At 37.2% G+C, this 72,089-nt stretch overlaps 6 protein-coding genes across 11 annotated transcripts in view; 2 read left to right on the top strand and 4 right to left on the bottom strand.

Annotated features, from left to right (window-relative positions):
- Positions 1 to 16,744: 16,744 nt before the first annotated feature.
- LOC147524760 (uncharacterized) lies at positions 16,745 to 17,326 on the bottom strand. The gene has a single exon (XM_086576318.1). It carries the CDS (start codon positions 17,324 to 17,326, stop codon positions 16,745 to 16,747), a length of 582 nt encoding a protein of 193 aa, XP_086432444.1.
- A 1,866-nt stretch (positions 17,327 to 19,192) lies between these two features.
- LOC147524759 (uncharacterized) lies at positions 19,193 to 19,648 on the bottom strand. Its single transcript, XM_086576303.1, has one exon. The coding sequence runs from the start codon at positions 19,646 to 19,648 to the stop codon at positions 19,193 to 19,195; it is 456 nt and encodes a 151-aa protein (XP_086432429.1).
- Positions 19,649 to 25,086: 5,438 nt separating this feature from the next.
- APRR2 (CheY-like two-component responsive regulator family protein) lies at positions 25,087 to 32,688 on the bottom strand. 4 transcript variants are annotated; one of them, XM_086604219.1, is made up of 12 exons: positions 32,525 to 32,688; positions 31,519 to 31,730; positions 30,833 to 30,912; positions 30,675 to 30,741; positions 30,423 to 30,469; positions 30,255 to 30,332; positions 29,610 to 30,155; positions 29,164 to 29,304; positions 27,707 to 27,973; positions 27,497 to 27,565; positions 27,315 to 27,392; positions 25,087 to 25,659 (listed from the first exon to the last, which is right to left on the bottom strand). In XM_086604219.1, the coding sequence occupies exons 2-12, from the start codon at positions 31,646 to 31,648 to the stop codon at positions 25,498 to 25,500; spliced, it is 1,665 nt and encodes a 554-aa protein (XP_086460345.1). In that variant the 5' UTR covers positions 31,649 to 31,730; positions 32,525 to 32,688; the 3' UTR covers positions 25,087 to 25,497. The 4 variants fall into 4 exon arrangements, with proteins under 4 accessions (XP_086460345.1, XP_086460353.1, XP_086460356.1 ...); XM_086604227.1 differs by having other exon boundaries at positions 32,419 to 32,539; XM_086604230.1 differs by lacking the exon at positions 32,525 to 32,688 and adding an exon at positions 32,357 to 32,506.
- Positions 32,689 to 39,347: 6,659 nt separating this feature from the next.
- TRS120 (transport protein TRS120) lies at positions 39,348 to 64,727 on the bottom strand. Of its 3 annotated transcripts, XM_086604215.1 has the most exons (11): positions 64,326 to 64,564; positions 64,111 to 64,185; positions 60,966 to 61,172; positions 60,662 to 60,844; positions 59,284 to 59,393; positions 59,077 to 59,136; positions 58,210 to 58,501; positions 46,485 to 46,777; positions 43,398 to 44,275; positions 41,774 to 42,730; positions 39,348 to 39,902 (listed from the first exon to the last, which is right to left on the bottom strand). In XM_086604215.1, exons 3-11 carry the CDS (start codon positions 61,086 to 61,088, stop codon positions 39,682 to 39,684), a joined length of 3,117 nt encoding a protein of 1,038 aa, XP_086460341.1. In that variant the 5' UTR covers positions 61,089 to 61,172; positions 64,111 to 64,185; positions 64,326 to 64,564; the 3' UTR covers positions 39,348 to 39,681. The 3 variants fall into 3 exon arrangements, with proteins under 3 accessions (XP_086460341.1, XP_086460333.1, XP_086460337.1); XM_086604207.1 differs by having other exon boundaries at positions 64,111 to 64,727; XM_086604211.1 differs by having other exon boundaries at positions 58,210 to 58,498; positions 64,111 to 64,720.
- Positions 64,728 to 71,435: 6,708 nt separating this feature from the next.
- On the top strand, positions 71,436 to 71,876 carry LOC147524756 (uncharacterized). The gene has a single exon (XM_086576294.1). It carries the CDS (start codon positions 71,436 to 71,438, stop codon positions 71,874 to 71,876), a length of 441 nt encoding a protein of 146 aa, XP_086432420.1.
- Positions 71,877 to 72,038: 162 nt separating this feature from the next.
- LOC147524755 (uncharacterized) overlaps positions 72,039 to 72,089 on the top strand; it is a 2,874-nt gene continuing 2,823 nt past the window's right edge. Inside the window, exon 1 of the mRNA XM_086576285.1 lies at positions 72,039 to 72,089. This exon is cut by the window's right edge and continues 515 nt beyond it. Within this exon, the coding sequence (XP_086432411.1) occupies positions 72,039 to 72,089 (51 nt within the window).

Here is a 72,089-nt window from a genome sequence, read left to right as displayed (position 1 = left end):
ACATCTTGGGAGCCATTTTTTCAAGTTACACACAATAACAAAAAAAAACTTTAACTCAGGAATTTAATCGAACACCTTGTCTACACAAATTCCTAGGTCGTAAACCTACGCTCTGATACCAATTGTTGTCAATATAACATTGCGGAAACAACGTTACCCACTACAATAGATCAATCATATACAATGATCGATTCTTCTTACTAGACAAGACTTCAACACCCTCCAAAGTAATCCCAACACTTCTCAATATCAAATAACAAGTATCTAAAGTAAAACAATTAATGTAAAAGAAGAACAAACCACAAGACGAGATATATCGTGGTTCGGCAATTTGCCTACTTCCACACTACGAGTTCCAAGTTTTACTAGATGTCTGGAGTAACAGATTACAAGTCTCTTAATTTACTCACAAAGAATGAACACTCAACTCACAAATAATTGCTCACTTATAATCTCTCTCTTTCTTTGTTTTGGAAAAATTAGGTTTCTACAGAAAAAACCTATATTTATACTATTTCAGAAAACTTCCGAAAAAGGGTAAATTCGTGCTGAAATAGGGTGGAGCACGGGTTGCACCCTCGACTAGGCAAAGTTGAGCGCGAGTCGCGCTGAAGAGCCTGTAACTCACCAAAGGTATGAGCGCGGGTCGCGCCTTGCCCAAGTGTAAATGGAGCGCAGGTCCGCGCTCTTCACACTAGAATGAGAAAACATCTTGGGTTAACTAGTATTACACCCCTAGATGAGCCAATTAGGATTTCCCCCTACTAGATGGGAAAGTAGGGTTTCCCCCCTAAATACACACAAAAAAATTTCGGTCAACCCACTTTGACTTTTTTTTTGTGTGTATTTAGGGGGAAGACCCTAATTTCCCATCTAGTGGGGGGGAATCCTAATTGGCTCATCTAGTGGGGGGGGGTAATACTAGTTAACCCAAACATCTTTTTTCTCTACACGTTTAGTAGATGAACTGATAATGGAGTTGCTCTTTAATGACCATATTTTGGTGAAGACTCAAGAGTGACTCAAGAGTCAAGTCGTTTACTGACTAATTAAGGTATTATTGAAAGAGAATCTTTCCACTATACCAAAACCTAAGAGCAAATGTTGACTGTGATCTTTACTGGCCGGAGTGCCGTACTTACATATAAAGTATAAAACGCTATAATTCAAAGGCAAAAGTGAGCAGCAAATGTGGACCCAAATCCCGGAGGCTTTATGGCAGAGTAGGAAAACACACTTAATCTTCCCATGGGGGAATGTTCGCTTCAATTTCTCATGTGGAATGAAGCAAATACTTTTCTTTATGTCCTTTCTAAGCTGCCTGCTTTTATGTTGTACTCTAGGCTACCGTTGATGATTTCAAACAACTAAAGTAGATAGGTTCAGGTGACAGAAAAATGCAGTACGTACTCTCAACATAAAAATTGAAGATCATAGAGTTCCAATTGAATGAGACACTGACCGAGTACTAGATTCTGTCATGTTTTGGTTTGTTTACCCAACGGCGACCGGCCAACACTACAGAAGTACACAGGTCACAGATCTTAGGCTATATATGCATACTAATGCATTATTAGGGGCTGAGAAGCTTCCACTAATCTTCTTGCTGATTGATAGCAAATAAACTCTCCCCTAGACAGTGCCAAAATCAATCAGTGCATCCCATGCATGTGTGATGTGTCATCACTTGTGTGATTAGTTTACATTCCATGCATCCGACATTAGAGAATATTATTAGTTTGGTACATTCTAATTAAGTTCTAAGCTTCAAGGATATTGAAAGTTCTAAGTTCTAATTACGTTTGTGCAGGGATGATTATTTAAAAGAGGCAGAGGAATCAAAATGGCGTGCACCTGGCAAAAATTTGTCTGATGACTCTTTCAATATCATCCAAAATGGTAACGTTTTTTTGTTGAAAGTTGAAACCAATCGATTCTTTGCTGGAACATGATTCTTACTTCAGTGATCGAGCTCAGTCCCTTGTTTGGAATATAGACACGTTTGCCATGAATCCATGTCATACAAGTTTAAAAAACTAATATCAATCTCGGAATAAACCGATCTACCATATGTCCATATATATAATCAAATGTATTATTAAGAAAAAAACTAAATAAACAGTATACTTAATTAGAGTTAGTCCTGCACTCCTGCCTACATGAGGCTGGAGAATAAAAGAGATGACATTAAATTTTATAAATTTTGGATCATTCACCAAGATCATATATGCACGCATGTGCAGTGAGTGCATTCTCCAGTGTCAACAAACAAATCAAATCTCCATAGCACGTAACAAAAAGAATGAAGAATCATACATACTGTTACTCTGTTAAGGGTCATGACAAGAAGCCAATAAGGTGATAAGATTTTCTGTAAGGAATTGATACTGAAAGAAAATATATCATATTATACAAGGTTCGTATGTGACTTTAGTGCAAGCATGAGGATTTAATTAATATTGGATAAAAAATAAGCTTTCAAACAGGAATTGATTCCAGTGACGCTAACTAGTTAACAATCTAGAGCCAACAATTTAAAATCAAAAAATCTAGCTGGTAAAATTACCGAAGAAAAAAGAAAACTTTTTTGTTCTTTCATACTTATGGACTTATGGTAGGCGTGTAGGACATCTTTTACATATAAAAAAGTCTAAATTATATAGGGGCGCAGTATTGGCACCCCACTTTATGAGATTGACACTCTTTTGGCAAAAAGTTAAATAATAATGGTTATTTCTTAGAACATCTTTGGGAGAGCTACAAAAAAACACCAAAATTTAGAACCAAAAAAATACCAAGCAACTTTAAGAGCAACATCAAATTTTTGACATCAAACTACGCGGTTTTGGATAAACCGCGCCATATAGCCAATGCGGTTTTTCCAAAACCGCGCCATAGAAGCTCATCTGACAGACTCAAGCCCACGCGGTTTTCTAGAAACCTCGTGCTATAACCATTTAACCCTCTTGGTCATGCAAGGTTCTCTTCACTTTTCATGTTCCCTCTCATCTAAACTCCTCATCTCTTTGAGCAAAAAAAAAAAAACCAAAACTCTTGACAATTTTTCAATAAATCATTCATCTTCTTCTCATTCATCTTCTTCTCATTCATCTTCTTCTGATTTTTCATCGAGCTCGAGCTCTTCAAATGATAACACTGCAGTTAAAACTCATAAATTAGTGGTTATTGCTCTATCTTTGGTTCGACATCGTCTGAGTTTATTGCGTCAGGAAGAAGCGGAGTCTTCTTATAGACCACATGGTGGTTCGAAGAAAGGAAGAAAATGTAAGAATCATCAGTACGAGGCAACACTGTCTCGTGTAAATGCTAACTACTTCAGCGCAAACCCTATATTTCGTGACCACGACTTTCGACTCTGATTTCGTATGGGTCAGTCATTATTTACTCGTATTTTCAATCATCTTAATCATAATGTACCATATTTTCAACAAAAAGTTAATAGTGCGGGTAAGTTTGGGATTAACCTAAAAATAAAAGTAATTGCTACTATACGAATGCTTACTTATGAAACTGCACCTGATCTAGTAGATGATATGCTACATGTTGTTGAGCCAATTGTTCATGAATGCATACGCTATTTCTGTGATGGAATTATTAGAATTTTTGGAGGTGAATACTTACGCAAACCAAATGCTGCAGATATTCAACGTTTGCTTAAAGAGTCTGAGGAACGCGGATGGCCTAGAATACTAGGAAGCATTGATTGCATGCACTGACAATGGAAGAATTGCCCATCCACGTGGCAATGGTCTCACACTGGCCATAAGCATAAACCAACAGTGATTTTGGAGGCAGTTGCCGATCGTGACGCGTGGATTTGGCATGTTTTTTTTGGAATGGCGGGTTCTCACAATGATCTTAATGTGCTTAATTGACCGCTCACCAATATTTGATGATATAGTCAATGATGAAGCTATTCCTTGTAACTACATTGTGAATGGTCATCATTATGATATGGGCTATTACTTGGCTGACGGTATTTATCCTAATTATGCCACCTTGATTCAAACACTTGCTAAACCAACTATTACACAAGACAACTATTTTGCAAAGAAGCAAGAAGCTGCTAGAAAAGACATAGAGCGGGCCTTTGGTATATTATAGTCGCGTTGGGCTATTTTAGCGAATCCGTGCAGGTTATGGTATTTGGAGAATATGGCTACTGTTATGAGGGCTTGCATCATTTTACACAATATGATTGTGGAAGATGAACGCAAAACGGATATCCCGCAGTATATTCCTGATTTGGAAATACCAAGTAGAAAAGGTGCATCTAAAGATCAACGCCAATTTGTTCTATCTTGTTGGGCATTTGGTATCGAGAGGGTTCGTTCAAAAGTTGTTCATGATAGATTGGAGAATGACTTGGTCGAGCATTTGTGGAGTAGACGTGGGCGGCGTGGTCAGACTTGATTTCTATTTCTATTTGCACTTCATTTGGACTTTGTGTTTATTTATCGTTTCAATTTCTATGTATTTGTGTTCCAAGTTTATTTCTATGTATTTGTGGTTTTATGAGAATTTTGTGCAACAAGTTTATTTCTATGTATTTGTGGTTTTATGAGAATTTTGTACAACAAGTTTATTTCTATGTATTTGTGTTCCAAGTTTATTTCTATGAAAGGATTTGTGTATATGAGAATTTTGAAAATACAAAGTAGACTCTGCCAAAAAAAATTTAGAATGATAAAAAGTATCAACTTTAAATTAAGGTAACTTAACTCAAATTAAAAGAAAATATTCAATTAAAGTATATTCTAATTAAAATCAAAATACAAACTCAAATTAAAGTACATCATTAATTAAAAGACATAAATTAAAATACTCAAATTAAAAGACATACAAACTCAAATTAAAAGACATACAAACTCAAATTTTGACTATGCACTACTTTGACTACTACCAGTGATATTGCCAAGTCGATTCTTTATTTTTTGTAAAATTTCTGCCCTTTTGAGTTGCCAAATTTCGCACTCGTCTTCAGGTAATCCTTCTAATTTCATTCTTAGTATTTTCACATCATTTTCATCTTCTCGAACTCGGAGCGCATCTTTGTTCAATTGAAGTTTTTCTTTTTGGATTTGGAGCTTCCAATCCATCGAACTTTTCTTCAATTGAAGTTTTTCGAATTCCATCTCATCTTTCTTCAATTGTCTTTGAGCTTCCAATTCATAGCCTTCTTTGGTGGTTTTAGAAAGTTCCACCAGAAAATCATCAAGTTTCTTAGTGGATTCCTCCAATTTAGAATCACCTTCTTCTTTCTCTTTTTGCCTTCTTTTCTTGTCTTCTTTCTTTCCAAGAGGCCTATCCTCAAGCCCATGAACTTGGTGTGGATCATAATCCATTGGTTGAGTTGTCATAGTTGATATTGGAATGGATGAACCTCCTTCCCCACTGTTTGACTTCGACTTTTTGGTGGGATGCAAATCATTTCTCAACTGTAGCATCTTCCATTTGGGTGAGTCTTTCACCATATTATAGCATTGCATCCACTCCCAAACCCCATTATGCATCACATATGCACTTATTGCTTCCTCAACCTACCAATTAAGCAAAAACTAAATTAGAATTGAAAAATGTATTTGTGAATCAAAATAACAAATAAAAAGTAAATACTTACCATCATATTGTCATTATAGCCACTTGGAGAAGATGCTTGAATCTTAGAAAGAATAGCATGAAACTTGTTGATATTAGCTTGAATAAGAGTCCAACGGTGATTCATGCCCGTCAAGTTGTATTCAGTCATTCTTCCTAGATTTGCATGAAATGCATTTAGAATTTTAGCCCAAAAATCGTTCAACTTTTGCTCATTTCCTACTACACCATCTTGATTAACTTGTAGCCAACTATTGGTGAGAGCAACATCTTCTTCTTGTATCCATGAAGGCCCTCTAAATTTTGATTTTGGTTCTTGACTAGTCATTGTTGTTTTAAAAGTAGAGAGTAGAGAGTAGAGAGTAGAGAGTAGAGAAAATAAGTGAGTGTAAAACTATGGTGTGAGTGTTTCAATTTATAGGGTTAGAAAGATATAGCCATTTTTTGCCCGTTGTTGTCATTGAGAGCATGATAAGCACCCAAAACTGTAATATTAACCCCCGAGAGACACAACATTTTGGTCGATTATGTGTTTAATAATCATGTAATAATTATATTTTCGTGACTTTTTACGGTTTCCATAATTAAAATGAATATAATGATAAAACATGCATCGGAAATGCGGAATACGGGAATATTTGGAGTTTCCCACTCAACCCCGTGAAGCCTAACAAAGCCCTCGACTAGAGCCGGTTTCCAAAAGAACAAAACCAAAGCGCGGGTCCACATATAAAGAAGCGAAACTTCCGGCTCAAATCGGATAAATCTAGATACCGACGTTGGCGTTGGCTAGTGAAGCCTACCATAGCGCTTAATTTAACCCTACAAAAGACGAAAAGTCGTAAAACGCCAAAATCGGCCTTCCCATCGACAAACTAAGTAGACCCACTCTGCGGGTTCGTAAGGCATGACGAAGTCGGATATAGGTAGGTGGCAAAGGATGGTTTCAATTTGGTACCACCTGGCAAGAGAGAAGACACGTACCAATTCAAACCAGGTGGTTTGAATTGAAATGAGCTACAAAACAAAAACTTAAAAAGCAAAAAGCAAAAAGCAAAAAGACAAAAAGCTAAACAGATTGAACAAATCAATTAGCTAACGAACAAAACTCAATTAAAGGGTTCACAAGCCATCCAACCTATATATATGAGGGGGTCGCCTTCATTATTTCCCCTTCACCATTTTCATGCTTTAGCTTCGCCTAGTTAGTTTATTTCTTCAGTACTTACATTCTGTCATTTCCATTCCAGCAGCTTAAATACCGTAAGTTATTTTACCCTTAATAACAATAATTTCTTTTCTAGTTTAATTCCTGTCCTGCATTTATTTACTTAATGTATACAGCAAGTTTTATTATTCCTTCTATGACCATGAGCTAATCCCCCGGGGAGGGTTATCTTTGCTTCGTGTAAAATCGGATTGACTCTTTAATATTCTAGAGTCACTACTTAGAATTAGGCTTAGATTTGACATCCGGTCCCAAAATGATCGAGGCGTACAAAGTTAGGCTGATGCTCGATGCTCCGTCATTCGCGACTCTCGGTGTCGAACTGACTCTCCAATTCTTCCAGCTGATGTGAAATCGAGCCAGGAGCTGAAATAATATACCAGAGATGAGATATTATTGAAACTCCTTATGCTAGTGAAATGCGACCTAGAGATGTGGGCATGCACTAGGGATCAATACTTCGGCGTCGTCGTCTCAAAAACGAGACGAATTAGAGATGTAGTGATGTGGTAATATAAACGGTTGAAAAATGATTCTCGCATGAGTATTACTAACTCTCTCCCTGTTTCTCTATTTTTGTTTACCTACATATAATCGCCGTAGTAATTTACATTATTTGCATTACCGTTAATTTAATTAAAACCAACTAAAAAGAAACCTAAAAATCCTACTCACCAAAAGTTGTAATTCCAGTTGTGAACCTATCCGAGCCCTAAGGTTTGGGCGATCCCGCTTCGACCTATCCTACCAAACCCACGTAAGTAAGGTAACTAAACTAAAACGCTATCACGGACGTTGGACTTTGGACTTTGGACTTGGGTCTTTGGACTTCGGACTTTGGACTGTGGACCTCGGACTTAAGAAAATAAGTAACTGAAATCAATAAATGTGTATAAAGAGTGTGTTTATCAGAGCACGCGGTTTTAGAAAAACCGCGGTTTTGCCAACACCGCGCCATAGAAGCCCATTTAGCAGCCCAAGCCCACGCGGTGTTGGCAAAACCGCGCGGTGTTTCTAAAATCGCATAGGTGATTTGATACAGAACCAAACCTGGAACCAAATATTGGCCGATTTGGTGTTTGGTTTGGTATTTTTTTGGTGTTTTCATCAACATGTAACTCTCCTGAAGTTGAAAAAACACCAAATTGTTGTTTTATGCCAGGTTGATATCACTCTTAAAGATGCTCTTAGATGTCTTTTTACACCCCACATGCTTGATAGTTCTACGGCATCAGGTTGTCGCGAGATTTCATATTCCACAGTAGGCAATTGCCGCGAGATCGCGCAATCCACAGCATCAGGTTGCCACGAGATCCTATATATATCCCATGACAGGGAGTTGCCGCGGAACATTTTTTTTTTTTTTTTTTTTTTTTTTTTCACTTCAAATTTTGCGTATTAAACACACACGACATATGGATACCTCATTTTCTTCTTTAAAGTTTCTTTATACACTCCAAGAACAACACCAAAATCATGACAAAAAAAATAAACAATCGAAACATAATTTTGCTATCTCACGACAAATATATTCCATATGCTATAAGAAAAAATTGTAATCAAATTAATGAAGAAGAGTTTTGATAATTAATACAAACAAATACTTTATTTTAATGAACACAATCATCTCGCGACAACTAACTTTTTTTACGGTGGCTATTAAAAAAAACTCTCACAGTAACCACCTTTCGTGGGATATGGGATCTCGCGGCAATCCGATGCCGTAGATTATGTGATATCGTGATAATATCTTGGCGTGAGTGTTTTTTTATGTGATTAACAGAAGAGTACCAATACGTTTGAATTGGTCAATACCGAGACCCATTATATATACCAGCCTCATCTCATTTTGCCAACTTTACACGTACCCAACCAACATGTGCCTCAATTTTTTTTATTAGTTTTGTTTTCTCCTGAGAGCCCTACAAAAAGACAAAAGTTTAAAATGAAAAATGGTGAGAAGTTTTGACCGAATAAGCGAATACTACACGTCTACAACATACCTTTTTTGTCTCACAAAAAGACAAAATCTGAAAACCCAACTCAAATTACTAACATAACACGTGTCACAAAATTAAGAATGGTTAGAACTGATGGACGACGCATTTTGCTAGCTTTGTCACGATACTTATAGTAGCATAGAGATATTTGTAGGTATTTGTTATTGACGGACCATATTGTGTTGGGCATACCCAAAAAAAAAACAATTATTACAAGTGTGTCATTAGTCTCAAAAAATCCAAAAAAAAAAAATTATTACAAATGTGCCATTAGTCTTAAAAAGTTGAACTCAAAAACCCCAAGCTTAAGTGACTCGGCTAGGTCGTTTATTGTGCAAACCCAACGATGTGGCCACACCGTTTGGACTAAGTCTCCGACGATATGGCTACACCATTTGGACTAAGTCCCAAACGACTTGGCCACACCGTTTGGGACTTAGTCCAAACGATGTGCCCACAACGGTCAAGAGGCCAAGAAACAGAACTTTATATTTTTTTCAAAGTTTAAATCCCAAACGGTGTAGCCACACCATTTGGACTAAGTCTCCAACGATATGGTCACACCGTTTGGACTAAGTCCCCAATGATATGGCCACACCGTTTGAGATTTGAACTTTGAAAAAATATAAAGTTATGTTTTTTGGCATCTTGATCGCGTAATAAGCATCGTTGACTAAGTCCCAAACGGTGTAGTCAAGTCGTTTGGGACTTAGTCCAAACGATGTGGCCATATCGTTGGAGACTGAGTCCAAACGGTGTGGCCATATCGTTGGGTTTGCACAATGAACGATCTAGCCAGGTCGTTTAAGCTTGGGATTTTCGAATTCAATTTTTTGGGACCAATGACACACTTGTACTGATTGTTTTTTTTGGACTTTTTGGGACCAATGACACACTTGTAATAATTGTTTTTTTTTTGTCTGCCCAACACAATATGGAGTCTATTAGGACTCTTCGATTTTGTGGTGGGTATAAAATATGGTTGGCGGGTAATCGGGTACACCGATACACTATATCCAAGTTCCAAGTTCCAAGTATCCAATATCCAAGACCAAGAGGGCAATTTTCTAGTCCAACTTTGAAAAGTTGTATATTGGGTCCACAGACTTCAAATTTTGGTGTCATGGTACTTGTGATGTCTAAGAACACTTTTCTTAAGTATTCTAAGATCACACAACCTTACTAATGAATCAGAATGAATGGGAAGAGTGAATGGAGAAGATGAATTGAATCAAAGTTTTATTGATTGGCAATAAATGTTTACAATCTCTCTTTCTCTCTGTTTCTCTCTCTTGTTTTTACAGTTTTTTTGAATCTGGATTGAATGAAAACATGAATCCTTTCTAATGCCCTTCTAGTCTTTATATAGTACATCATTTGGCCTGGATCCAGTCAATCTTTGACACGTGTCCCTTGCCTTTCTTTCTTGTTTCCTGCTTTCTACCTACAACATAATTTGAACACCCATGAGATTTATTGAGATATTTACCAATATCTCGAGTTTTAAAATATCAAAACGAATATGTTTATAAGTACGATATTTGCCTACTACATCGCCCCCTCTCGAAATTTTGAAATTTCCTTTGAAATTTCAACTTTTCGAGAAACAATTATACCAAATAACGGATATGAAAACTATCGGGCCCAAACAAACACCCGATCCAATATTTCAAAAAAAAATAAATTTAAACCTCTTTAGCTTCTTCAGTACACTTCCCAAATACATAATTTCTTTAGCTTCTTCATTACGCCTCCAAACACCTAAAAAAAAACTCTGGTTTTCTTCTTTTTCAACTTTCCAGAACTCATTTCTCTTGCAATCCATAAGGTATGCTCTTTCATCCTGCACTTTATTAATCTTTCTAACACATGTATTGATATACTTGCTTTATTTTGTCTTAGTTTTATTTGCTTACATTTGAATCACTTAATTTTGCATGTCTGCGTGTACTAATGCCTATGTAATGACATATATTACTACCTTGAACTTCCGAACATATAAAAGTTTGAATCTTTTTATTCCTACCTTAGTTTTTATATTTTTGTTTGTTCTGGCTTTACTATCGTCATGTATCACAATATTCCCTATTTCACTTTATTCTGATACAACTCTATTCATCTGTATCTCTAATGACTTATATCGGCCTTGCCGATACTACAATACCATGCAGCTAATAGCATTATAAATATTGAAATGCCAATATTAAAAATACCTTTGTCCCTCCTTTTTTGTGTATAGTCATCTCAATGGCCAGTGAAGATATCATCTCTGATGCTAGTCTCCCTTCTGAGGATACCATATCGGATAGCATTCTTTCTGACGATATAATTTCTGATGATAGACCTTTTAGTCACAACTTCGCTTCGATTTCGAGCAATAACTCTCGGCCCTTTATTACCTAGGACCTATCTTATGTTGTAGAAGGTATTCCATGCCATCCTTTTGCAACCACTGATTCTGAATCTGAGCGTGATACCATAAAAGATACCAGCCGATGGAGATCTGGTCTTTGCAATTTCTTTATTAAATGACCCAATCTATCGTTAGTTTAAATTGCCTATCAAATTCCCTCTTCACTTTATCTATAACACTATGCTGGTACTCGGGCTTTTACTCAATGCCAGAGCGGTACGAAGAATGGAATCATTATTACTGTCGGCCAACTTGCTGCTGGTCTGAGATTTCCTCTGTCCACCCTTGATCGTGAAGTACTGAACCATTTAAATATTTCTCCTGGTCAGGGTACTGGTAATTTCTGGCGGCTGATGTTTGTATGTAATTATTATAACAGCCACCTTTCTCCCGATAGCTATGCTGCTGATTGTATTAGGTTATCCGATATTCTTATGCACTATAGATTCTATGAAAAGATTATCGGATACTTTTATCCTAAAAAACATACCCATCGAAACATTAAGGGTATTCTTAGGAAAAACCGCAATAGCGATAAACAGTGGACCCAATATCCTATTGTTGTTTTAGGTAACTGGGAAAGTTCCGATAGACCAGCAAATCCCCCTTTAAAACATCAAGTCTTCAACCCCACAGGTATGTCCTTCCCTTTCCTTTGTTTTCCTTCTTCAGGCCTCAGAATCCTTTATCTAATTTCCCTCTCATGTGCGTCTTTTCAGTACTTCTACCTCATTTTGCCAAAGCTCGTGGCAATTCTGACAGAGTATTGAGGCTTTTAGAAGGAACTGAAGCCGAAGTTGATATTAAAACGGGTTCTGATACAGAAGGGAATCCCAGAGTTACTGTTCATCTGCCCGATATCTCCCACTATCGGGCACCTCTTTATGTTCTCAAACATCGAGCTCTTCAAAAAATGGGTCAATCGCCAACTCCCCCTCACTCTCCTTTAAACGACTCCTCAGACGATCTACCCTTTATTATATCCTCCTTTGCCTTGCACGAATTGCCTCCCACACTTCCCAAAAGCTTCTATGATTATCTAGATAACACTTGTACCATGACTCCCTATCTTTTCCTTGATATTAAAAAAGAAGTTCCTGATTTTTATGAATATATGATATTGGAAAATATATTTAATCAACATCTTTTATTGTACACAGATATGGCTCCTCGAATGCCGATGAATGCCAATGCTGGTCGTTATTTATCTGAGAAAGGGAAAAAGAAAACACCAAATCCCTCCTTCAAAACCCCTGCTGCAGATAAACAACCTGCTCCCCCTTCCATCCCTACCAATCCTCCTACTGCTACTAAAAATCATCCTCCCTCTGCATCCCAACCCAATACCACCAATCCCCCTCCAACTACTAATGCATCTTCTAAAAAAAAGAAAAACTCCCTCATAGGGTGAAAGTAGTCTTCCCGATGGTCAACACCTTCACTCCTTTTCGTCATCCGATGCTCATGAAATTTTTAAACCTGAATTTTACCTTGCTGATGGCAGCCCTATCCCTTTAACTGCCTCTCTTTTTGAAGATACTCATAAGACTGAACTAGGTGTTGCTTTAGCCAGCAGCTCTATTCTTTCGAAAGACAAAATTGCTGCTCTCAACATTAACTCCTCCGAACGGCTTACTGAGTATTTCGACCATATGGAGAAGGTACTTATATCTTGTCTTCTTTTATTTCATACCAATTTCGTCTTTTTACTTTGTACTTATCTACTTTGGATATTCTTATAGGCGAAAGCACTTGCCATGGCTCAATTTGATCTGCTTCATAAGCAAGAATGCTGAAATCGGGCATTAGAAAAACCCTAACTACCAAATGATTAGAATTCGACCGATTATCCCAAGAAAACATTGGGTTTCATAAGGAAATTAAATCAACTAACGGCTACTATGAAGCAACAATCTGAGAAAGCCGAGAAAAACGTTATCGATAAAGAGGTTGATCATGCCGAACTTCAAGAAAATGATTGATGATTTTGCCGCCGAAAAGACGAGAAGTCGCGGAGGCCTCAAGTCGCCGGCGATCTTTGAATTCAATAATGTCATGGCAGCTGTTAATTCCCTTGGTGATAAGCTGGATATCTGCAAGCCTTTTGTTCCCCGTAACATCCTTAGGGAAAACAATATGCTTCCGGATGATGAAGATGAAAATGCAAATACTGTGGCTGATACCATGGACCAAAATATCGCCGATATATCCGATATATCGCCGATATATATCGGTATTTTGGTACACCGACATCGATATTTCCGACATATATCCACCGAATATAGAACCCTTTTTTTCCCGATATATATCGGAATTTCCGATATGAAACTTTATATCGCCGAATCGATATAATCGATATATATCGGTTGACTTTTTGACTATTTTAAAATATAAATCTGATATATATCCGATATTTTCGATATTATATTTCCGATATATCCAATATTTCCGATATTTTAAATAGTTTGGACTGGTTACCAAAAAAATGGATATATCCGAAATATCCGATATATCCGATATATATCGGTTTTTGGGTACACCGATATATTCATCGATATCGATATTTTGGGCCTTGGCTGATACCACCCTGGAGCTTCCACCTTATGCTACTCCAACTACTGAGGCCACCTTATCTGATGTTGATGCACTTCTGAACAATCCTCTTTAAACTATCCTCCTTTTGCTTCAAAGTCATAATTTGCTAACACTATATATTTCTGGACTGTTCTAAATTCTTAGTTCCATTGATCTTTTGTTTTTGATACTTCACCATTATTTGTAATTTTCCCATATTCGCATTATATCGGCATTAGAATTAAACCAGAAAGAAAATACAATTTTCGATATCCTCAACTAAAATAATAGTATCGGCGATACTTAGAATTAAACCATAAAGAAAATATCATTTTCGATATCTTCAACTAAAATAATAGTATCGGCGATACTTAGAATTAAATCAGAAAGAAAATACAATTTTCGATATCCTCAACTAAAATAATAGTATCGGCGATACTTAGAATTAAACCAGAAAGAAAATACAATTTTCGATATCCTCAACTAAAATAATAGTATCGGCGATACTTAGAATTAAATCAAAAAGAAAATACAATTTTTGATATCCTCAACTAAAATAATAGTATCGGCGATACTTAGAATTAAACCAGAAAGAAAATACCATTTTCGATATCCTTAACTAAAATAATAGTATCGGCGATACTTAGAATTAAACCAGAAAGAAAATACCATTTTCGCTATCCTCAACTAAAATAATAGTATCGGCGATACTTAGAATTAAACCAGTCTGCCAATTTAGTTTTATCAAAGCACTACCACATACCTTTATTATCAAATGATCTTCCATGATTCCTTCTCTACGGATATCTTGCTTGATAGCTATGATCTTTATACGCCTGATATCTGCCTCTGTTTTGATATCAGGACTTTTTGACAATACACCTGAAATCAACATTTCTGCCAATCCCAGGACTTTCTTATGCCTGATATCTGCCACTGTTTTTGATATCAGGTCTTTTTGACAATATGCCCGATATCAACACGTCTGCCGATACTAGAACTTCTTATGCCTAATATCAACATTTCTGTCAATATTAGGACTTTTGACAATATTCCTAATACCAACACGTCTGTTGATATCAGGACTTCTTACGCCTAATATCAACATTTCTATCGACATTAGGACTTTTTGACAATATGCCTGATATCAATATTGCTACCAATATCAGGACTTTTTATGCATGATATATGCCTCTATTTCTGATATCATGACTTTTTAACAATATGCCTGATATCAATATTGCTACCAATATCAGGACTTTTTATGCCTGATATCTGCCTCTGTTTATGATATCAGGAATTTTTGACAATATGCCTAATATCAATATTGCTACCAATATCAGGACTTTTTATGCCTGACATCTGCCTCTGTTTCTGATATCAGGACTTTTTGACAATATGCCTGATATCAATATTACTACCAATATCAGGACTTTTTAACAATATGCATGATATCGATATTTTTATCGATACCTGGATTTTTACTACATGCTAACACCATATATATATAATGAAATTTGAAACTTGAACCCCTTTATATTAAATTGAAAATTCATGCTACACATCTTAATTGCTCATGAAATTTAATAGAAATACCTTTACATTATTGATAGAATACCTTCAGATTACTGACATTCTGAGGTTTTGCTAACACTTCCCCATCAGCTTTCTTTAGATAGTATGCTCCATTTACTCCCACTTTGTGGACAATGTATGGACCTTCCCAATTCGCCGATAACTTCCCAGCTCCTTTTCCTTTTGTTGCCTATGTAACCTCTTTCAGCACTAGGTCACCTTCCTGGAAACTTCTTTCTTTTACTTTCTTATTAAATGCTTTTCTGAGCTGCCTATGATAAGAATCAAGCCTCATTCTTGCTTGCTCCCTTCTATCTTCTAAATTTAAGATCTATGTCTGCATCCCCTGATCATTCAATCCTTTTTCTACAAGCATTGTCCTTGATGTCGACACCACCATCTCGGCTGGAGTTACAGCTTCCATCCCATAAGCTAACGTAAATGGTGATTCTCCTATTGCTACTCTAGGGGTTGTTCTGTATGCCCACAACACACTATTTAACTCATCAACCCACAAACTTTTCTTGTCTTCCAACTTCTTTTTAATGTTGTCCATAATGGTCTTATTCGTTGCTTCTGCCTGCCCATTCCCTTGAGCATAATAAGGTGCCGATATAAAGTGCTTGATCTGATATGATTCCAAAAAATCTTTCACTTTTCCCCCAATGAATTGAGGTCCATTATCCGATATAATAGCATGCGGCAACCCATATCGGCAAACCACCCTTTCAAACAAAAACCTAATAATGTCCTGCTCCTTAACATGCTGCAAAGCTATCGCTTCTACCCACTTAGTAAAATAGTCAGTTACTGCTAAGATGAATCTCTTCTTTCCTCTTCCAGGTATGAGAGGACCTACAATGTCCATCCCCTATAACGCGAATGACCATGGGTTAGAAACACAATGTAACTGCTCTGCTGGCACATGAATGGCATGTCCATGTTTCTTACACTGACTACACTTTTTCGCATATCGCAAACAATCTCGCTTCATTTGTGGCCAAAAATACCCCTGCCTTGCAATCTTAGAAGCCAACGATCTTCCTGCCGAATGATTGCCACATTCTTCTTCATGTATTTCTGCAATAATTTTCTGAGAATCTTCTGGCGATACACATTTTAAATGTGGTCCCCCTGGATTTTTCCGATATAACTGATCATCTATTAGTATATATCTTTCAGCTTCTCTTTTTATCCTTCTAGCCTCATTCTTATCTGCTGGCAACATTCCCTGTGATAGAAATAGCACATAATTTCTCATCCATGACGCCCCCAGTGTATCTATTTCCATTATCTCTCTGTGTCTTATATTAATACTCGGAATTTGCTGAACCCCTATATGCAACAATCGCCCCTCCTCATTTTTGAGCATCGCAGCCACATATCCAATGCATCAGCATGTCGATTCTCACCCTTATCGAGATGCTGAAAAACAATATTCTTGAAATCCTTGAACTTCATCCTTACCAAATTTAGATAATCTATCATGTTATCACATTTTGCTGCATATCCTCCATTGATCTGGCTTACCACCAACTGCGAATCACTGAAAACCGATAAGTCTTTGACATTCAACGATTTAGCCATCTCCAAACCTGTTATTAGAGCCTCGTACTCAGCTTCATTATTAGAAGCGTGAAAACCTAACGTAACTGCTGTTCGATTCTTTGGTTTTTTTGGAGTTACCAGCACAGCGCCGATCCCACATCCCTTTTGCCCTGATAACCCATCTACAAAAAGTCTCCATCCCTTTGTTCCTACCCAAGGATCATCCTCATCCATTGCATTATCACTCTCTTGTACCAATAATAGATTCTCTTCTTCAGCTTTCCATTCTTCATCTTCAGCAGGAAAATCAGTCAGCCAAAACTTGGCTTTTCTCCGATATTCTATTTTTATATTCAATCCCAAACTCATCAATAAGAACCGACCACTTCGCCATCCTCCCCAACTTTGCTGTCCTAGCTAAAGTTTGCTTCAAAGGAAGATTTGTCATTACTACTACTGAATGGGACTGAAAATAAGGCTTTAACCTTTAAGTAGAATATAAGAGAGCTAATGGGCATACTTTTCTAACATTGAGTATCGAGTTTCAGCTTCAAGCATTGTTTTAGATTGAAAATACACAGAACTCCGTCTTCCACTTTGACTAGTACTGAGCTTATAGCAAAATCCGAGATTGCGAGGTATAAGAATAGTGTATCGCCTTCTTCTAGTTTTATCAAAGTTGGTACTTCTTGCAGATACTCTTTTAACTCGGTGAATGCGAGTTCGCATTTGTCATCCCATACAAATTTTATATTCTTCTTCAACAGTTTGAATAAAGGTTTACATCTATCAGAAGTTCGAGATATAAACCTATTCAACGCTGCAATTCTGCCTGTAAGCTTTTGAATCTGCTTCCTTGTGCTGGGTGAAAGCATCTGCTGGATAGCTCGAATCTGATCTGGGTTAACATCAATTCCTCGTTTTGTGACAGTATATCCGAGGAATTTTCCTGAACTTACCCCGAAAGTACATTTCTCAGGGTTAATCTTCATATTAAACTGTCGGAATATCTGGAACACCGTATTCAAATCTTGAACATGGTTAGACACCTTCTTTGATTTGATGACCATATCATCTATATATACTTCCACAATATGTTTAATCAGATGTTTGAACATCTTTTTGACCAACCGCTGATATGTCGCCCCAGCATTCTTCAATCCGAATGGCATTCTAATGAAACAATAAAGACCCCCTTCAACCACGAATGTTGTTTTCAATTGATCTAATATCGACATAACAATCTGAAAATATCCAAAATGACCATCGCAAAAACTCAACAATTCGAATCCAACTGTCCTATCCACCAGCTCATCAATTCTAGGCATCGGATAGTAATCCTTCGGGCATTGCTTATTAACATCTGTAAAATCCACACATATACGAACCTTGCCATTCTTTTTCGGAACAACCACAATGTTTGCAACCCATTCTGAATTATCGATCTCTTTAATGATTCCACATTCCAGCATTTTCTGAATTTCATTTTGTACTGCTTGCGTGTACATCGGCCTAACCCTTCTATGATGCTGATGAACTGGGATTGCTCTTTCTCGCATATTCAATTTATGGGAACATATCTGAGGGTTAATACTAGGAAGATCAGCCATCGACCAAGCAAATACATCTTTATTCTCCTTTAGAAACTCCATTAAATCACTCTTGATTTATGAACTCAACTCTGTTCCAATGAAAGTAAACAACTTTCATTGTTTTGACCAATATTGATCTTCTGCACTTCTTCCATTGTCTTACTTAGGATTATCTTAGAATCTATTTTCGCTTCTGATGTAAACTGAGCCTCCTCCTTACGACTTTTACTATCGGACTTTGGAACTGAATTTTCCATTAATTGCTATTTGGCGACTTCCGAGACGCCCCCAGTTTCTACTTGCTTTTCTTTCATCATACCCTTCACAGTAACAAAATTGCACTTCTCGGATTCCGACTAGTCTCCTCTTATCTCATGTGGCCCATATGCTGTCGGAAATTTGATAACTTGATAAAAAGTGCTCGGAACTGCGCTCATAGCATGTATCTATTTCCTTCCCAAAATGGCATTGTGATCTGAATGATGCTTTACGACTATAAAATAATGGTCTATGGGCCTGCCCTTACTGGCAATTTGATTTCGTCCGCTGGTCTTATTGAGGTTCCATTAAAACCATATAAATTAAACTGTGGTTCTTTTAAATGGGATTCATCGAATCCGATACCAGTATATGCTTTCCAAAATTAAATATTTATTGAACTACCACAATCGACCAATATCTTTTGGACATCATACCCTGATATCCTTAAAGTGATTAGCAAAGCATTGTCATGAGGTAACATTACCTTCGATAGATCGTCGAGTACAAACATAATAGCTCTAGGTATACTTGCCGATATGAGAGCAGGGTCTACTGGGATTGGTTCCACATTGACTTCCAGCACCTCTTTGACCGTCGATATCTTTCGAATTTTGTCCCTTATGATCTTCTTCTGTGGAATAACTCCCTTATATATCATGTTAATCACCCCTAAAGGCTTATCATTCATCACCGCCGCCACCTCTAGTCTGGCATCAGCTCTAAACTCCCTGAGCTTTCCCTCTCTCATTAATCGATCCACCTCCCTAAGCAATTGAAGACATTTGTTTGTCTCATGATTTTTCACCTTATGAAAATTACAGAAAGGTTTATCTTCCATCTCCCAAGGTTTATGAGTCGGATGTTGGTAGTAAGACTCTTTCCCTACCCTTCTCAAAATGTCTTCTAATGTAGTATTAATAGCGATATAATTGGACGGGTCCAACTCTTCTCTTAATGACCTTTCGAACTTCTTCTTTTGTGAAGATTAACCGTCAGCTTTTGAGTAAGAATCATTTGCCTTTCGCTTTTCGGATTTATGATGGGTCTCTTCTTTCGCTGAATTGCTTGCCTCAGATACTTGCAACACAGGTTGAATTAAAGCTGATAAAATACCTTCTTCAACTTGCACGTCTTTCTCGGCTTTATCATATAACTCTCTAAAAGTTTTAATCTCCTTTCGAAGCATATACTTGTGCATATCGGACCCAGGAATGAGCCCTGTCTGAAAGGCCATTACTGCCGTCATTTCAGATTCATCCAAATGTTCTACTAGCTGCGCCTCTGCCTTGAATCGTGACAAGAATCCTTTTAGAGATTCCTTCTTTCCCTGCTTTAATTGGAACAACGCCGATACCTACTTCGGTTTTACTCGCTGATGGCCATAGTTGGTCAGAAATATTTCTTCAATCTCCCTATAACTTGATATTGAACCCTCTTATAAAGAACATAACCACTTCAACGCCTTTCCTTTAAACTTGAATGAAAAGATTTGCATAACAATGAATCCAAAAATGCAGTTCCCTTATATATCGAAAACTGATGCCGATATGTGAAAAGATGGTCCATCGGATCCGACGATCCATCATATTGTATGAACTTGGGTAACTTAAACTTTGGCGGAACAGGCATCAACTCAATACTTTGATGTATCGGATTTCTACTCACATCATCCGCTAACTTTCTTATTGATGCTGAAGTCTTCTCGAGCCCTTGATTTCCCAGTTGCTTTATCATCATTTCTTGTATCATCTCTTTTGTGATAGGCTGTGGTATCGGAATTTCCGATATTGGAGATACTTCAGCAACTCTTTCCTTTCTTGTTGATTCCTTTCCTGTATAATGACTACCCGATTTCGAACTACATTCCTCCTCGTCTTCCTCATGAAGATCTCGTACTGCATTACTTAGACCTCCCTTCTTCATCTCTTGGTTCTCTAAGTAAAACAACATTCAGTCTTTCCACCTCTTTCAATCTTTTCAATACTTCTTGAAGTGAAACTTCCCCCTCAATATTTTCTTCCTGTAACCTCCGACTTATAGAAGTTCTTGTATTCCTTGTATGTGATTGATTATCGTTATCTATTCGCTTTCTTCCTGGGAGCCATTATAATCCACTTCTCACTCCTTTTTCACACTTCTTTCACTCAAATTCAAAGAAACACTTCGGATTCTTGATCGAAGAAAAAGAAAAGCCAAGTTCTTCTTGTCTTCGATGCACAGACAATACCAATGTGATGTCTAAGAACACTTTTCTTAAGTATTCTAAGATCACACAACCTTACTAATGAATCAAAATGAATGGGAAGAGTGAATGGAGAAGATGAATTGAATCAAAGTTTTATTGATTGGCAATAAATGTTTACAATCTCTCTTTCTCTTTGTTTCTCTCTTCTGTTTTTACAGTTTTTTAGAATCTGGATTGAATGAAAACATGAATCCTTTCTGATGTCCTTCTAGTCTTTATATAGTGCCTCATTTCGCCTGGATCCAGTCAATCTTTGACACGTGTCTCTTGCCTTTCTTTCTTGTTTCCTGCTTTCTACCTGCAACATAATTTGAACACCCACGAGATTTACCGAGATATTGGCCTTTATGCCAACATCTCGAGTTTTAAAATATCAAAATGAACATGTTTATAAGTACGATATTTGCCTACTACAGTACTCAAAATTTTGGTGCCACCATAACACCATGTAAACGATATATAACTTCAAATTATGTAAGGCCCAATATCATAATGCGATGGTACTCAAAATTTGTTGGTATGTTTACAACTCAAAAGTTCTTTCTCTTTGTGTAGAACGTCCCACCAAAATCAAAACCCGGAAACATTTTTCTGACATTGCATCCCAAATTCCTAATTTCATTGAAGGAGGAGAGATGAACCTGAGTCTTTCACGGAACAACAAAGTGGGCTTGGTAGATATAGGACTTGGGCTTCATCTGGCCGAGCTTAATCGGCTTTTCTTTAAAAGTTTTAGTCCCAAGACTCCCAACCCCTAAGTCAAGTATTATGGACCTATTTCGGGCTTCAGGGGCTCAGGGCTTCTGGCTGGGTTGGTGTTTATTTTCCTAGTAGTTTTGGCGTTTCATGGTTCCTCAAGTCAGATTGGAGGTGAAGCTGTTGGGAGACGTTTACATGGTGCCACGGTGAGTTAGGGGTGGGCAATGGGCCGGGTCGGGCTAGCCCGTCCCTAAACATTTAAAGCCTTTAAAATATTAAGGCCGGGTCGGCTCGATCCTAAAGTCAGCATAGGACTGGGTTGGGCCGGGTCACAAGTCTAAATCTCAAGCCCTGACCCGACCTTAAGCCCTATTTAAAGGCTTTAGGGCCGGACTTTAGGGTCGGACCTATATATTTTCTTCTTTTTACTACATCAGTTTTAAAATTCATTTATATTACATAAATGTACAATGATCTACAAACTCAAAGTCCCACCAATCTAGTAATAATCCTGGATAAGTCTAATAATTTAAAATGCACATCTACTAGGGGTGGGCAATGGGCCGGGTCAGGCTAGCTCGGCCCTAAACATTTAAAGCCTTTCAGTTATTAGGGCCGGGCCAGCCCGGCCCTAAAGTCCCCATAGGGCCGGGTCATAAGTCTAAATTTCAAGCCCTGACCCTACCCTAAGCCCTCTTTAATGGTTTAGGGCCGGCCTATATATTTTTTTCTTTTTTGCATCGGTTTTAAAACTCATTTATATTACAAAAAAATTTCAAAGATTTGCAAACTCAAAGTCCCACCACTTTGAAATTTGAATAACAACCAATCTAGTAATAATTCTTGATAAGTCCAACAATTTAAAATGCATATCCACAATCTAATAAACTGAAGTACATAGAGACTCATATTTATATTTCAAAATTACAGTTAAAATGCACAAGACACATTTTGGAATGAGATTTCACTGACATAAATCCGTTATTTCTTGTACTCAAATCTCACCAAAATTACATTTAACATTGAAGAACACAAAGACAAATAAGAGTATGGAATGAGTTTTTACTGACGTCAACCTATTTTTCATTAGGCTAGTGCCCAGTGCTCATTATTGTCCTTGGCGACTAGGTTAGACGGGGAGTTGTGAGGTGTACGTGAGTTGTGAGATAGAAACAATTAGGTTTATAAGTTTTTATGATATAAGACAAGTTATTAGAAGTACTCATACGATAAGTGATAAATTACAAAGGAGAGTGTTATTTTAATTGAAAATATGTAACAAGGAGTTGGATAGTTTTAGTTGTGTATTTTATAGTGAAATTATAACTAGGGCTTAGTTAGGGTCGGGCCTATGTTTCAGAACCTTAGCCCTGACCCTGCCTTAGAAGGTATTAGGGCGAATTAGGCCCCGCCTCTAAACTCTGTAAGGGCTTTAGTTGTAAGGGCTTTATAGGGCTTAGGGTCGGGTCGGTCAGGGCCGGGTTAGGGTCGTTAGGGCCAAATTTCCACCCCTAACATCCACAATCTAATGAACTAAAGTACATCGAAAGTTCAGAATTTGTTCTTCCTTGTACTCAAACCTCACTAAAATTATATTTAACATTGAAATATATAGACAAATAAATATATTATCATTTTAAAGGAAGAAGTAATAGATATAAAGAAGAAACATAATAGCTTTGGTTAAGGGTCAGGGAAGTTGTTAAACTGTTTCCAATATCATAAATTGTTTTCATAATAGATTCAAACAAATATAATATTACCTTTCTTCTAATTTAAAAGTAATTCAAGCTTTGTATGTGGAAATGAAAATATTGGCTTTTGAACAAGTGATGGAGAAAGATTTGATATTATAAATACCATTTTTCTGACAAAGGTTGTTTTTAGGTTTCTATATATGTTACAAATGTCTACTCTGTATTTCGCTTTAATGGTGTGGAAGGAAACTTTTAGTTCTAGACTTGGTTTGGATGTGAATAAAAATATAATTTATAAGAAGTAAATGGGAAAAGAAATTGAGAATAATAAGTTCTGGACTTTGACTTGATGATCAAATGAATAAAGTCTTATTTTTTATTAGACTAGTGCTCATTGTTCTTCATAGCTGCTAAGTTGACAAGTTTTTGTTATATAAGACAAGTTATTGGAAGTATCCTTGGGTGTAAGTGATAAATTACAAAAGACAATATTATTTTAATTAAAAATATTTAGCAAAGAGTTTGACAATTATGATATGTGTATTTATAGTGAAAGTGTGAAACATGGCCGGTTAGGGTTTGGTTAGGGCATGGTTATGGCCGGGCTAATGAGGGCTGAATTAGGGTCGGGCCTATGTTTTAGAATCTTAGCCCTAGCCCTGCCCTAGAAGGCATTAGGGTCGAGTCGGCCCTGCCCTAAACTTTGTGAGGGGTTTAGTTGTGAGGGCTTTATAAAACTTAGGGTCGGGTCGGTCAGGGCCGGTTAGGGTTTGGTTAGGGCTTGGTTATGACCAGGCTAATAAGGGCTGAATTAGAGTCGGGCCTATGTTTTAGAATCTTAGCCCTAGTCCTGCCCTAAAAAGTATTAGGGTCGGGTCGGCCCTGCCCTAAACTTTGTGAGGTCTTTAGTTGTGAAGGCTTTATAGGACTTAGGGTCGGGTCGGGTCGGTCAGGGCCGGATTAATTTCGTTAGGGCCAAATTCCCACCCCTACGGTGAGTGGTGATTTTGTTCTCGTCGAATATATATAATAAGTTCTACAACAACATTTTGGGATGGGTCCAAAAGAACTAACACAAAATAAATGGGCTTGTAATATGTGTTGGTTTTTATAAACGGCCTACCTAGAAATCATCTTAAGCATAAGAAATGAAGAATAACAGTAAGTTTGTGAAGGTGCATACTTTGTGATATCAATTCAAAGTTGGTTCAAAATAAATCATAAAAAGAGTTTAGATTTCGTAGAGTATAAATACTTTTGATTTCTATTTTATTTTCTTTCTTTTTTTAAAGTTTTTTTTACGTACTAAAATTGGAACCTAACATCGTCCAAAGAAGATTATCGAAGAAATAAATAAATAACTCCAATCTGAAAATCTGAGTTTCTGAATTCCGAAAATCTGAAAAACCGACACTAATAATATTTCGACCCATGCCACACTTTGATTTAGACTAATTTTAAGAATCATCAATATTTCGACCCTTCGTTGTTTTTTTAAAAACCCAAATATCTGACAAGATCCCGACATTCCGTTCGGAATGTCTTTACCGAAAAGAAAGAAAGTGCCAAGTGGTATAAGAGACCTCAAATTAACACCCCACCCCAAAAAACAGAAAATAAAAATGAGAGATGAAATTTTGTCAGTCCAATTATGATGATGTAACTTTATTAACGAAGTCCCGTACGTACAGAATCACAGTAATCAGTCACGTTCAAATTTGTCTGCCACTCTGCTAAGCAGGTACCGAGTCCGAGTAGATAAACAATGACGTAGTGATTTACAAACACGTATCAGAAATGGGTAGGTCCCACTATACAAAGCATAAAGATCCATCAACCATCTCAATCACCTTATTTTCCTGATCAGATAACGTCAAGTTCTCGGACTTTTTCACGCCTGTAAAGTGGAATGTCTTTATGTTTTTCACCTTTCTCTTGTTTAGTCATGTGGTGTTAAAAACACATACGTGGTAGAATTGTGGACTAGTAGTATGTGCCAGGGACATGGGCCTATCAGAACAGTGCATGTGATGTGATGGTGCCATGTCAGCATTGGTGGTGAGTGGGAGGTGGTGGTATGTTGCATATGCCTTGCCTGTGCAGCTCAGAGAGAACACTTTCTGTTGAGGGAGGTTTGAGGCCTAATGGTAGGGGTAACCATGGCTTGCTTACGGCTTCTCTTACAACCTTGTCAATTAACTCTTCCGCCTGTGTTCAACATCAGCTGTTTAATCAAATCGTACTTTTGATCACTTGATAATCAGCATAAAACATGTAAGATGAAATATAAATAAACATTGATGTGAGTTGTTAGTTCCCAAAATTCACAAGTTTGAGATATTCCACTGTGGAAGTAAATAAGTAATATTTATCCTCTCTGATGACCAAAACAAAAAGCCAACTAATATTATTTACAAGAGATGTGTCATTTTCTGCCGAATGAACAAATTTAGCAAAGAAAGTGCAACTTTTTCCAAAAAATTGTCATGGAGTTTGCCCAATGCCTAGCAATAGGAGAAAATCAAAATGACAAGTACGGTTGGATATTATCACACTTTTCTAGAAGAAAAAGAAACTAGAACAACTATGAAAACAAACTGATAAGTATAGTTTAAGTAATAACTTCAACCACAGTACTGAAGTCTGAAGGTAGATAAAGAAAAGAGGAAAAGAATAATTAGCAAGAACGTTACTAAGTATTTATATACACTTATAAATTAGGATGGCGTATTTTCAGGACGGTACCATCCGGTTGTGGTGGTTTTGTATTCAAATTTTCTTACCAACATCAACTTTTGCAAAAAATATCACGGTTAAAGCCCCAGTGCCCTTTGTGAGGGTACTCTTATAATCAACACAAAGGTATAAGACATGCAATGCATGAACTTTGAGAATGCTATTTCGAAAGGTCAAAATCTAAGTTGCCCGACTTTGAAAGTCAAAATTAACAGTACAAACTCCTGACAGAGAGAGAGAAAGAAAATGTCTTCGAATACCACAACGTGACAAGACCAAGACCAGATCAGCCAAATAAAAGAGTTTGATTCTTGAAACCCTTCCATTTATATTTAAGTGCCAGCATGTTGTTTTCCCATTTTCTTTTTCGCGAGTTAAACTGTGGTAAAGCAAAACCACATTCCAGCAACTTGTGTTATTAACAAGTACAGTCCACTTTTGCAATACATTACAAGTTTACAACCATATATATAGTTTGAATGTATCCCATAGTATTCATTTACTAAGGGATAAATACAGTATTTGTCGACATTGACACTCTAGTGTCATTTGATGTCTGACACTATTTTCACCACAAGATAAGAGACGAAAAAAAACAATCCTGCAAACTCCACGGTCTTGTGGATCCACACCTTTGTAGGATACTCGGAATCGAGGATGTCATGGTTTAGGTCCCTGCTAATGTGATGGTGTACTATGTGCACCCCCATTGTCTATTTGACAATAGGACAGAAGGTCAAGTTGTTTGCCTCGACTATATTGCCTACTTAGAGATAGAAGAGGAAACCTTCAACTGTAGTCCAAACGTATAACATAAAAAAATCTGGTGAAGTATAACCTTCAACTGTATGACGATACCCCAACCCCAAATGCAAACCATACTTTATAGTATATAGATAAAATAACGGAATGGAGTTCTACTGCATCATGGTCCCTATACAAAATAGCCGGCTTTGAGGTCAGGACCCCAGTAGGACTGTACAGAAAGATTCATGGGGTCACCATTCAAACATAAATGCTAAATACTATCTGACCTGTTAAGTGATTGTACCTCTTAAGAACAAAAGGCTAGCACATAGTACGTGGAGTAAATATGTAAGGAAAAATATAACTGAGAAGATTTTTACCGGATGAAAGTCGAAGGAATTGCTCGGCGAGTTGATACATTCTTCAAATGGGTGCAAACTATGAAATCCAGATGCATTCTGCACCATTTTAAGAAAATGACACTATAATGTTAAAATTCAATTCAGCAGGGCACCGAAGCGTATGTATTCAGTGTGGAGTATAGACACGTCATTAGCCTCACCTGAGGGAAGTTGGAGCAAGGCCCCGGAGATGGTGGCATCATAGGACGACCCCATGCATCTGCATGCATCTGAAACACATAACATGTTCATAAAATTAGCACGAGGCTACACTACTAAATTTGAATGTGGAGCAAATTAAGAATGATTTTAGCACTGTTATTTAAGTTAGTGATCTTCTACATCAGCATCAACTAAAATAACAAAATTACCCATGGATGTGTATTCCAAGACCAGCTATCCTGAGGATGCCAGGTAGGGAAGCCAGGGTGACCCCACATCTGCATGCTTGAATGGTGATTGCTAGGGTGTCCCCAAACAGGATAAAACTGATTTGGTGTGAAACTATGATTAGTATGGTATGGGGGATACGCCATGATGGGCTTGTGTGGATAAACCCTTGGAGTGGGTCCTCTTGGATGCTGCCATCTTCTATCATCATCCTTCGGCACAATGTGTCTTCTATGCATCCGATACTTCTGCATAGCAACACATCAATGAAGTTTAATCTCATGTGCGCATGCACACATATCAGTTCATATAAAGATAAATGATCTAATCTAATTGTAAATCTAAGAATGTCGGAAATGAAGGGCAACATAGGATGCGTCAAATGGGAAATAGTCCAAACCAATTACATTAGGCTTAGGGTTCTATAAAACATTTAGGACCAAAAGTAATACCCAGTGATTTAGACAGGAGATGTCAGAATGGGATGATTCTCTGATGTACCTGGTATGGTCCAAATATCTTAGGACTATTTTAGGGAGGTAGTATAAACATTGGCCTCTGTAACTTGTTAGATGCAGACTGCTAACTGAATAAGGAAAGCACAACTCAGAGTGATTGAGAAGAATGAATTATAAAACTAGGTGTCACTATAGCAGCACAGCGGAAGCAATTATTGGAGTATACAAATAGGTAATCACACTGTTGGAAGATTAATGACTCTTATTTTAACCCCTCTGTCTTCTGGGGTTGCATCTATATTTAAGAGATGTAACTGGTATGGTCCAAGTATATTAGGAAGATAGTAATAATAGTGACCTCAGCAACTTGTTAGAAGCAGAGTCCTAACTGAATAAGGAAAGTACAACTGAGAGTGATTCAGATGAATACATTATAAAAGTATGAAGGGTAGCACAATAGCAACGCAATGGCAGCAATTATTGGAGTATACGAATAGGCAATCACACTGTTGGAAGATCAATGACTCTTATTTTAACCCCTTTGTCTTCTGGGTGCATCACTATTAAAGAGATATCATTGCTTCTCTGGACAAACTGATAAAATATTAAAACAAAGTCAATTCAAGTGGTTTAAGTGATGAACAAAGAAATGAAGAATGGCCATTATACTGCATTCAGGATAACCACGCCAATAGAAGATGCTAAAAGACCACCTGATGACCCAATCTAATATGGATTGGCTTAGTCCGTGATCATATGAAAACATCTGAATGGTGAAAGACATTGCTACGGATAAAACTGAAAGGAGCTGGGGTTGTTATAACATGTAAAAACATCAAATATTAAACAATTACGGCTTCCTCACTTTGTTCAAGTAAAGAAGCATGTAATGTGAAGTAACTATGACGGCTTTTAATAAAATTTGATATCACGATTTCAAGATGAAAACTTTTACAATCAGATTTTGGATAAATACTAACCTGTAGGTGGCTAGCCACATTATGTCTAGTCAATCCCTCCACTTTCATCAAATCTAGAATACGAGAAGGAATGGCTTGGTCAACACCTAGTTGCTCAACTGCTTGCACAAATCTTTTGTGGAGCTCTGGTGTCCAATCAACCTGAAACACAAAAAAACTATGCGTATATAACAGTTATTTCAAATGTAACTTGGAGAAGTCAGCGCCAACAGAAACTTGCAGAACTGAGAAAGCAACTTGTTGAAAGTGTCATTTCTTTTGCTTAGACTAATATCTCACAATTGAACAAGTTTTCCTTGAGAATCACAGTACTTGATGGACTCCCATGCATGAATCACTAATATAACATTATTTCTTGTAAATAGCACACCAGGGCAAGTTCAGCAGAGAAAGAGAGCAAATGCGGTACAAATAGTAAAGGACCATTTTTATCGTTATTTAAGTACCTTGATCTTCCTGTTAGTCTTTCTTCCACAGGAATTAGGGTTTGGGGCTTCTATCCGTGGGTTATCACCTTTGGATTCAGCTTTCTTCTCCACCTTTTGTGGATGACAAGATAAACTGTTTCCACTCCTAGAACGTTCGACAGAGTTCTCCTCTTTGACAGCAACCTCCTTAGGTGTCAAAGAAGGATCAACCATGACACTAACTTCTTCCACTGAATTGTCGCAAGTAGTTTCAGCAACTGAATTGTTGCAGGTAGTTTCGACAGATTTTGATTCTCCCTCTAGGTCCCCATGCTCTTTCTCTAATGAGCAGTTACTTTGCCCATCATCTAGAAATCTACATCCTTGTTTCAACTGTGGAGTTGACGGAGCCTGGAACTTATCACTGACCGTAGATTGCTCATGGTCAAATTCACTGTTATAAGCTGAAATTTCAATTCCCATAAGTTTTTTATCCTCATCCTCATTTGTTTCTTGTTGGAGCTGAAGCATGTCATTGAAGGGCTTCACTGGCTTAGAGAGGGCACTATCCTTAGCATTAAAGGCCTGATCAGGGTCAATAAGATCAGACTTTTTACTTTTACGAAATTATTAACCAAAACCAAATAATGCAACATTTTTGGGGAAACTACAATCAAGAAGGACCTTATGAACCACATGCTGCCATATATTCCTTAGTTTGTCTTCCGAAAGTGGTTTCTGAAGGAACTCAGCTGCACCTAGCTGAAACAAGAGCAGTTAAGAATTCAATGAGAGAAGTTGACATACACATTCATGTCCTTTGGAAACTGTAGCTCAGCTCAGAAAACTCACCGCAATGCATTTCATCATGGTACTTAGACATTGGATATTTGAAGTCACTGCAACATAAGTTAATTTGTTAGCTTCTCTAATGATATGATAAAATCATGCAGGTGCCGACTAGCAAAGTGAGTAAAACCTTTGGGTGATGATACCAGAGTCTGGGGGTCGAACCCCGCCAGCATCAAAGAGTTACTAATCTCATTTTGATATGATATGATAAAATACAATATTGAGGAAAATAATGAAGGTTGTAATACTTACTGATAGTGGGCAAGTCCTCAGCGGATTCTAAGAACTTGAAACAGTCTTGTTGGCTGCTTGTGCTAACCTGTGATTACAAATGCAATCAGGTATGAGTTCATTAGAACTGCAAAAATTGCTGAGTCGAATACTTCTTGACGTGTTCAAACAACTATCACCTCTACTATAGCAACATGGAAGCTCTCATGTTCACTCGAGATTGCTATCAAAGCTTCATCAGCAGTGCAAAAAGTAGAAACTGCCATATGGTGTTACCAAGATAGTTACTGACAGAGAAGAACATAAAAAGCACAAATAACAAACTCTTAAAGTGTTACCATCTGAGAAGACAATAAACCTCCCAATGTTTTCTAGTTAACTATTTTAACCTAATCTGCTTCCGAAAAAAAATTCTCTGGTCTATGACATTTCCAGCATGCCTGTTTCTTGGAAAATTGTGATCCAGGATAATGATTATGAAAAGTTCCTAAGATCTCTAACTAAGAATAGGTATCTAGAAATTAACTTTTATAGAGTTGCCAATATTGAAGTGAAAATCCGAGTTGTGGATTACTTTAATTATTACAGAATTGGAAACCAGAGATCCAACTATGGATCCATTAGGAAGAAAGTAATTTTCATCTGAAAAGTTCAGAACCACTTACAGTTATAACTTGCACCAACTATAACTAGAAACTCTCCTTTCCACATACATTAAATATTACAATCAAAAGCCCATAGCAAGATAGATAGCTTTTGAGGACCAAGACATGCACCAATCATAAGCACAAAGCTAGTTTCTAATTCAGGAATTAAACTTTGTTAAACATTAAGAACAAATAAAGACAATTGAAGCGCATCTAACCAATATAGTCCATTTCTTCAAGCTTTGGCTTTATCTCAGCAGCAGATACGCTGTCTTCATCAAGGAGAAGGACTCTCAGGCCTTTAGGAAAATCCTTCCATTCCAATAGATCATCAGCACTGCAAATCATACTTGATTTGCTTTAGGCATCCCTTTTCATGCCATCAAGAAGCTTACCAAAGTGGCCATGTATATTGTCAAGTTTTTCAGACCTGGCAGTCAAGATGAAGAGATAATCAAATTTTACTCCAGAATTAATCGGAATCAAAATGAACATAACTGTATGTCTAAACTGAAAAAAGAAACATGATTTTAAGGGGAACACCATACAATGGCAAGGCATAATGAATACAATGATTTTGAAATCATTCTCTAAAATAAACAATGCATAATACAATCATATTCTTGTGATCTAACTCAAATAGAATATTAAGTTTTTACATTAAATCGGATGGATCAATGCTATCCTAAAATGGTACAATAGAATTTAAAATAGAAAACCGCTAAATTTCTAGAGAACAAACATGATCAAGAGATCATTAGTGTTTCAAAATCTCAACTCAAACATGCAGATTACACCAGAAACAGAAACAAGGAAATAAGAAATAAAGAAGCAGACAAAAGAAGAGAATCTATTAATAATCTAAGAGGAAAGATCAAAACTTATCAGACAAATAATTCCAACATTCCATTGAAAATGAAAAACATGCTTGATAACTCAAACAGAAGAAAACCCATTTTCAAGGAAGTCTGAAACCAAACAAAGCAAGGGAAGTGAAACCAACTCAACTCCCCAAGACAAGTGAGCAAGCATAATTCATACAAACAGAAGAAATACCAACTCACAAAATGCTCATAGAAACTGAGAAGTCAAATGAGGAGTAGTAGCTAGAGAAGTACATCAAGAAAGTGAGATGTTAAGCAGAAGCTTAGCTAACATAGAGAGAGAGAGAGAGACCAAACTCCAAAGTGTAAAAGGAGTAGGAATGAAGTAATGAAGAACTACCTCTCAAGTTAAAAGTGAGTCACAACTCACAAGTATATGCATTGGGCCGCAAGAAATTTATTTCACTACCCTGAGCATGACTGAATGAGCAAGCCAATCTTTTCTTCTTCAAACTCTTATTACGTTTTCACTTGGAAATAAATTTTCAACACTTGTAATAATGAAAAGAGAAACAAGAGAGAGATGTGTAGCTAGTGCGGTTGCTGTGGTAGTACTACATACACAGTTGGTGTCGGTTCATCTGGACCACAAAATATGCAAAAGATTCAAAAACGTCCAAAAAAAAAAAAAAACATTCAACTGTTTCACCAAAAATCATTACAACAAGAGCTAATCCCTGTCACCCACAGATTCAATAATTCTGCACTGGATGTGATATTAGTTATTGTTAGCTTTACCTTTTGTGATATTCTAATTAAGCTCATCATCATATATTCATATCCAGTGTACTGATGAAAATTGTATGAAAAAACCAAAACGTGGAATAGTAATATGTATCTTTGGCTAATAATGTGGATGTCATCATTTTGAAATTTCTTACGTCTATTAAGCTAGGGTCAAAAATTTGAACGAGGCTGATTGATGGTATGATGATCTCTGTCCATCGAAATCATGCATTCTAAAAGTCACTAACTTAAGTCCATGTCATTGGTTTAATACTTTAACATAAATGCTCATTGGATGCTAAAAATGATTCATGTAATGAGTGAAAAATCAAGTCCAAAATGTACACCCTCGAATCATCAAATAACATTAAAAAATGGGAACATAACTAACTAGAATCCTCATAGCAAATGAATCTTTACGACTTTACTCCCACCATTCACTTCACGTGTCACCCGAGTAAGTGCATCACGAGAAGGTCAGCGGCGAGTTGCCTCAGTCACTACACAAAAGCTATTAATTAGTCTAGGCAAACCGTGCTATCTTCACTTACACTTGAAGCTGTTATTCCTTTAAATAGTTAAAAGTCACAATTTTATTTTATTTAAGTTTCAATATGTCTCACTACTCTATACTCTATAGTATGGTAGGCCTTAAAAGGCCACTGTACTTAAGTGATTCTTAAATATGCTGACGCGGCTCACATGTAGTAGACTTCTGAGTTGGTCCTTTCCATGCTTTTAATGAAGCTGATACACTTGGTAAGTTTATCTACGAAAAGGCAGGCTAGACGCCTAGACGGCTAGTTATGTTTCACTAGTGAATTGTAATGCAATGCAGGTTAGATGTGATCAGAATCCTAATTGAGGAGTGATAATTTTTTACGCAACACACTTGTGCTTCACCTCCTTAATTAAAATATGTCCGGTGAATGATAAAAGCGGCCTCCTACTCAAGTACCAAAAAGTCATGTGATGACTTCTCATTATATATATAATTTTCAAATTGAAACATCTCACATTGAAATTAGTAACCATGGTAAACATTGTCTTTGTTCACTACATATATGATGGGACTAGAAATTTTGAATTTGAATAATATTTCTGTGAAAATGCTACCCATACTTTATAGTTTGGAAATTATTTCCACAAAGAGTAGCTTAATCTAACTTGGCCAACTGTACTAACGATCATGAGATTGTTTACATGTCCAATTTATGTATCTTCCGGAACCCTCCCTTTTGTAACTTGTTAAGCACTTGTGATGAATGCAATCGGTTTGTGCTTCACTCCTTCAGTCCTTCAACCCCTTAAATTTAGTCCAGCAAAATGGTGCACTGATAACCTCCCACTGAAGGTCCAAGGTATTGATATCTTCGGATATATTGATCTAAATTTTCAGTAGATGTCGTTGATATATTGAAAATATCAAACTGGTATATCCAGATGAACATTAGGGGATATATAATGAGAAGTATTAAGGGGCCCAACTATTAATGTCTACTCTATGACCAAGATTATTCAAATTTATATCACCAACATTCCCAATATATCGGTACTTTAGACATGATCCAATAGGGGTTTAAGTGTCTCACAGAATCACAGATAGAAACAAGAGTAGGGGTCTCTTCCAACTGAAAGCTGAACCATAAAGCGATGGAGCTTATCTACATTATATGAAGTCTAAACCACACCCTCTACAAAGGTCTTTAGTCACGGACTCACGGTTAACATCGATGTCTTGTTTCTTTGAATTTTCCTGGTATGGAGGGAGCAATTTTCCAAACTAACACTTAATTCAAATGAGCTTTTTCATAGGGAGATCAAATCCAATGCTTCCCCATTAGACTCAACCTAGTGGTTTTTTTGTTGCATTTTTGTTTGATAGTATGTTGTAGCTTTGGCTTTGAAATTGAGCTTGCGGTTAGAAATCCTACAACCTACTTAATTATATCGTATTTACCTCTATATAAACTTGGTTGCCACTGCCCACTGGAGGTCTGGAGTTATTTCTGCTGTAAGATAAAACAGTGTGCATAACATTTACTCATGAATGCGTACTTTTTATGATGTAGTTGAATGCAATGACCAAAATATCGATATCGGTTAATATATTGGTGTACCCAAAAACCGATATATATCGGGTATATCTATTTTTTTTGTGACTAGTCCAAACTATTTAAAATATCATATATATCAGAAATATAATATCGAAATATCATAAATATATTTGAAATATATTTGAAAATGGTCAAAAAGTCAAACAATATATATCGTAAATATCAATTATCTCGGCGATATAAAATTTTATATCGGAAATTCCGATATATATCGGGAAAAAAATATTCTATATTTAGTAGATATATATCAGAAATATCGATATACCAAAATACCGATATACATATCGACAATATATCATATATATCGGCAATATTTTGGTCCATAGTTAAATGCGTACTCACTATGAATAATAAGAAAAAAAAAACATAAAAATAAAATAAACTTATGTTTTTATAAGTTCTTTTTTTTTATTGGCAATTCTGTTTTTAAACGGGATCAGTAACTGACCTTCGGTCATCAGCCCAGAGGTATTACCAATTTTGCATGTTGGCACGTGCAAGAAACTTCTGTTTTGGTACAGACGTAGTACATTACACCAATACTAATTATTTGCTAATTAATTTAGAATGATATTACTTCATAAGAAACCAATTGTAAGTGATTTGATGGGCTGATAATTTAACTTCCTTTTCTACATATAAACAAGAGTGAGTTCGACCTCTTGACTTTAAGTAAGGCAGGGATCGATTCGGGTTTGGGTCGGATATGGCTATATCCGAATCCGAATAATTTTATAATATCCGAATCCAAATCCGAATCTGATTATATCTGAAATTTAATATCCGAACCCGACTAACCCGATCGGATAATACTAAAAATAAAAAAAAAAAATACAAAAATTATATCAGAATCCGAATCTGAACCGGACATACCCGAATCAAAATCCGACCCGAATATATAAACGGATATAAAAATCGACCCAAACCCGATGTATTTGGTAATCGGGTCGGGTCGGATTCAAATCTACCCGACCCGATTCTCTGCCCTAACTTTAAATAGTCCCCTACAATATAATTTCCTTCATAAATGTCGAAACCATATAACATACTGAAAGTTAATAGACTCCTAGTGCCTTATCATCTATTTACTTTCCTAGTGCATAGTGGAAGGTCCACCTCAGACTCTGAAAGTGCCCTCATATTTATTTCAGGGAGTGATTATGTGAATACGACGTGAAATAAAAAAATGACTCGGGTAGATGAAAGATAAGTATATCTCTAACGCAAAATAAGAAACACCCTGATCGAACTGAAACGACCCAGTGTATATAGTATGAACAATCATTGTTCATACTTCAATATAATGTATGATCAGTAATAATACTTATTAGAGTATAAATAATTTCATACCTATGTGGGGCATGAACAATCATTGTTCATATATCAATACTATTCATATCTCAACCATGAGTTTGTTCATACCTCAACATGAGCTAGGAGTGTAATACGGGGCGGGCCGGGTCAACCGCAGGTCAAATAGTGATGGGGCGGGGCGGGGCTAGGGGATACAAATCTAGTGGTCCTCGTCGGGGCGGAGCGGGTTGAAGTGTTATGTCTTAGTACCATCACCCGACTTGTTGGGTCAGCTTACGAGGTGGGTTATCCGGATCGGGTAAAAATTATCATTTTAACTCAATTTCACCAAAAAAAAACTTTCTAATTATGCAAGTAATATATTTCCAATTCACAACATAGAGAAAAAAATATAATCAATCAATAAAAAATAAACAAAAATAAAAAAACCTTGAACTTGAACCCAAAATCATATCTGTAAATTTGAAACTTTTTTCTCGTGATTTATCATTTGTAAATTGATTATTTTCCATAGCATGATAAAATGAAGATGGGAGCGAGGATCTATGGTACAAAAAAATAAAATATAAACTAAAAGAATTCGAAATTAATAAAATAATGAATGATTTATCTTCTCCAAAATTCGAAAGTTGAATTTGAACTTTTGATATTTGCCCAATGTTCAAACTTGAATATTTGAAATTGATGTTGAACTCATAAGTTTGTGTTCATATCTCCCAAATTCATACAAAAGTTAAAAGAAAATATAAACAAAATACAAAAATATTAGAGTTAGAATATTGAAATTATGTGGGTCAACGGCTTTTGATACGGTGCGGGTCGGACGGCTTAACAGGTCGGGTTTGAGCATAGAATCTACACCCATAGCCCGACCGCGTAAAAATGGTGGTGGGCAGGGTGGGTCTGTTTTCGGGTCGGTGCGAGTTTGGATGGCGGGTGAAGACCGGGTACCCTACCAGAATACCGGATGATGGGTCAACGATTTTTTTTTATACTCCTAACATAAGCTATGAACAATCACTGTTTATACTTCAACTAATTAACATGAGCTATGCATAATCACTGTTCATGCCTCAACACGAGCTATGAATTGAACAATAATTGTTTATAATATGTATGATCAGTAAGAACACCTATTGGAGTATGAACAATTAATGTTCGTAATTGTTCATATCTATTTGGGGTATGAACAACATGAGCTATGAACAATCATTGTTCATACTTCAACATGAACTATGCATAATCATTATTCATACCTTAACATAATGTATGATTAGTAAGAACACATATTAGAGTGTTCATACATATTTGGGGTATGAACAATCACCAACATAGTGTAGGTATGCTCATTTATTTTGGTACGAACAATCACAAAATTTCTTTGCTTTATAAACATAACACAGAGGAGTGAAACTAGTATTAAAAAAAAAAATAAATAAATTCTATACTTTATATCTATAATAGCATGGAGGTGTAAAATTGGTATTTAAAAAAAAAATAAAGGTCCGGCCAACTTATTTTGTCTTTGTGGCTACAAAATTGAAATCGTGGGTTACTTAATACTTTAATAATGGAAAATATATATATATATATATATGTCCTCTAGAATTTTTTTATTTTTTTTATAGTGACTTGTATTTATTCACTAATATATATTCATTCAGCAAAAACTCCGTTCTTGTAATGACCCGCCAAGTGCTGAGTCCTTTTCACAGGCTGAGAGGGTTCATACACCACCTACCTCCAAATTCTTGTAATGACAACCACAACCCCCCCCCCACCCCCACCCCCCCCCCCCCCCCCCAATATAGAAGGCTAAACATCTTCTCTCACTTTTGATGTTCAAACCTGCCTTTTATAACTTCTGATTGATTACCCTTACCCTCTTTCATATATCAAAACTAAAAGTAATTCGTACTTTTACCGAATAAACAATCGTACTTTATACGAAGTAATATATTTTCTGATTGGTTAAACGCTTAAACCTGATGGATTTCTTCCTATGAATACAGAATACATGCTTCATCATGGGCTTTAAACTTTGGAGAATGCTTCGGTCGCAGGGCTTTACCCCGACGTCTTGTTGTTTAGGCTGGATTGCAAGTACTCAAGCAAGTCAAGCTATTTCATGCTGGATTTTGCACGTATTCTTATCGGAATGGGCTTGTTTGGGGCAATGGCTCCGCCCTGTGGGCTCAGGATCCATTTCCTTCCTTTGAAAACTCAGGTCTATGGATTTAGCTCACAAACTAGATGGTCTGGTAAGTGGTAATGGAACCTGTGGCCTAAATCCTGTTCTTGTGTCCTACATCAACTTCACCATTGTGATCAAAGTTTGGCGAACAGAACTATCAATAACGTTGGTATATCATGTTGGTTGTTGTGCCAAATGTTCTCTATGTTCTCTAGTTAGGTGTATCAGACACCAGTGCATGCGAATAAGGGCTAACAAGTCTGGAACATTAATGATGGAACTTCCAATTTTAGAGATAATTGCCCTTCTCACTAATATGAGTAACTTCGGATTGGATGTCTGGTACTCTTCACCCCTTCAGCCTAACTTCAACGATTCCCCCCACCCTACTAACGCCTTTTAGCTTTAGTTTTTTGTTATGAAAATGTAATCTACCAACCAACGCAACGTTTGTAGATTATAGGTCTTTCTTTTTTCTCAATAAGGTCATTTTGAGGGAGCTACTCTTTAAAAGGTTCATCGAATTACAAACTCGCAATGACAAAACAAACAATAAATCAACAAAATAAAATAAAAGGAAACCATGTATATGCGCATAAAATAAAAATAAAGTTCCAGATGAAGGATGCTAACTGGACTCAACAGATCATGGTATTTGTCTTGCCCTAGTAGAAGGCTGTTGGATCCATTCACGGGGAATATATTTTCCTTACGCTATTAAGATTCACTTGGATGAAAGGAAGCCCGAAATTTAACTGGCCCCCCCATGGCCGTCTAGTGAGCAATGTCTACCAGCAAGTAAGAGAAGTACATAAGGAACCCACATCAACCAAGTAAAGACTGAAACTATTCGGATTACAACTCTTGCTTTACATATCTAGTTATTCAAACACATAAAGAATCAGATCTGAAGTTGCAAGAATTGAAAATGAAGTATGCAGTTATTCCTTCTCAAATGAAGTCTAAAATTTACCGTACAATTACAATCACTTTACATTATCTAATACATGCTTGCATCATTTGTCAGAAATGTGGATGACGTGTTTGTGAAGCCATAGTAATCATAATCCTGTAACTCATTATATGGCGATTAAAAATATTTCGCAAATGACTTAAAGATTCGGAACAAAGAGTCCCAAAAGCAAATCATGCAGTTCCAATAACACGGACATGAAAAGGCGGTCCACGACAGAAGATCGGTTCATCAGGGGAGTCTGTTCTTGCACGAGCCCTGAGAATGTCATCTGCATCATCAATCAAAGCAGCAGCTACCAATGTATACTCACCTGGCACCAAGAAATAGAGGGAAAAGGAATGGTTGATATCTCGAAGCGGGGGAACCTCCAAGCTGATCCCACTCAAGACACCTTTCAGCACACAAACCAGAAACAACATTCATTTTCAGTGCTATGAATGTAAAAATAAAATAAAAAAACATTAAAAGAGTATCTCTCATTGGCTTTGCAATTATTTATTTGAAAACTTGATTGGCATTTGGCAAAAAATAGTCTCCCAGTTTTCCTTTCCAGCTATAGGGAAGCTTATTTAATGAGAAAAGCAGAAGACAGTAGGATAGAGGTATCCATTGGAATAAGCTCTGAAATTGCTAAGAAATTTGCATGGGATTCAGAAAGAAGGCTCAAGCCATATGAAAAGGTGATATATGCAACTTGAAACTTCAAAAACCCACCGACATGCTTTCTAGGGACGAACTGGATTCAACTAGACTCCGTAATGACTCAAATCAAAATCTTCTAACGTAGTTTCTCATGCTCCTTTCAGTATAATTCAACATAATCCATTACTGAAATAGCACAACTATCCATTTACAATCCTTGATAAGGAAACTGATTTAATAGTTAAAGGAACTTAAGCAAAAAATTATACGTTAATATATATTATTGTGTACAAAGAAATTCGTACCAAGGATAAAGCACTATTCGATTCCAAGCTATGAAAATTTATCATGGGATAGAGAGTTATAAAAGTGTACCATGCACTGAATTATTCCGACATCAAAATATACATGAGTTGTAGATTTGTAGGAATCTTCATTGTAGAAACATTTTGATATCATCCTCATTATGCATTGTCATATACAGAGGTAAAATCAGGCTTTCTCTTAAACGGACATGTTTGTAGGGCAGCTTATATAGTGTCTTGAACAACTTTTTAATTTATGCTTATTAACTTGTTCGTGGGCAGCTTATGTCTTGAACAACTTTTTAATTTATGCTTATTAACTTGTTCGTGGGTAGCTTATATATGACACTTTATAAGTTGTGCAAGACACAATATAAGCTGTGCCAGACACTATATAACATGTCCGTAAACGGTTAGTCCGTTTAAGAGAGCCTAGAGGTAAAATATCTAACTATTTCCTACTTTGGGGAGTGTTAGATGGCACGAGAATTTTCATGGGTAAATCTACAATAAATGAAATAACTCGTTCCTTTTTTTTTTCGTTCTTCTCCTAGGCTCCCAATACGCCGTCATATACATGTTGCAGATTCATAAAAAAAAAGGTGATATAATTGCCAAGTCACATTGATACTGGTACACATCGGTTCCCGATACAGATACATAGTGTCCGACACAACGATCAATATGAAGTAGGACATGGGGACACAACTGATTAGAAAGAAACCTAATACTTTTTTAGTTACACAACTAATTCTTGGGCTCATGACCTTACAAAGCGCCTCCTTACACATAGACAATGAAAAATGAAAGTGGCATATCATGGAACTGTAACTATGTTAATAGTATGCACAACGTGTCTTTGTGTTTGTGTGTCCAACACGGAATTTTTTACAAATACAAAGTTTCCATGTTACTTGTTATAATAGAAATTCCCTTTTATTTTACCCTTAGCATTTAAGGTTACAAGTTAAAACACAGTGGATTATTAGTATTTATAGGCAACATCATGTTTTGCGCCACCCACCCCCCCAAGAAAAATGTTCCTCCTTATTTTCCCCAGCTCATTTTTTTTGGATTGGCAAGCCTATTTTAAATGAGACAAGTAACTCTTTGATGCTGGCGGGGGAAGCCCCAGACCAAAAAGTTTCATCACCCAAAGGTTTTTACCCCCCTTCTATTTATTAAACACACTCTTACATCCTATTACCCAACTGCACAATTAGTTACACATGAAATGAAAATAACAAATTTAACCAAAAACAACTGAAGCGCCTCTTATTTTCTAGGAAGATTGAACAAAGAAGATAAACCATACCAGCCCAAAGGACAGTTGCTTTGTTGCCCTCAATGCAGTTCTCCCCAGCTACATCTCTGCAAGTTATACTAAGGTTCATCCGGATTGTTTCCCTAGTGTTGTTACGAACAAGGACTTCCATTGGAGTCATATCATGTGCTAATATAGAACCTTTTGTCCCTACAGAACTAACTCCGAGGGTAGATTTTGTTGGGGTATCAATTGGTGTTGCAGGTCCCATATAATTCTTAGCAAGCTTGAATCCAAAGGTCAAAGGGTCTGGGAGCAGTATGTCCATCACAGAAGTTTGAAGAGCTGCTTGTGTTGCATCCTTAATGTTCAATTCACCAGCACTGTTCCGCCCAGATTGCCATTTCACCTTAATTTTAGAGATCAAATTTTTGATAGATGCGTTCAATTCAGCCTTCATATTTTTTTCTGAAATACTTGAATGTTTACTATTTAATGGCTCATCTGCCTGAGTATCCTTTGTAAAAAAGGACCCATCAAGGATAGGCAGCTTGAAATGCTCCAATGGTATAAGCACCCTTGCAGAGTAATCCCTATCAATCCTCGTTTTTGGATAGCCAAAATCAGCAGCATCACGGTCAACAACAGTCATGTTGTCGTCATTCTTTGGACTCTCCAGCTGGACAGAAACACTTATGTCAAAGATCACATCAGTTGGATTAGACAGCTCAAGCTCAAGAAGGCGGAGACCCCAACTTCCTCTGTACGGATCAATCTTCACCAAGCTTTCTGTCTTGCTTCCAGTAACTTCTTTAGTGGAACCATTTTCTGCATGGACACATCGAGGGAGAGTCTCACTAACATGTGCAGGGATTTCCATCGAGAGCAAACGGGCCTTGACAAAAGACAAGCCCTGCAAAACACAGACGTGCAATGGAACAACCAGACGTCTACCAGGGGGCACTGTGGAGTCATTTGTTACTGTTTTTCCAGGTTGTGATAGTGGTCCTGACAAACACAAAAGAAAATATTAAAGTCCACGACACCTGCACTTTTATGAGTGTTGGAATATAAGTGAGGCGCATAAGATCAGTATATCTAAAATATCTTCCTGATCAGGATTTATACAGGATGATATTATTATGAACTTATTTGATTTGATTTGGCTAGCACCAATCAAGGATTTAGTTTCTATATATTGGTATTTGTAATCTCTATATAAACTAGTGAGATCAATGTATCAATAATATAATCATCAATGAATATTTCTATACTTTTAAATTACAAGTAGGAGAAATAGTATATGGTCTGCAAGATGTTTTTTTAACCAGAGAGACAATAAATGAAATGCAATAAATGTGTTGGCAGAGCACACAAGATATGCACCCATCATTAGATTGGACATATATGGAAGCTAGTAGCAGGTAACTGTTATAATAATAGTGTATGAAATTTAAGAGATCTGATCTCACAAAGAGAGCTATCTATTTTTCGGCCCTTTTTCTGGTAAGCTAATACAACTTTATACAAAAGGTAACTCATATTGATTTCTTTTTCCAATAAACCCATACTGATTGATGTGATTCATTGCATTCTAAAGGGACAACACACAGAATACAAGATTAGAACAGATCATAACAATATATGGTTCCCATGATTAAGGTATGAAGCCTACCTGCATAATGAATGACCAATATGGGGCTGCTCCCATCCTTAGATAACCTGCCCATATTTCTGGAAGCACTTTTCCCAGTAGAATTATCAGGATCCACCAAGCCCAGCTGCCAAGCTTTTATTGTCACTGGCAGAGTAACTTCAGCACCCGGTTTAATAGGAAGAGCTGACATTAAAGTTTCTTGTGCAACTGAAATAACAGAATCCTGATTTTTGCCAGATATTGATAAATGAGCTTGCTCAATCGGAACTGATCCCGCGTTTGCCAGACTAATCCAAACATCACGAATTTCACCTTCATACAAGATGGCAGCACCATCACCTCCTAACACATGTGACACAAGCAGTGGTAAGGGAGGTACTACAGATATATTTGGAACAGTTACATTTCTTAGAGTAGGAGATCCACAACAACGGAATGGATCAGAAAGAACAAGTCCTTGTGCAGCTCCAAGGAGAAGATTATCAACGTCCCTGAACAAGTGTTCAGTTATAACACCAAAACAATGAACAATGCACCCAGGAATTGTCACAGGACCAACTGAAGTTGGCATCCCTGATAAGGGAATCACCTTTGCTGAATTAGGTGGAAGACTTACACGAATTGGAAAAGCGTCAAAGTTTCCAGAATGAACTGAAAGATATATACTTTCAACCACCAAATCAAATCCACAAGGATTGGCCAGCTCTACCAACACTTGAATGGGTTCTCCAACAATCCAAACAAGCTCCTGCTTGCTGCTATCATTTGGTTCGCCTTTGCTGAATGGCGTGTAAATGAAAGGCCCTGATGGTGCAGAGCCCAACCACCACTCTTCTCTTCCTGGATTGCGTTTAACAATATCCATTTGTGAGGGGTGAAGAGGAAATGAATGCAACCTGGAAGCAATCAAAGCAAAGGTACTCCTTATAATGGAAATCACATCTGATCTCAGGCAGAGATTGGCATAATATGAATAAATAGTTTGTCACAAGATTTGCAAACCAGGCTTCTACAATTAACAGAGGAAATTAATCACAGATTAATTCTAAAAGAAGACATTGTGTGGAAAACAGCATAAAGAAAACACTAATTCCTCGTTAAAGTAAAGAATACAGATCCAGAACAAGTTGTGAGCCTGTGATATATCAAAGATGATGTAACCTTATAATGGAAATCATATCTGATCTCAGGCAGAGATTGATATAATATGAATAAATAGTTTGTCACAAGATTTGCAAACCAGGCTTTTACAATTAACAGAGGAAATTAATTACAGATTAATTCTAAAAGAAGACATTGTGTGGAAAACAACATAAAGAAAACACAAATTCCCCATTAAAGTAAAGAATACAGATCCAGAACAAGTTGTGAGCCTGTGATATATCAAAGATGATGTAACCTACTATAATGTTCTTTCTCTCCTTCATTTCCTTTCTTTTTATTTGTCCCGTACTTTTTGAATCCTAAAGCTTGACACTTCTTTTTTTCCCTGGGCTCCTAGATCTTTATTTTTTTTTCCTCTTATCTTCTCAAACCACTTTTAATCAGCAGAATGCAATATATTGATATGAATATATGATTGTTTAATTACATCAACACCTAGAAATTTAATCTGTATCTAATACTCAGGAGGACACACACCACATAGGACCCCTATTTACACCCCCAAGACACACCATTACCAGCGCAAAAGCAGCACACAAAGAACAAAACAAGCAAACCAAAAGAAGACCAAAGCAGCTAGATCCCCTTATTTTCAGAAAACCTAAAACCCCTTAACTTGTATCCTTCTTCCATCTCATTTTCTCTTCTTCTGTTGCAAATGCAGTTACTAGGTCATGGATTCAACCCCACTGAAACCTTCCTTCATTAGCTGAGAAAACCACACTGTTATACATAAAAAACTAAGACCAAAACATAGAGATCCGAGCCCCAACCAAAAGGAATAGGATACAAAGGATAACAATAATAATAACACCAACTGTGTAATCATTCTCAACTGGCATATAATAAGTACATTCTTTGCTAATGATATACATCACTAGGTCATAGAACGATGAAATAAATATTGATGCAATCGCAATTGCAATTAAATGAATTCAACAAATTCTCATCTAAAATCCAAATCTATTCCATACCAAAAACTACTATGGCCAAAGGACTGCATGATTATTTATAGCTTTAGAAGGCTTGCAATATGGATACTAATGGAAAAAGAAACTAAAAAAGAATACCTAAATGCATAACTAGAAATAACCTAGAAAGAAAGTAGCCTAATTAGCAATTATAAACCCTAAATCACATCAAATATCCACGGGATCTAAACCTTCAGGAAATATTTTATTCTTAGAATAGTGGTCAAATACGACGAGTCTATATCTAACCAAGAATGAGTGCCATGTTGTTGTGACCATTCACAAGGAGATATTTATTGTAGTATCAGAACAGTACAAAGTGACGAATCCCATGTTTAAATTTATTGTATCCTTTTGAAACTTTTCTTACAGCAAGGGCAAGCATGGTGAAATATGACATAAATTCATATATTATTTTTTTTCTTCTAATACCTAGCAAATCATTTGCAACGATGTTGCACCACTTGAGTGAAACAAAACTTTAAATACCAGAAACCAGTAGCAACGAGGACTAATTTTACAATCAATAGTCAAATACATTTCACAGAATTGAGGAACCTACTTACAAAATGCTTTTAAGGAAAGATATATAATAGTAACAATTCGTTTACATTTGTTTTCTCCCATGGTACTAACCAAAAGTTCATCCAGAGATTCGCCAAGTGCCTGAGTATATCAAGAACCTCCTGACCCTACCACCACATGATACTTAATGGTATATGTAAGACAGTTAATCCCTAAGCCCCCAACCGAACCTCCAGATCGGCAGTTCATGGTACTTCAGGGTGAAATTGATCAACAATTTAGGAATCAACAGATATATTTAGGCCAAGATTTCTAATAGAGAAAATAGCAAAACTAACAAAAAGTTGTACAAAAGAGAGAAGGGGAGGGGAGAGAGCTAGAGGGAGAGAAGAAAGAAGAATGTAGGTGTTGACCAAATGAATACAATGAGGTACAGGCATAATACCTTATGAAAGGTAAGGCAGAATCTGCGCAACGGGTTCCAGACGGGAGCCTATCTGCTGAATTTGTAAGTGCACTTGCAAGGCCACTTTGTCCAGCAGGCGTAATCAGAGGATAATAAGATCTAAGTAGACGAGCTGCAGCACTCCACGCGCTAAGAGGATCTCCTGCACGAATAGAAGACAAGAGTATCTCCCTCAGTACAACCATCTGCAGGGTGCTCCATTGGGACTCAAACAGAGAAACAACTGACTGGGGGTGCATTTTTCCAATGTCACCGTGACTTGATCCAGTTTCCTTTAATCAAAAGAAGAAAAACAGAAAAAAAACTAATCAGTTTCCATGCATCCAATTAAGTTTCTGAAAATAAGATTGACATAGATATGAGCAAACTTCAACTTTTTCCAGCAATTCACAATCTACAATTATGTCTCAACTGGTGCAAGTTTTTCCCTAATATCTAGTTTTTTTATTAAGTGAATTGGCATGAATCAATTGTACATATTTTATCCAACAATTGTACTTAACGGCATTAACATGGGAGATAGGTTTACACCTACATTATCATCTGTTCTTTGAGAGGCACAACGCATGTTGACAACATAAATTTACTTCTTTCTAAAGCTTTTCCTCTTTTAGAAGGAAGAAGTCTCCATTTGTGCAGCATTATGTGCATGTGTGTGTGGGTGATGGTTGGGGGTCTCACAAGTCACAAGTTTCAGAAAAAAATAATTATAAACAAGAAAACCAGATGTAGTCAATATATTTGAACAAAAACGCATTACAAATTTCAATCAGTACAACTCAACAGCTTTAGATGACACTCATCACAAATCGAAGAAATAACTTTAACATGAAAACAAGATGAAGTCGTATATATTTGATCACAAACGCACAACAAATTTGAATCAGTACAAGTCAACAGCTTTATCAGATACAGAGGTTTCATAGTGAGTCAAGGTAACAGGCAAACATTGACATCTAAACATGCTAGATCAAGGAGAATCTTAAAGACGAAAGAAGAAAGAACATTAGAGAAAGTGGCTAGTTTTTCATCTTTCAGCATTTGTAATTAGCTTAACACATTCTAGGGAATGCTTGGCAAACTGATACTTATCAGAGCTACACCTTTCCATCGTTAATATATTACAAATAACTTATATATATAATGACTAATGACAAAGTTTCCGCATCATAACCCTTTCTCTGCAAATATGAACGGGTTCTGCATCCTTTATTCAAGGCATGGGTTATCGTACAAAATATTATAAGGACGAAAGGAACAATTTTAGCCAAAGAAGACCACTACATTAGGTCAATCATCCTATTTTCTTACCCGAGGACAAAAAAGAACATCTTATGTCTTCTTTAATTTCTTTTCTTTTCTATTTCTTTTTATCGGTAAAATTCAGGATGTATTTATATTAGAAAAGAGGTTACAACATTACAAATAACTTAGATATCATCCGAGATGTCTAATCACTTTTGTATTTCTGCGTTTCCTTGTTGTTGTCTTTTATTTTACGGTTCTTAGTAGGATATCTCATCCTATATTGTAATTATCTTTTATAAAGTTTATATATATATATATTGATCGTTTACCTCTTCAAAAAAAAACATTACAATCTTTAACAGTACAATAAGCAAGATACCCCACAGACCACACTCAAGCTCCCCAAGTTACAATAGATCCCTCATCTAACATGCTTATACCAATTTCACATAAATCCCCACATTTTACACCCCCACACACACACACACACCCACCCACACAAACACACCCACAAAAGAAAGCAACTATAAACGGAATATAGTTCTTCCAAATACACTTATAAGCATGCTTAATCAGAAAATCAACACCCATCTACAACCACTCATGCTCTTGCTGCAACCCAAACAGCTCAAACTTCAAACCAATCTACGGAAGAGGTTCATGCAGATCAAATTACATTGCTAGAGGCAGAGATCAATCTTTCTATAGGGGTTCATCGTCAGATAACTCCAATATGCCTCAGTTGTCTTCTAAAGAAATAGACAGCCACGATTCTGTAATGGGAACACTGACTCCAACTATAATGGGAATAGGCCTATATGTCAAATTTGAGAAAAGATAGGCCATCTTGCCATAGACTGCTGGCACAGGATGAATCATTCTCACATAGGTAAACAACCTCCACAAAAGCTCCAAGCTATGTTTGCTAACAGAGTCTTCAGTCCATCAACTTTTACATTTTGGCTAGCTGATACCGCAGCCACGAATCATGTCACCAATTATTTTTCACATCTCTCACTCTAATCTGACCTATGAAGCACCGATACGTCCCAAATGGTGAAGTATCCGTGTCCGATATGTGTCCTACACGGATACGCACGGATACGCGTCCGATACGTGTCGGATACGCGATTTAGAGTATCCGATTTTATAATTAATTTTTTAATTTCCGACACGCGGGGGACAGTAATCTCACACATACAAGAAATATTTTTTGGAACTATAACAAAAAAAAAAACAAGTGAAATAAAATCCAAGTTAAGAAGAGATGCAAGAGAAGAAAGATGAAGTGAATCCAAGTTATACATGTAAGTTGCTGCTTAATGTGTTTGAATTGGTCATTTTATGAAGTAGAATTGCCATATTAATTTGAATTTGGTGAAAAATGCTCAATTATATAATATTTATATATATATTATTCAAATGTGTCCATGACGTATCCGTGTCCTATATTTTTGAAAAATGCCGTGTCCGTGTCGCATATCGCATATCGGTATCCGTGCTTCCTAGAATATGACTACCGAAGACTCAATCAAGTATTTGTTGGCAATGGGCAATCCCTTCCAATCTCTCGCACTGGTAATGCTACTGTCATTCATTCAACTTCTACTTTTCACTTACATAATGTATTACATGTACATCCATCTCCCATAACTTACTTTCTGTCCACCAGTGTGTTTTTGATAACAACTGCTACTCAATCTTTACTAAGGACTTATTCTTTGTGAAGGAAAATGCCTCTCAGAGAATTCTTTTCCAAGGCAAATCTGAACAAGGTCTCTATCGCCTTCCATCAACTGTCATCTTCCCTCAAGTCATTCAACAAGATCCAGCATCTCCAACTCCTTCAGTTTTTATAGGAATATCAAGACATATGCAGATATATATGACACTCCAGACTAGGCCATCCTTCTATTATTACCACTTTGAAACATGTAATAACTAATTTTGGTCTTCCATTGAATGGAAATATTGTCTTCTTTTTGTTGTCAGTACTCAGTACGGGAGAAGTACTAAATTCTCTTTTACTCTTTCATCCTCAAAAACTACAACCCCCTTACAACTTATTCACAATAATTTTTGGGGGCCTACTCCGGTGAATTCCATTTCGGGTCATAAATATTATGTTTTCTGTGTAGATCATTATTCCAGATTCTGCTGGATCTTTCCTCTTTCCACAAGTCTAATTTTTTCACTGTATTTAAGAATTTAAAATTTTTCCTCTTAGAACTATAAGAAGTGACAATGTTATAGCATTACTCAACTTCTTAACTCATAAACATTCTATCTCTAAATAGCATCCAACACAAACATTCTTGCCCTCACACCCCTGAGCAAAATGGGCACGCCGAGTGAAAACATAAACACATTATTGATCTAAGTAGAACTTTACTTGCACACAAGTAATGTTCCTCTTCATTATTGGGTAGACATCTTTCTAGCAGCTGTGCATCTGAACAACAGCGTTCCTATAAAAGCTCTCTCATATCAATCTGTTTCTTAAAAGTTGTTCATTGAAGTCCCCAACTACTCACTTCTTGAAGTATATAAATGTGCATGCTTTCCTTGGCTCAGACGTTATACTAATCATAAATTTCAACCAAGAAGCCTTAAACGTGTATTTCTAGGCTCTTGTACACAACATGAGGAATACAAATGCCTTGACCCCTCCAACTTGAAGAATTTACCTCTCAAGACACGTTTCCTTTAATTAATCTCATTTTCCATTCAAATCTCAATATACAAATACATCCCAATTTTCTTAAATCTCTCACCCGAATCTCAAACTATTCTTTTTACAAACGCCATTCACTTTGTCAGTTGTCGCCCTCTCTCACACATCTGCATTTTCCAAATGTTAACAAAAGTGCACCTATCGGCACCTCCTTTCACTTCACAAAATATCACAGCAGCAGCCAAACAACCTCAGTCAATTCCACTCACTCAATCTGCCACGCCAACAGAAACTACAGCAGCCTTACAATCTACAGAACCGACAGTACCATAAAGTACTCGCACACATGCTACATCTTCTCTTATATCTCCTTCTCACTTATCCTTTACAGTTCCAACTACACCACCAAATATTCCTATGGCCTCACCTTCTATATTGTCTGTTCCTAACTTATCTCCTCCCTCCAACACTCAGCTTACTCGATCTTCTCAACTTGCACCACCAACAAGACCTTCTCTAACTAAGAGAAAATCAGCAACCACCAAACCCCTCACATCAACTACAAAAACACACCCCATGGCTACAAGACTCAAATTAGGAATTTCAAAACCAAACTGCCACTAAACATCATCCTCCAACTCTACTCTCCACAAATTACATCTTGCCAATCTGAATCAATTAAATATCCTAATTCGAGACAAGCAATGATTGAGGAATTCAATGCATTACAAAACATGAAGACCAGTTGGATCCAAAGGGGTTTTTAGAATCAAATATAAAGACTTTGCACTTATTTTGGAGTGTGAACCAAAGGACGGAGGTCCTAGGCCATTGAAATTCGAGACGATGTGGTTTAAGGAGGAAAATGTTCTTCTCTTGATGGAGGAGTGGTGGAAATCCTTCAACTTCAATGGTAAAGCGGGGTTTGTGTTATGGAAGAAATTGAATTGTCTTAAAGAAAAACTTAAGGTATGGAACAAATAAATTTTTGGAAGGGTAGACACAAAGATATGTTCGAAATTGGAAGAGGTGGCTGCGCTAAACCGGAAGGAGGAGGATGAGTTATTATATAATGAGGAAAGAATGAAGAGGAAACCACTTAAAAAGGATCTTGATTCTCTTCTTTTATTGGAGGAGACTTCATGGAGGCAAATATCTAGAGTAGAGGAGGTGAAAGTGGGGGAGAGAAACACAACATTCTTTCACATGATGGCAAAGGCATGGGGTAGAACTAACAATTTGTCCAAGCTTTGCATCGAGAACGTTCTTCAAGAGGATAGCACGGTTATTGCTAACCATGTTATGGACTTATACAAGAACCTCTATCATGAATCTAGTAGGTGGAGGCCAAGATTGGAAGAACTACACCTTGATAGAATCTCTAGTGAGGAGAGAGAGAGATTGGAGGCTCCTTTGTTCGAGGAAGAGGTGAAGGAGGCGATTGATAAGCTACCGGTCTGGATGGGCTTCCTATTGTCTTCTTCATAAGGTGTTGCCATTTTGTAAAAGAGGATGTTATGAGAATGATGACGGAATTCCATGATGAAAGCTACCTTGATTGGCGGATTAACACAACTTTTGTCATACTAATCCCAAAGAAAGGAGTCGGTGATCTCAAAGATTATAGACCAATTAGTCTCCTTGGGTCTACATACAAGATTCTTACCGAAGTGCTTGCTACAAGATTAAAGACGGTCATGGGGGGAATCATCTCAAACTTTCCAAATGCTTTTGTTAAAAAGAGACAAATACTTGATTGTTGCTTGGTAGCAAATGAGATTGTGGATTCAAAAAGAAAGATGGGGGGGGGGGAGGTGGTATGATTTTTAAAGTGGACTTTATGTAGGCATTTGACCACGTCTCATGGAACTTTCTTGATTTTGTCATGGACAAGATGGGATTTGGAATTGTATGGAGATGGTGGATTCGAGTTTGTATATCTATGGCTCGGTTCTCTATACTTATCAATAGTGTTCGTGTTCCACATGGCTTTTTCCGAAGCTCGAGAGGATTAAGACAAAGTGATCCTCTTTCACTTTTTTTGTTTATTATGTGCACCGAGGTACTTAGTAGGATGATATCATCTTTGGTGGATGAGGGTCTCCTTGATGGGTTTAAAGCTTCTAATAAGGAGGGGGCTACTTTGATTTCTCACTTGCAATTTGCGGATGACACCATATTCTTTGCTAGTGCCACGATGGAGAAAGCTATTACCATAAAAAATCTCCTTGCTTGGTTTGAGTTATGCTCCGGATTGAAAATCAACTTGTCCAAGTCCATCCTTTCTGGCATTGGGGAAGTGGAAAACTTGATGGGAACTGCAAATGTGTTGTGATGTAAGGTTGAGATGTTGCCGACGACCTATTTAGGATTGCCACTGGGAGCTAGAAGCAAGTCCATAGCTATTTGGCAGAAAGTGATTGAAAAAGTTGCTTCTAGGCTTGCGGGGTGGAAGTCTAAATGCTTATCTAAAGGCGGGAGATGTACCTTGGTCAAGTCCACTTTGTCTAATATCCCTACCTACTTTCTCTCTTTGTTCCCTATTCCTTTGAGAGTTGTGAAGAAACTAGAGAAGTTGTTTAGGGGTTTTATATGGTTTAGCGTGTGTGAAGAAAAGAAAATTCATCTTGTGAAGTGGGATCGGCTTTGTCTTTCTAAAGATGAGGGAGGTTTGGGGTGCAAGCACATCTTACTCATGAATCAAACATTGATGGCAAAATGGTTGCGGAGATTTGGAGAGGAAGAAGAACATTTGTGGCGGGGGGTGGTGGTGGACAAATATGGTGAGGGGCTACCAAATCGATCGTAAAGGAACCTTCAAATTCTTATGGAAATACTCTTTGGAGGGGCATTATGGATGGATGGGACAAGTTCGTCAAGGGTATCACCTACACACCCGGCACCGGAGAATCTATTTCATTTTGGGAAGACAATTAGGTAGGTGAAGTATCATTGAAGGAGAATTTTAGTGATATCTTCGTGTTGGCCACTAACAAGAAAGCATTGGTGTCGGATTACATGGAACGAAGGGAACGAAGAGTTGAGTGGAATGTGACTTTAATAGGTGATTTAAATGATTGGGAACTTAAATCATATGAATCATTTTTGGCTTGTATTTATAAGTAGGGGAAAAATTTGGCGACGTGGATAGAAGGAATTGGTTGTGGGATAACAAAGAAGAGTTCTCGGTGCGGTCATTCTATCATGTGTTGGCTAAAGGGTATGCTTTGCACAACCTAGAAGATGAAGAGATAATTTGTGACTTTCCTTACAAAAAGATATGGGCGGTTTCGATTCCATTTAAAGTGGCTTTCTTTTGTTGGCTTGCTTTCTTGGGGAGAATTAAAACCATTGATGTCTTGAATAAAAGAGGTATGGAACTTCACAATGTTTGCCACTTTGCAAAGTGAGTGAGGAGAATGTGGATCATCTCCTTCTTACTTGTACCTCTTCAAAGAATATTTGGGACTCTTTTTTCTCGTCATTCCTTAAACCTTGGAGGGCACCTTTTAACATCAACAAAGCACTAAGTAGTAAACTCATACTACAACCATTTTCTAATAACGCATCATGGATTCCGGATCACCTCCCTAGAGCTATTGTTTGGAACTTGTGGAAGGAGAGGAACACAAGAATATTTGAGCAATTAGAAAAAGACATCCACAAAGTAGTGGAAGGGATCAAAGAGGAGTTACACGATTGGGTATGTGCTAACCCATGTTTCAAAGACTTTATTTGCAATTGGAATACCCTCATACTATAAAAGGGTTTGTAACCGGGCACGGGGGATCCTCTTGGGCATTGAGTAGCTCCTTGCTACTTAGCCTATTACTTGTAACACTATATCTTTATGTTATTATTAATGAATTGATTTTTACCGATAAAAAAAAAAAATCAAATATAAAGACAATGGCAGCATTGGTAAATACAAAGCACGCCTAGTTGCCAAGGGATATGATCAGTGGCATTAACTACTCAGAAACTTCCGGTCCCGTAGCCAAGCCTCAAACAGTATGACTGGGTTATCGAGCAAATGGACGTCAACAATGCTTTCCTACATGGTACACTGATGAACCTACATGGTACAACCCCTTGGCTTTGTTCACAAGGATCATTATTCTGCAGACTTAACAAATCTCAAATATGGGCTGAGGCAACCCCCTCAAGCTTAGTATGAAACTCTATCAGCTGTCTTGCACTTAGACCCTCTAAGGCAGACATGTCATTAGTCACATGAAAAGACTCCACCTCTCTAGCCTTTATCCTGGTCTATGTCAATATCATTCACATTACCGGAAGCTCTTTTAAGTTATGCAATCAAATCATTCAGCAACTAAGCCAACAATTCTCAATGAAAGACCTAGGTTCACTTCACTACTTAAAAATTCATAGAAGCAATGAAGGTATCTTCATGTTACAGCCAAAGTATCTCTTAGATCTCCTCCAGATCTATCAGAATACAGCTGGACAAATCAACGCCTTGTCTTTTCTTTAAGCCTCTATATATGTATCTTATCCTTTGTAAGAGTTTACGAAGAAATCAATGAGAATATTTACGAAACTTATGTTCACCTTCAAGTATATTTTCACTTCCAACGGAGGTTTTGATCTACAAGTTTCCACATGGTAACTGACCTGTAATGGGCGCCAAGCAGAAGCCCAAGATAACTCGAGCGTAAGGACCTAGAAACACATCCAGTGACTCCTGCCATCCTATCAACACATTGCTCATGTCAATTACCCCAAACACTTTACTTTTCTCCGTGTTAACCTCAAGCTCTGAGGTCGCCTCAAACCAGCGAAGAATTTACCAAAAAAGATAAGTTGTTAGAGACTGAGAGGTCTCCCAAACAAAACCACAACATAATCCACATATTGCAGATGAGAGACGAGAACTTGCTCCTATCCAATCCTGAAACCCACAATAAACCGAGCCCGTTAACTCTACTAATTATCCTACCCAAAACCTCCACCACCGAAAGAAAAGGATGTGGAGATCTTGACTGATACCTCTAGTAATCCTAAAGAAACATGCACGCAACCCATCAATCAAACTCGAGAAAGAAGATGAAGAGATACGTATCCTAATACATTTTCGCCACTTTCCAATGAACTCCATACGTCTCATCCCATAGTCCAAAAAATCACAAGTAAAGTTGTCATAGCTATTGTCATGTCAATTTTGCACACTAGAAAAAGTGTCCCACTAAGGGCATCTCCAATGGGGGGTGGAAGTTTACACCTCCACATCAGTTCCACACTGGAGACACTAGGATTTTGCAACCGTCAGTCCACACTAATAGATGGTGAGAACATTTACACATTCGAACCGCTCCAATGCGAACAAATTTACAAGTTTTTATTTTCAGAACGGACATCACTCTAAATGGCGTCTCACTTAATATTGGTTGTACATGTTGTCTTATATGTCGCCCCACCAAATCCAATATAATTCAACACCCCACCAAGGTATTTTGTTCCTTATCACTTCTTCTACTTGGAGTTGCACTGCTTGTTTTCAGTAGATCTGGAGGATATCTTGTGATGCAGTTCATGTAAACATGGTTTTTGAGTTGGGACTTGGGAATTGTATCCACGTTGGTCTCCTGTACGACTTTCCAAACGTGGATGATAACCGAAAAAGAAGAGGTCTATTCCGAGTTGGTTTTCAATTCCATTTTCTAACCGCATGAACCCAATATATATATCCTCATATGTAAGTGTTAGAATGGTTTGATTACTCTGAAAAAATTAGGTTGTTTCAACTTAGGTGATCTGCAAAAAGTGGTCGTTTAGATTTAGATAGATATTTAAAAGGATGGTGTCAGCAAAAACAACAGCTGCAAAGATATTAGCTTTGTGCAATATTATATTAGCTCCTTTTTCATGAATTTGAAGTACTTCTAGTCTTAGTTTTGTCAAAATCAGTCTACCCCATTTCTTATTTATGGACTAAAAAGAGTTGGCTTCTTGCCGATTCTTGCCCAAGAGCACCTTCTTCTTCTTGAAAGCTTGACGGGTATATAAACCATTTCTAGTTCTTCTTCAATCTCTCTTTCATAGTTGTTGCTGCCTTTGGGTTCTCTAAATCAAGTGTGTTTGAGTGAGTTACAGGAAGAAGATGAGTTCTCTATTTGCTTTATTCTCTCTCCAGTTTTTTTTAGTAAGCCACATGTGTGTTTGACTGACATGCGGGAATGAAGTTTGTTGAAACGTCATGTTGAGTGTCGCCCGAGCTATCTCTACACTATATGATAGCCTGGTCTTTAGGAGGCACACTTCTCAACCGAACAACGTATTTCTAATCTCTCTATTTTAAGATTTTAGAAGCACCTCCCTTAATTATTCTAATCAGCTCCCTCCTTTTTAAACAATTTACAAAAAACTCTCTCACTTTACTAAAATTAGAATTAGCTTCATATTATTTAAAATAATTTAGAAAACCTCCTTCACGTCACTGAAATTATATTCAATCCCTCATAATGTTTTTATATTATTTTTTAGATTAGAACTAGAATTCAAAAAATCATACTATCCGAGAGATGTTAGAGCGACAGGTTTAAAGACTTGAAAAAACACCGATGTGTAGCACGGTTCGCATACTTGTTTATCAATTAATAGCCGGATGGGGAATTCCCCACCCCCTCTATTAGCTAATAGTCTATTACCTACGGTATACTACTTCCATTGGAAATGGTTTTTTGATACTTGGGGTGTAAATTTTACACTCTATACGGTTTAAACCCTCCATTAGAGATGCCTATCCTTAATCGTCAAATTGGCGACTAACACCCCATCAAAAATTTGACAACCACTCATAAAAACACTTGTTCTCCCCAATGATGTTAGAGATTACCAACTTTCAATCTCACTGACAACACCTCAAGTATGATCTCATACGCACTACCCACCAAGATGATAGGGTCGCTTATATCTTCAGTCCCTCTCTCTTATGGATAAGCTTAATAAAAGTGTTATTCAAGCATTGGACAGAAAAGGTCTCCCAAAACTCTCAAACGATCTCCATCACATTCTCTCACAATATCCCTACACTACTAAAAAAGTTCAGTATTGAAACCGTCCGTCAACCAATATATATCTTTCCCTGGATCGACAATCGCCTTCCAAACCTCTTCCTTATCAAATACTCTTTCAATGTCCGCACTCTCATCCCTAGAGATACTAGAAAGGGGGAGATCATCCACAAGTGGACGGCTTGTCTATGATTTGATCCTTCATCCGGCAAAAAGGACATGCTGAGGTAAGTGCCCTAGCTAGCATGTGGTTAAAAGAATTTGTATATAGCATGGTTCCTCCAAATCTGAACATCGTGGAGTTCTCAACCCCCTAGGTTGCACAAAAGGGTACAAAAAGCTAAGTGACATTGACACGTGTATGAGTATCGTTTTCGACAAGTTCATGGTAATGTTTTCAGACACTTAACTTTTCGTGTTGCCTCACATCCAAAGACACCCTTTGAGTTGAAGCAAGATTAGAAATCCAAGTCCTAACCATAAGGTGTACCATTCCTAGTAATAACTCTATTTACCAAAGGTAGTTCTTGTTAAATAGGAAAACAAATGACAGATATACATCTGGTACAGTTCTAGCGTATAGGGGTTGCAAAGCTTCACACTAAACCACTGGACATTCGTACTAGGTGTGCACCCCCAGGGAGAACTTAAAGTTTACCAGGATACAGCTATTAAAATTATTTCACAGAGATGTTAGTTAACGCAACTACGAAACTAGATATACAAATTACGACTTTTGAGAACTTACATTTGACAAAGAAAGAGACTTTGAACTAGTTGCTCTGCTTTGAACTCGATAAGCCTTTGTAGTCATTGCCAATACTTGCATCGCACTGATAGCAGCCCAGCAGTCATCTTGTTGAAGATATAACTGAGCAACCTGCCTTGAAAAGAAAGCAGCTTTTCGCTGGTAACCAAGACTCCCAAACAAACGAGCAATTTCAACATATAATATCAACCGATCACTGGCATCAATCAAGGATTTAGCACCATCTGCAGCAGTCATCAATAACTCAACCACCTCCTTGGCAAGCTCCCTTCTGTGAAAGTTACCAGCCTTTAGAATGCAACCATCTTTTAATAGATGAAGCAATGGAACTTTAAACAATATAGACTCAACACAACTAGCAAGTGAGGACAAAACGTCAGATGACTGTCAAACAACCTACAAAATCAGATGCAAGACATTGGATATAATGACAAAAACGACATACATCGGTTTTTTCATTAGGACAATTAATTATTCTTATTTACTTAGTAAAAAATTACATAACAGTTTCTGTTTTGGGTTTGAATAATTAGGAATAGATCTTAGGTGGCTTCCTATTTAATTAGGAAATATGTGTCATATTTAAAGGCATGTCACGTCATTGTTATTTTGGTTGGTGTTCATTGTTGTTTGCTTCCGCCAATGATTTACACCAAAATATTTATGTACTCGAGATAACATCAGAACACCATGCATCTTGTGATTTACATATGGCCAAACCACTTGTTAAGAAGGGCTAAACAACTGCTTTGAAAAAAAAGGAGAAATAAGAAGATATGGAAACAACAATCTTAATAAATATAATTGGAAAATACTAACAACCAACACGTGTTTTGAAAATCTTACCTGCAAAGAAATCTAGCCAATTTCAAGGTAGCTTCAAGTTCAAAACCCAGGGTTGAAACTCTGCAAAAGAATAATATCAAATTTCAAGAAACCGTTAAAGAAAACCAAAGGGAGATGCAAAGGAATTTAAAAAATTAATCAAACCAGACATACTTCAAAGGCTGCAGTTGCTCAGATAAAGTTCCAAAAGCATATTTCAACAGTTACCTTTGAGCATTGTCTTGGATAAATGATTTTCTGTAATGTAGGATGACATTGTTATAACGATACTTCACCTCCTCCTCCAAAACTGGATCCTTTTCACCCATCCTATCTACCTGATTACGTATAGGAAAAAAACAGAATTGGTAAAAGCTTTAGTTGAAGACTAAAATCGGTAAGTTAAATTACTTCAATGACTAATATGGCAATCAAGTTTCATTACTAAGTGAATTAACTGAAAGTGAAGAATCTAAACAGGATTTTGACTGAATTAAAGAATATATACCACAAATTTCCAAGAGTTAACCAGTGGATATTAAGGGATACAGGGAGTTTAAGGCTATACTGAAAGGATTTACGTTTACAGACTGCAAGTGTTACAAGAGTTGGTGAGCCAAGTGGCTTCCAAATCATAATTGGTTTGCACTTTGCACTAAAGTTCAAACTCCAAATCCATCATTTACGTCTGCATCACTAACTGATGGATTAGCAGCTCATCATTTATGTAGATTGAATGGTTTGGTCATTTGGGCATGCTGAGCACTTTGACACAGCGAAAGATCATTTGCAATGAAAACTAAATTCGTTAAATCCATAATACGTATGTTAGATGGGCACGCCATATTTTAAAAATAACCTGTGTTGAATACGTACCCAGGTGTCCATGTCAGACACGACACTAACACATGTTGTATGTGCCTTACCTCAATTTGCTATACTTCGCTGTGTAGACATTTCGTATCCGTATTGGATACCGACACACGTATCCGTGTCAATGTTAGCATAATACAGAGACAATTTTACACCTTGATAAGATGTGCTACCAAAACCAGTGAATTGTGGGGTCAGCACTAGGTCACATGGCACAAAAGAAATCATGTCTTCTGGAATGAGCTAGAGAAATCAATATTAAGGCAGTCTAGACTGGATCGTAACTCCAGGAGAACCTGCTTGACCTACTTAGTTATTAGAGATACCATTCAGGGATGCCGATGGAAGATCCCAGATCAGATGGTTGTGGAAGTACATAAAAAAAAAACATTCTGAAGTATCAGCCTGATGTTAACCATTGAATGGGTTTGAATGGGTTTAGGTAGTAAATGTCAGAACCAAAGATCAACCTAATCAGATCATATAATTATCACCACATAGATAGTTTCCCAAACAGGTGACAATAGTTTCTTTTTGAACATTCCAAAAATGCACCAGCCAGGCTGGTTCCAACGGTCCAATTAAGACAAGTATGAGCATATGTGCCGTTTAAATCAACCCGCTAACGTCATACATTCCACTAACATATGCATGCTGTTTGTTGTGAACCTACATTTATCCAGTAGAATCTTAAACTTGCGTTTAATATTTACAGCACAGAGAATGTACCCACCAGTAAGGCGCATACACTACCCTCCAGAGCGCCAGCATACCAAAAGTAGTCGCCTGTTAGTCTGGCAAGTTCTAATGCTGTAGAATAATGGGCATTTGCATCGACAGGAGAGCCTGCTAACAAGCAATAATCTCCTATGGTCTTTTGAGCGCGACCAAGCCTACGCTTCTTGGCCTTTATAACCTGCAATTCCACCAAAGAAGAATAATAATCACATTACAGTGCACATAACATAGTAACTCACCAAATTTCCGGAGTTTGAAAGTAACATTTGCAAAAACAACAGGAGACCTAAACAATAAACCTCCTCTGAGCTGAGACTGGTCTGAGAATCCAACGGCGTTTTCAGAATAGTTCCAGCTGATTCAGCACGTAGAACCCATTTCTCAAATTCCATCAACAATGAAGCAGCAATATCTTGCATCATAGTAAGCAAGTGGAAGTCCTGAGTTTGCTGATCAGCAGGAGGAAATAATATAATATTATTTGCTTTATTACCACCACCCTCCAGCTGTGACAGATAACAAGGTAACAAAGTAACCAGTTAAGTACTCAAATGGAAGTAACAATAGAGCTGTGAAAGCAGATTTTTTAACCTATGAACTGTCCATGTGTATGAAACAAAATTAGGATCTTTCTTTCTTTTTTCTTTTTTCAGTTTTTTTCTAACAGTAAAATGTGACGTGTATATATTCAAAAAGTCAAACCACGTAGGATGAGGTATCCCACCCAGGTACAACAAAGGAATGAACAAACACAAGTGATGGTAGAAAAAACTACAATTGAGAAAAGCTAAAACAAAAGGCCGTGATCATGCATAGCCGAGCAAGGAACCCCATCTAAACATAAAGTCCCCGAACGATGTATCCGTCCACTCCTCTCAAAACTTAGACCATAGAACTCAGACCATAGAAAGACGAATCCCTTTATCGCTACAATTATGTGCCATAGTCGTGGCGCATCCATCAAAATGTCTCCTATGCCTCTCTAGCCACAGAGCCCACATGATAGCATAATGTAAGATACGCCACAGTCAACATCCTTTAGGTTAGGTGAATGGACCCTAAGAACACAAAAGATCTTTCACTGACTGAGAACCTAATAGTGGCTCACAAAATAACTCTAGATTTCCCAAAAAAAAGATAATGAATGAGAGTGAGTCACTAATTCCCCATCAACCATACACAAAGGCAAAAATTAATGATTAATTTCTTTCACCAAATGAGGTATATATGGTAAAAATCTTATTATAGGTTGCACACCAAATGAAAGGAGGTACGAAACAAGGAATCTTTGTTGACCAAAATATAAGTGTTAGGAAAGTCTGAGAGCATGGTGCCTCAGGTGTTGGCCAGTAGATGTAAAAGTAGAAAGATTTGGATGAGAATCTCCCACTCTTTTCTATAGCCCAGTGCTAACAATCCCTATCCGTTCTCATTGCAGGAATCACCTCCAGGAACAGCATGAGGGTGACAATACTCGCAATATCCCGATCAGTCAAGTGAACATGAATCCCCAAATCCCACCCAGATCACCGCATGAAATCACAACTAGAGAGATTTTTTAAAATTGAGATGCCATAAAGTCTCGAGAAAACTCTTTGCTACCCAAATATCCTCCCCAAATCTAATTCAACCTCTATCACCTAGGTGACATATCATATCTCTCTGAAACTCCACAAGACCTCTCTGAATACTCTTTCAAGCCCCACACCCGTAAGGGCCTGAACTCTCCCCACTATACCACCTTAGATTGTCTCACCAAATCTAGATTTGACCACATGCCTCCAAGACTATCACTTACCACCCCAAATCTCCAAAGCCATCTACCCATTAAGGCTTAATTAAACTCATGAATCCTTCCCATACCGCATTCTCCTTCGAGTTATAGACAACCTTTCAGTTAACAGGGATGACACTTGTGGGGAAAGGTTCCCCTCCTGATCATCCCACAAAAAATTCCTAATGATCCATCCGACCCTCTTAACCACGCTCTGTGGCATACACTGGAAGGCTCAAAAAAGAGTTCTTAACCAGAATCACTCTCGCCCCTCTCGAAAGGTAATGCCATGTAGTGGTGTGCATAAATACGACAAACCAAACCGAACCGGTTTGGTCGGTTTTATATATATTCCAGTTCGTTTCGGTTGTAAAGGATTAAAAACAACAGGTTCAGTTCAGTATTTGGTTTTCAACTACTAAAACCAGATGAACTGACCTGTTTTTATGTTTGGGTTCACCAAAGATTTAGATTTGCATCCATTAGATGACAAGATTTATTTTAGTCCGTTGATTTGTAAATATAACCTAACTAACCTCAGTCTTCTCATTCTTTCTCCTAGCCCTATTTCATTCTCAGTTTCTCACCTAGCCATAATCAATTATTCACCAATCCTCTTCTCACTAACAGTTCTCTTCTATCCGCTCCACGTACTTTCTCTCATTACTATGACTTCTTCTCCCAATCTCTCATTTTGTTTAAGTTAAAAATAATTTTGTCATTCACTATGGCAAAGTTGAAGAAAATTTAAAGTATACGTCAAAGTAGATGGGTTTGAAGGCGAATCGAAATGGTTTTACATGGAGAAGGGTGTAAAATAGATGGATCTACTTCTTTATTCATAGATAAGTTGTAAGAAATTCTTTTTTCTATGTAAGATTCGTTCTTATTGTTGAATTGATGTAAAAATTATGTTTTTATATGTTAGATCAACTTTTCTCTATTACTATCTTTTTCATACCGAATAAGAAAACAAAAAACCGGTCCAATATTTCGGTTCGGTTTCAGATCGGTTTGTAGTACGTGTGAGATTGGTTTCGGTTCCTCATGTTTCAAAACTGAGCACCTCGATTCGGTTGTCAGTTTCACCTAAAAATCAGCCCAAACTGACCTGTGGACACCCCTACTCCCATACCACCCACCCTTCAAGCTTCCGGCGGAGGTTTTGCTCCACAATGTTCCCATATGGTAACAGAATTGTAACAGGGACCAAGATACTGCAAGGGCAAAGAACCGGTAGAATACCCAATGGTTGCAGCCATCCTATCAACATCACTCGTGTCAACCACCCCAAACGAAACTAGGATCTTATGTACAATGAGTACCAGCTACAATAATGACGAATAGTGAGGAATTATGTTGAGACCGTATTCCTAAGACAATCAACATTTTGAAATAAAAAACTTCTTATTGCCATCGTTCAATAGAGCAATGGCCTTTTCTGATGTTAGCTTATTTGACATACTGGTTTAGATATACCTAGTCTTCCCATGTGAATTTATGTGGCTTGCTCAAAGCATGTGCTAGTTTAAGTCCTGATGTATTGAACTCTTTATTAATGTAAAATATGGAGGTGAACTCCATTTTGTTGGCACTAGTGAAGTTAAAATCTCAAAATTCAACATAATGTGTATATATTACAAGGAAAATTGAATAAAAGCAGGACGAACCTGATTTTCAGCAGGACGAAAGGCGAAACAGCGTGTAACAAGCGCAGAAGTATAACCCTTACGAGCTTTATCAAACTGTTGACTAACAACATCAAGATCAGGAGAAGCTGGACAATGACAGATCCCAATAACAGCTAAAATCTTACGATTAGATTGAAAATCCTCCCAAGGACTTAAAGGGGACCCACCAATCATAAATTTAAATCTAAGACTACCTTTACTATTATTATTATTATGATCACCCCACGGTTGATTAGTGAACGGTGATTTTTGATGCTCCGTGTAAAATGAACTTATAGCTGATAACTCTATTTTGTTATGTTTGATTAAGAGTGACACGTAGTCACGGAGGTTGGATTGTGGGATTGCTCCGATTGGGAGTACTGCTATTCTTATCATGCATCCTGTTTCTATACTCACGTCTGGCTCCATTTGATTGGTTGGGAGTTGGGGTGGTGATCTTAGATTTGGTGCATTGGATCGGAGGAGGGGAGGAGCAGGAAGAAGAAGCAAATGAGGCTTTGATTTGACCAAGATTGTGGTTTTAATCGGGTCGGTGCGAGTTGGTTTATGGTTTGATTGGACCAAGGGCCGAATTGGTGATGTGTAATTGACTGTGTCCAAATATTGAATTGCGAGTTCTTATCTTTATATCTATATATATCTATATGATATTAAAGCTCCCACAAGCGCTATTTTTCAAACTCCCACAAAATTCCACCTCATCAACTTAATAGATAACTTAAAATAAGAAACTCTTTCCTTTTTAGAATCCAACTTCAAACGGGAATCTTCTTTCCTTTTAAAACCAAAACTCAAATAGTAGCATAAATACCCCTTTACTACGTAATCTTTAATTGAGTTCCACCGGTGCCGTGATCGTATTCTTTACTACGTGATCTTTAATCGAGTTGTGTGGTGTGGTGTATCTTCTTCATAGGTAAATAATCTTCTTCTCTTCTCTGTTGTAAGTTTGTCGTGATCATATTCGAGTATCTGCGTTCTCTTATTACATTAGAGTTCCAGTGGTTCCGTGATCGTATTCGCGGGCCCTTAGTCTTTTCGTTGGTAGTGCCCCTAATTCCTATTTAACTATCTCGGGCCTATACTCTTCTTTGTATTGCTGTGAACTTTTGTTTGAATTTGTTTTTTGATCTCGGGTTATACTCTTCGTTTTTGTTTGTTATCCACTGTCTTCGTTGCACTCATCATTGCACCATACCACCATGTCTTCGTTTCTATTCATTATTTTAAGAGAAAACATATATGACGAAAACACGAAACAATCCTGTACCAATGAAATACTAAACTTAGAAACTACGTAAAATCACAAATGCAGATAAAAGTAGTCACTAATCACACATACAAGGTGTGAATACAATGCAAATCCCTTGCTTGAAAGAGAGAGTACTAGCAAAACCAAGAAAAAAAATATAGACCGGATTCATTGAGTTAGTACATCGGGATCTAAAGAACCACTAGAGAATCTAAAAAACATAACTTTTGTAATAAAATCTAGAGTTTGTATGCCCATTCTATCTATTTCAACCTAAACTTTTGGCTAAAGGAAATGCATCCACAGTATCATTGACATGGATAATTGTTAGATCAAGACTCCAAGTTTGGCTTTGAATCCGACACACCAAAGACTGTACTTTGGTTTAGAAATCTTTAAAAGGTCTTGAGCACATCCCTCTAGCTCCTTAGGGTTGCAAGGAATCATAGATTGTGGAACAAATGAGTAGAATGAGCCACAGATTGATGTAGTGAATTCCTTTCTTGAATGATTTTGAGCATGCATTCTTTTGTAAAGCCTCATTGCAGCCACACAATCCTCATAGGGGTCATGCATCCCTAACTGAATTTCATACCGTGAAGTGAACAAGAGCAGTTGTTGGATAAGCTACTACCTCTTAGCACAATATAACTTCCACATCAAGAAATTTTTGAATGCCCCTTCCTTTCAAGACGAATCACCAATATTTAGACCCGGTAGAGCAAGCAACTAGGTAGTATTCAAAAGTAAATTGGGAAAAAACTTCATAACAAAATGCAAGGACGTCTGATCTAGATTATGCCCAGGTCTGTAATAAATGGAGTTTTTGGAATATGTTTGTATCTTTTTTTTTTCTATCGATGGAATATGTTTGTATCTACCAGCATATTTGATAACATAAACCTCATAACAAGGTCATATGTTCATTGTGCTTTAGATATTCTTGATATTTAATCTTAACCGCGGTTAGCTTTATTGGGGACGTGAGGATGTTTGAGAACATCACATAACATATAAGTGATTTAAAGACCCCATGTGATTTGTGTGGAACAAAATTAATCCCACGTTGTCCAAGTTGGAGAACATAATAAATAAGTGATTAATCACAACGAAATATATAGTAAAACAAATTAAAGTGCAAACCTGAAGAGGAGCCAAATGTGGTGTAGGTGCCCTAATCCGTTTGTCCTGCATTGCCTTCTGACGGCTATCATAGAAAGTAAAGTCATCCAATATTGATGTTTTCAATAGATGATTCTTGAATACATTCAACATGTTCATGCCTTGAGGAAATCTTATCTGTAAAAAAGGACAAGTGAAACTTTTAGGAAAAAATACAGAACACTTCCACCAAATAAAATCAATCACAAAAGCATACCGAGAAAAAAAGGAACACTGGACACTTGCTGCCTTTCTGTCTCATTTTCTCCTGTGCATCTTGATACGCACTATCAAGCCTTCTATTTCCATTTGGAGTACTCACCCATACATTATACACTAACCCTATTATTCAATGTATAAACTTTGTTCTTGCTTCCCTACAAGTTTACATCACCGATATAACTCCCACTTCCTTCCAAAATCTCAAGGTGATGGAGATATAGGTACCAGCGCGCATCAGGGCCCCATGTATGACCAAGGTCTAACACAACATAATCTTAACAATAGAAAATCATCATACTTTAGACCCTAAGAATACAAATATATGAAAGAGGGCACCAAAAGATAGAGAACCCAAAGCACAAGTTCTCATGTATAGCTGTATAGGGATAGGGAAGAAATATAGAATAAACAAAGCACATTACTTCTTGCTCTATAGAAATAGAGATAAAGAGCTTTTTAGATGATTGAAGACACTCTTGCATCTTCCGTTATTTATTTATTTTAGCCTACTAATATCAAATGAAAAGGTAAAATCAGGTAGCTGTGGGATGAAAACATATGTACTTTTTTTTATTCCGAAGGGAGACAAAAAGAAGCAAACCTGCATATTAAACGCGACCATCTGAGTGCCATGCATCCATCCAATCATTGGGTTGTAATTAGATGAGTTAAAGCGTGTTCCCTTTAGGTAAACTCTGAGCAAATTCTTGTGAGTGAACCTAGAACATATGCAATCCTCATTATAGTACTGCTCCAGAATTTATAAAGTAATGTGTATAAGGAAATAATGGCAATCACACTGTCCATGAACATCCCAAAATATCCCATGGAAGAATCTTCTTTAGATTCCAAAGAGGTGCAACAGTCTTTTGAAACAATTAGAAGTGGTAAATAAGAAAACACAGAGACATGGTAAATTACAAATAGAAGGATCCAGAGACATGGTAACATTACAAATAGAAGGATCCTCACATGGGAACTCTTCCTAGAAAATACAACACTTCACGAACACTTGCTTATCAAAAATCGTATTTAGTTTCGTAGATTTTGTCCTCGGATCCCACAAGTACTACTGAAGTTAGCCTGGAACATCTAGCATGTTGCAACTGCACAGGGCTAATAACCTCCATGATACTTTGTAAATCTGTATAAACTGGCCATGATGGTTGATGCAAATAGTACATACTGTAGAGATACACATGTCCAAAATAGCATATAGACTACATTACAAATAAAGCAAGCTATTTTTGAGGAAGCACGATTCAGTTTGGTAAACTGGACATGGCAAGCACAAGCAGGAACCAGGGAACCATGCTTAGGAGATTTCTAAGTCAACAAATATCATATTTTATCAACTGATTGTGAACCATCGATTCTATATAATGTTTCTTGACCACGAGTTATGCTATACCAATTTTAACAACCAAAAACATGTCATAGACAAGAATTCAACAATCATTTGAGTGGATGAATTGCTAAAAGATGATAATTCCTAATTAGAATGCCATCATGATCCTTCAACACTATCTTATATCACACTACCATTCTACCAAGTCTTTGGTAGGAGCCCAGAAGAAATTTTGATAACAAAGAACAATGCATGATCATACTTGGTAGGAAAATCAGGAAGATTGTAGTTATCCCGCCTTATTACAACTGTTGAGCTGTTATTCTTATCATCGCCATCAGATATCAAAGATATAGCTGGACCAGTTTCAGATGCAGAAATGTTCTTAACACTATTTGCATTACCCTTTATACACAATGACATTGACAGAAAATTTTTCTCATGGCATTGACAAGTATCATGGTTTCACCAAATACAAAAAGAAAAAGAATAACATTGTCGAAAACAATACCTACTGTCAGTAAAGAACAAGCTACAATAAATAGATTTGGAAGAAGGACAATTTTGAATGAGATTAGAGACTACAATAAACAAAAGAACCATCTGAATCAACAAAAGAAGCTTTTGGATCAGTTCAGAACTTGCAACCTCTATAATCAGTACTACACAAACTTAGTAGCTGCAAACACCATCTTCAAAGAATCAGGTATCGTCTATAACGCTATTATAAGTGTATTCTATTTGTTTATTATGCTATTCAGTTATTAACTTTTACGTAACCTGTGAACAGTTATTAGAGATTCCAAGCGCAAGAAAGAACCTATATTAGATGTATCTAAACGCATGAGTGGGGAAGATTCTGATAGTGAATCGATTAATGGACAGTTCAACGAATCATCAATTACTGATCAAGTTGATGATTCCCATCCAAGTAAGATCTACTACTTATATTTTTGTGTTATATTTTATTCAACATATATTAACAATGATATTGTGTTATATGTAGGACGAGTAGAAAAGCCATGGAATTTTGGAGGTCCAACATGTGTGTGTTCTTTTTGTGGAGCCATGGTCTGGTACGAGGTAAGGGTAGACAAAACGAGAAGAACATCAAATCCAAAGTTTTCAATATGTTGTCAAAAAGGTAAAGTTCAACTACCACTTTTGAAAGAGCCGCCTAATTTCTGCGTCCGCCTTTTTGGATTCTAAGGGTGGTCCGAGATCCTTGAACTTTGCAAAACCATCGTATTTACAATTCCATTTTGCATTCACATCAATGGGTGGTGTAGTTGATCACTCCGTGAACGATGGCAAGGGTCCATATGTGTTCAAGATAAGTGGTCAAAATTACCACGAGATTGGAACTCTTCTACCATCCGGGCGGCAAAGAACCAAAATTTGCCTGTTTGTACATGTATGACTCGGCAAATGAAGTTTCAAATAGAATAAAGGCACTTGATAAAAAAATTCCATATAAAGAAAATGAGGAGGATGATGAAAGATTAGATCCAGATGTAGTTGAAGGACTAATGAAAATGCTTAATGATGAAAATAACCTCACAAAGGTTTACAGAATGGCAAGGGATAGGTTTAAAGAGTCCGAGTTGGTCAATGTTACTATTAAACTTATTGGAACAAGACAGACTGATGGAAGACAATATAACTTGCCTTCTACATCAGAGATTGTTGTACTTATTCCTGGGAATGGAGAAGTATCTGCGGGACCCCGGGATGTTGTTGTAGACGTAATAGGCCACATTCTTAAGAGAATAAACGAACTGTTTCCAAGTTTCATGGCGATGCAATATCCTTTACTTTTTCCGTATGCAGAAGATGGATACATGTTGGGCATCCCTTATAGAAAGGGTTCAAATGTGAAGAAAAGGAAACACGTGAGCATGAGAGAATACTATGCTTATAGGATACAACAGAGGGCAAATGAAGGACATACTATTGTTTGTGGAAGAAGACTGATGCTACAATACTTGGTTGATGGTTATGCAGCTACTAAAGAGAACAGATTGAATTGGGTGAGACAAAATCAAGACAAAATAAGATCTGACCTGTACAAAGGATTGGTTGACACTGTAGTTGCGGGTGATACAAATGCGGCTTCGACTGGTAAACGGTTAGTCCTACCGTCGTCTTTCACAGGAGGACCCTGATACATGGTCCAAAACTACCAAGATGCGATAGCTATCTATAGATGGGCAGGCCCTCCAGACCTTTTTGTCACCTTCACTTGCAATCCGAAATGGCCAGAAATTCAATCAGCTCTAGACAAGATAGATAAAGGACTACGCCCAGAAGACAGACCTGATATTGAAGAAAGGGTGTTTAAGATTAAACTGGATGAGCTAATGACAGACTTGCAGTGGAAAAAACATTTCGGAAAAGCTTGGGGAGGTAATGAATCTCTATGTTGTTATTTTATTTACAATTATTCAATTACAGAACTGACATGTAAATATCATATTTGCAGCTATCTACACGATAGAGTTCCGAAAGAGAGGGCTACCCCATGCTCATATTTTGTTATTCCTAGACAGAACTAATAAGCCAAAAATTCATTTTGATATCGACAAGCTCATCTCAGCAGAGTTGCCTAACCCAATGAGTGATGAAGTGGGATACAAGGCGGTTGTAGACTTCATGATACACGGACCGTGTGGAATAGATAACCTGTCTTGCCCGTGTATGGTTAAAAATAAATGCTCACGACACTATCCGAAAAAATATTGTAGTGAAACAGTCATTGACCAAAACGAGTACACAGTCTATAGAAGGAGAAATAATGGCAGAAAATTAATTGTGGGGGAAGCAAAATTAGGCAACAGATAGGTAGTTCCACACAACAGAGACTTGGTTGTCAAGTACCGAGCTCATATCAATGTGGAACATTGCAACAGAACACGGTCAATTAAGTATCTCTTCAAATACATCAATAAAGGAAAAGATCGAGAAACATTTCTCATCGTTGAAAATGTCGCCACAGACAAATTAACTTGAAAGAAGGTCATTGAAGAAGTTGACGAAATAAAAAATTACTTGGATGGTCGATATGTATCTGCTTCGGAGGCAACTTGGAGGATTTTGAAATTCGATACACAGTACAAAGATCCGAGTGTCAAATGGCTGCCATTCCATCTCGAAGGTAACAGAAAATCATTGTAGTCATTTAATAGTTAATTCAACACATTGTTATTCATATATCTTACATTATTATTCGTAGATGAACAGATGGTCTATTACAATGACAACGATGATCCTGAAGAAATCATTGAACGCGAAAGTTAAAAAAAAAAACAAATTCACGTAATGGTTGAAGACAAATGCACTTTGCATGCTGATGCAAGAGAGCTCACATATGTTGATTTCCCAACAAAATGGACATGGCGAGAAAACCAAAAGGACATGGACTCGAAGAGGAAAGAGAGGAAGAGAAAGATTGGTCGCAGGTACTACGCACACCCTACATCGGCGAAAGATACTATCTGCGGATGCTTCTTAACATTGTCAAAGGACCTCAAAGCTATGAAGACATTGAAGGATCAACGCGGTGTCTTTGCACCTGACTATAAAAGTGCATGTATGGCACTTGGTCTACTCGAAGATGACAACGAATGGCATGATACACTTAAAGAGGCAAGCGACTGGGCAAGTGCTAGATCACTAAGAGAACTATTTGTGACACTGTTGTTGCTATGTGAAGTGACAGATCCTTTGAAACTGTGGGAAGACCACTGGGACAACCTATGAGAAGACATTATATTCAGGTATAGGTATTTGAAAAATGACGAAACTGCCACGCTCACAGAAAGCCAGGTCAAGAATTTCACCTTATGTGAGATTGAAAAAATCTTGATGCGTAGACAAAAAAGATTGAGAACTATCGCCGGTTTAAAAGAAATCTATCTAGACATGGATACACAACTTACGTCTGGGAATAGAATGGTTGACGAGGAAATGGAC

The sequence above is a fragment of the Coptis chinensis genome, chromosome 1 (genome assembly GCF_015680905.1).
Source record: "Coptis chinensis isolate HL-2020 chromosome 1, ASM1568090v1, whole genome shotgun sequence".
NCBI classification, from domain to species: domain Eukaryota; kingdom Viridiplantae; phylum Streptophyta; class Magnoliopsida; order Ranunculales; family Ranunculaceae; genus Coptis; species Coptis chinensis.
The sequence above is the reverse complement of the archived record's forward strand: the minus strand, read 5'-3'. Positions and strand labels throughout refer to the sequence as shown.

What these genes read in the sequence shown, in the direction of transcription:
- LOC147524760 (XM_086576318.1), bottom strand. Translation starts at nt 17,326, where the DNA reads ATGAGTTTGGGATTGAATATAAAAATAGAATATCGGAGAAAAGCCAAG.
- LOC147524759 (XM_086576303.1), bottom strand. Translation starts at nt 19,648, where the DNA reads ATGGAAGATAAACCTTTCTGTAATTTTCATAAGGTGAAAAATCATGAG.
- APRR2 (XM_086604219.1), bottom strand. Translation starts at nt 31,648, where the DNA reads ATGATTTGCAGTGCTGATGATCTATTGGAATGGAAGGATTTTCCTAAA. An exon ending in TGAGGACTTGCCCACTATCA is followed by an intron (nt 30,470 to 30,674) that starts GTAAGTATTACA and finishes CTTATGTTGCAG; the next exon opens with TGACTTCAAATATCCAATGT. An exon ending in GGCAGCATGTGGTTCATAAG is followed by an intron (nt 30,156 to 30,254) that starts GTCCTTCTTGAT and finishes GACCCTGATCAG; the next exon opens with GCCTTTAATGCTAAGGATAG.
- TRS120 (XM_086604207.1), bottom strand. Translation starts at nt 64,542, where the DNA reads ATGGAGCCAGACGTGAGTATAGAAACAGGATGCATGATAAGAATAGCA. An exon ending in CCAGTCTCAGCTCAGAGGAG is followed by an intron (nt 60,845 to 60,965) that starts GTTTATTGTTTA and finishes GTGGAATTGCAG; the next exon opens with GTTATAAAGGCCAAGAAGCG. An exon ending in AGTCTCTTTCTTTGTCAAAT is followed by an intron (nt 46,778 to 58,209) that starts GTAAGTTCTCAA and finishes TTTTGATTAAAG; the next exon opens with GAAACTGGATCAAGTCACGG.
- LOC147524756 (XM_086576294.1), top strand. Translation starts at nt 71,436, where the DNA reads ATGGTTGAAGACAAATGCACTTTGCATGCTGATGCAAGAGAGCTCACA.